Source organism: Bos indicus, chromosome 6 (assembly GCF_029378745.1).
Source record: "Bos indicus isolate NIAB-ARS_2022 breed Sahiwal x Tharparkar chromosome 6, NIAB-ARS_B.indTharparkar_mat_pri_1.0, whole genome shotgun sequence".
Lineage (NCBI taxonomy): Eukaryota > Metazoa > Chordata > Mammalia > Artiodactyla > Bovidae > Bos > Bos indicus.
The window spans coordinates 71,850,433-71,915,950 of record NC_091765.1 but is presented as its reverse complement, the minus strand read 5'-3'; the positions used below and the strand labels follow the sequence as shown (position 1 = coordinate 71,915,950).

The 65,518-nt window shown below is 40.3% G+C and overlaps 1 protein-coding gene and 1 pseudogene across 8 annotated transcripts; both read left to right on the top strand.

The window, feature by feature from the left end:
- Positions 1-27,196: 27,196 nt before the first annotated feature.
- Positions 27,197-59,345, top strand: LOC109560486 (uncharacterized). Of its 8 annotated transcripts, XR_011567195.1 has the most exons (8): positions 27,232-27,419; positions 31,210-31,323; positions 32,571-32,642; positions 40,488-40,576; positions 43,723-43,992; positions 45,237-45,396; positions 57,154-57,412; positions 57,992-59,345. XR_011567195.1 is itself a non-coding variant. In XM_070791455.1 (7 exons), the coding sequence occupies exons 2-7, from the start codon at positions 31,321-31,323 to the stop codon at positions 58,277-58,279; spliced, it is 882 nt and encodes a 293-aa protein (XP_070647556.1). In that variant the 5' UTR covers positions 27,197-27,274; positions 31,210-31,320; the 3' UTR covers positions 58,280-59,345. The 8 variants fall into 8 exon arrangements, 3 of the variants coding, with proteins under 3 accessions (XP_070647556.1, XP_019818339.2, XP_070647557.1); XM_070791455.1 differs by lacking the exon at positions 57,154-57,412 and having other exon boundaries at positions 27,197-27,274; XR_011567196.1 differs by having other exon boundaries at positions 43,723-43,864; positions 57,154-59,345.
- Positions 33,236-38,410, top strand: LOC139183638 (destrin pseudogene; annotated as a pseudogene).
- Positions 59,346-65,518: the final 6,173 nt, after the last annotated feature.

The following is a 65,518-nucleotide window of genomic DNA, read 5'->3' as shown; positions in this document are numbered from 1 at the left end:
CTTCCACTTAGAAGGATGTGACTTCAGCAGTGCTTGGAGGACAGGCAATGGTGGCAGGGGCCAGATTTTTCAAGTGACAAGTAGCAAAGAGACCATGTGAGGATGCCCATAAATTGCATCTGATGTAGAAAGTAATGTGGCTGTTCAGTCACTAAGCTGTGTCTGACTCCTTGTGACCCCATGGACTGCAGCACGCCAGGCTTCCCTGTCCTTCACTATCTCCTGGAATTTGCTGAAAGTAATGTGCTATTAATTTGCTATTAATGAGTCAGAGATACTATCTAACTATCTTATCTTCTGCCACCACCTTCTCCTTTTGCCTTCAATCTTTCCCAGCATCAGGGTCTTTTCCAATGAGTCAGTTCTTCCCATGAGATGGCCAAATTATTGGAGCTTCAGCTTCAGCATCAGCCCTTCCAATGAATATTCAGGGTTGATTTCCTTTAGGATTGACTGGTTTGGTCTCCTTGTTGTCCAAGGGACTCTCAAGAGTCTTCTCCAGCATCACAATTTGAAAGAATCAATTCTTTGGCACTCAGCCTTCTTTATGGTCCAACGCTGATATCCTTACATGACTACTGGAAAAACCATAGCTTTGACTGTACTAACCTTTGTCAGCAAACTGATATCTCTGCTTTTTAATATGCTGTCTAGGTTTGTCATAGCTTTTCTTCCAAGGAGCAAAGATCTTTTAATTTCATGGTTGCAGTCACTGTCTGTTCTGATTTTGGAGCCCAAGAAAATAAAATCTGTCACTGTTTCCACTTTTACATCTATTAATGGTAAGGAGTAAATCAGAGGTTGGAAATATTTGTAAATACAAATGAAAATAATTGGAGAGATGAAAAGTTCCAGGACCATATGTCTGGAACATGGATTTATAGAGCATGTGAGACAGAGGTCTCTATTAACACATGGAACAAGAGTGTGTTGTGCTAGGGGAAGGGGCATGGAGGGGCAGGGCAGCCCTGCCTCAGGAGACAGGAGACCCAGTCCCAGTGCCACATCTTCCCTTAGCTGTGGCATGATCTTGAATTTGTTTCTTCCCTCTGAGCCTCTGTTGCCTTATTTTAAGAAATGAAAGAGAATCAAAGCTGACACTTTTCAGTTCCAAGATATGTGTTTCAGAGAAACCATTTTGCAGGAGTAATTTACAAGTACAGTCTTCTCAAATTTTACTATATAAAAATGAGGAATTATAGTTAAGAGCATCACCAGACAGAAACTCATTTTAAACTTAATACATGAACTAATGGATCTGACAATGAGCTATTGCCCTGGGCAGTCAGCCAATCTGACTCTGTCAGCAGAAAGCTATCAGTTCAGTTCAGTTCAGTCACTCAGTTGTGTCTGACTCTTTGTGACCCCATGAACCATAGCACACCAGGCCTCCCTGTCCATCACCAACTCCCAGAGCCCACCCAAACTCATGTCTATTGAGTCAGTGATGTCATCCAACCATCTTATCCTCTGTCATCCCCTTTTCCTCCTGCCTTCAATCTTTCCCAACATCAGGGTCTTTTCAAATGAGTCAGCTCTTCACATCAGGTGGCCAAAATACTGGAGTTTCAGCTTTAACATCAGTCCTTCCAATGAACATCCAGGATCAATTTCCCTTAGGATGGACTGGTTGGATCTCCTTGCAGTCCAAGGGACTCTTAAGAGTCTTCTCTAACACCACATTTCAAAAGCATCAATTCTGCGCTCAGCCCTCTTTATAGTCCAACTCTCACATTCATACATGACCACTGGAAAAACTGTAGCCTTGACTAGATGGACCTTTGATGACAAAGTGATGTCTCTGTTTTTTAATATACTATCTAGGTTGGTCATAACTTTCCTTCCTAGGAGTAAGTGTCTTTTAATTTCATGGCTTCAGTCACCATCTGCAGTGATTTTGGAGCCCAGAAAAATAAAGTCAGCCACTGTTTCTACTGTTTCCCCATCTATCTGCCATGAAGTGATGGGACTGGATGCCATAATCTTAGTTTTCTGAATGTTGAGCTTTAAGCCAACTTTTTCACTCTCCTCTTTCACGTTCATCAAGAGGCTCTTTAGTTCTTCTTCACTTTCTTTTTTTTTTTTTTTTGTCAGTTTTTTCAGTAGACAGTTTATTAGTTCTCTTGTTGCTGTAACAAATTCATTATCTCACAATTCTCTAAGATGGATCCAAACTGGGACTCACTGGGCCAAGTCATGTCCAACTCTTTGAGACCCCATAAACTGCAGTGGGCAGGCCTTCATTCCTTTCTGGGTGCTCAAGGAGAGAATCTGCCTCCTTGCCTCTCCTGGCTTTAGTGGCCACCTGCATTCCCTTAGCTCATTTCTGTTTTTCAGAGCCAACTATAGCTGGTCTGCTGGGTGAGACCCCACATCACATCTCCATGACTTTTTTTTTTTTTTTTTCTAGCCTTTGTGCTCCTGTCTCTTCTACCTCTTTTCTATTTTTTTTTTTAATTCTTCCAATTTTATTTTTAAACTTTACATAATTGTATTAGTTTTGCCAAATATCAAAATGAATCCGCCACAGGTATACATGTGTTCCCCATCCCGAACCCTCCTCCCTCCTCCCTCCCCATACCATCCCACTGGGCCGTCCCAGTGCACCAGCCCCAAGCATCCAGCATCATGCATCGAACCTGGACTGGCAACTCGTTTCCTACATGATATTTTACATGTTTCATTGCCATTCTCCCAAATCTTCCCACCCTCTCCCTCTCCCACAGAGTCCATAAGCCTGTTCTATACATCAGTGTCTCTTTTGCTGTCTCGTACACCGGGTTATTGTTACCATCTTTCTAAATTCCATATATATGCATTAGTATACTGTATTTATGTTTTTCCTTCTGGCTTACTTCACTCTGTATAATAGGCTCCAGTTTCATCCACCTCATTAGAACTGATTCAAATGTATTCTTTTTAATGGCTGAGTAATACTCCATTGTGTATATGTACCACAGCTTTCTTATCCATTCATCTGCTGATGGACATCTAGGTTGCTTCCATGTCTTGGCTATTATAAACAGTGCTGCGATGAACATTGGGGTACACGTGTCTCTTTCCCTTCTGGTTTCCTCAGTGTGTATGCCCAGCAGTGGGGTTGCTGGATCATAAGGCAGTTCTATTTCCAGTTTTTTAAGGAATCTCCACACTGTTCTCCATAGTGGCTGTACTAGTTTGCATTCCCACCAACAGTGTAAGAGGGTTCCCTTTTCTCCACACCCTCTCCAGCATTTATTATTTGTAGACTTTTGGATCGCAGCCATTCTGACTGGTGTGAAATGGTACCTCATAGTGGTTTTGATTTGCATTTCTCTGATAATGAGTGATGTTGAGCATCTTTTCATGTGTTTGTTAGCCATCTGTATGTCTTTTTTGGAGAAATGTCTATTTAGTTCTTTGGCCCATTTTTTGATTGGGTCGTTTATTTTTCTGGAGTTGAGCTGTAGGAGTTGCTTGTATATTTTTGAGATTAGTTGTTTGTTGGTTGCTTCATTTGCTATTATTTTCTCCCATTCTGAAGGCTGTCTTTTCACCTTGCTAATAGTTTCCTTTGATGTGCAGAAGCTTTTAAGGTTAATTAGGTCCCATTTGTTTATTTTTGCTTTTATTTCCAATATTCTGGGAGGTGGGTCATAGAGGATCCTGCTGTGATGTATGTCGGAGAGTGTTTTGCCTATGTTCTCCTCTAGGAGTTTTATAGTTTCTGGTCTTACGTTGAGATCTTTAATCCATTTTGAATTTATTTTTGTGTATGGTGTTAGAAAGTGGTCCAGTTTCATTCTTTTACAAGTGGTTGACCAGATTTCCCAGCATCACTTGTTAAAGAGATTGTCTTTAATCCATTGTATATTCTTGCCTCCTTTGTCGAAGATAAGGTGTCCATATGTGTGTGGATTTATCTCTGGGCTTTCTATTTTATTCCATTGATCAATATTTCTGTCTTTGTGCCAGTACCATACTGTCTTGATAACTGTGGCTTTGTAGTAGAGCCTGAAGTCAGGTAGGTTGATTCCTCCAGTTCCATTCTTCTTTCTCAAGATCGCTTTGGCTATTCGAGGTTTTTTGTATTTCCATACAAATTGTGAAATTATTTGTTCTAGCTCTGTGAAGAATACTGTTGGTAGCTTGATAGGGATTGCGTTGAATCTATAAATTGCTTTGGGTAGTATACTCATTTTCACTATATTGATTCTTCCAATCCATGAACATGGTATATTTCTCCATCTATTAGTGTCCTCTTTGATTTCTTTCACCAGTGTTTTATAGTTTTCTATATATAGGTCTTTAGTTTCTTTAGGTAGATATATTCCTAAGTATTTTATTCTTTCCGTTGCAATGGTGAATGGAATTGTTTCCTTAATTTCTCTTTCTGTTTTCTCATTATTAGTGTATAGGAATGCAAGGGATTTCTGTGTGTTGATTTTATATCCTGCAACTTTACTGTAGTCATTGATTATTTCTAGTAATTTTCTGGTGGACTCTTTAGGGTTTTCTATGTAGAGGATCATGTCATCTGCAAATAGTGAGAGTTTTACTTCTTCTTTTCCAATTTGGATTCCTTTTATTTCTTTTTCTGCTCTGATTGCTGTGGCCAAAACTTCCAAAACTATGTTGAATAGTAATGGTGAAAGTGGGCACCCTTGTCTTGTTCCTGACTTTAGAGGAAATGCTTTCAATTTTTCACCATTGAGGATAATGTTTGCAGTGGGTTTGTCATATATAGCTTTTATTATGTTGAGGTATGTTCCTTCTATTCCTGCTTTCTGGAGAGTTTTTATCATAAATGGATGTTGAATTTTGTCAAAGGCTTTCTCTGCATCTATTGAGATAATCATATGGTTTTTATTTTTCAATTTGTTAATGTGGTGTATTACATTGATTGATTTGCGGATATTGAAGAATCCTTGCATCCCTGGGATAAAGCCCACTTGATCATGGTGTATGATCTTTTTAATGTGTTGTTGGATTCTGATTGCTAGAATTTTGTTAAGGATTTTTGCATCTATGTTCATCAGTGATATTGGCCTGTAGTTTTCTTTTTTTGTGGGATCTTTGTCAGGTTTTGGTATTAGGGTGATGGTGGCCTCATAGAATGAGTTTGGAAGTTTACCTTCCTCTGCAATTTTCTGGAAGAGTTTGAGCAGGATAGGTGTTAGCTCTTCTCTAAATTTTTGGTAGAATTCAGCTGTGAAGCCGTCTGGACCGGGGCTTTTGTTTGCTGGAAGATTTTTGATTACAGTTTCAATTTCCATGCTTGTGATGGGTCTGTTAAGATTTTCTATTTCTTCCTGGTCCAGTTTTGGAAAGTTGTACTTTTCTAAGAATTTGTCCATTTCTTCCACGTTGTCCATTTTATTGGCATATAATTGTTGATAGTAGTCTCTTATGATCCTTTGTATTTCTGTGTTGTCTGTTGTGATCTCTCCATTTTCGTTTCTAATTTTGTTGATTTGATTTTTCTCCCTTTGTTTCTTGATGAGTCTGGCTAATGGTTTGTCAATTTTATTTATCCTTTCAAAGAACCAGCTTTTGGTTTTGTTGATTTTTGCTATGGTCTCTTTTGTTTCTTTTGCATTTATTTCTGCTCTAATTTTTAAGATTTCTTTCCTTCTACTAACCCTGGGGTTCTTCATTTCTTCCTTTTCTAGTTGCTTTAGGTGTAGAGTTAGGTTATTGATTTGACTTTTTTCTTGTTTCTTGAGGTGTGCCTGTATTGCTATGAACTTTCCCCTTAGGACTGCTTTTACCGTGTCCCACAGGTTTTGGGTTGTTGTGTTTTCATTTTCATTCGTTTCTATGCAAATTTTGATTTCTTTTTTGATTTCTTCTGTGATTTGTTGGTTATTCAGCAGCGTGTTGTTCAGCCTCCATATGTTGGAATTTTTAATAGTTTTTCTCCTGTAATTGAGATCTAATCTTACTGCATTGTGGTCAGAAAAAATGCTTGGAATGATTTCTATTTTTTTGAATTTACCAAGGCTAGCTTTATGGCCCAGGATGTGATCTATCCTGGAGAAGGTTCCATGTGCGCTTGAGAAAAAGGTGAGATTCATTGTTTTGGGATGAAATGACCTATAGATATCAATTAGGTCTAACTGGTCTATTGTATCATTTAAAGTTTGTGTTTCCTTGTTAATTTTCTGTTTAGTTGATCTATCCATAGGTGTAAGTGGGGTATTAAAATCTCCCACTATTATTGTGTTATTGTTAATTTCTCCTTTCATACTTGTTAGCATTTGTCTTACGTACTGTGGTGCTCCCGTGTTGGGTGCATATATATTTATAATTGTTATATCTTCTTCTTGGATTGATCCTTTGATCATTATGTAGTGACCTTCTTTGTCTCTTTTCACAGCCTTTGTTTTAAAGTCTATTTTATCTGATATGAGTATTGCTACTCCTGCTTTCTTTTGGTCCCTATTTGCATGGAAAATCTTTTTCCAGCCCTTCACTTTCAGTCTGTATGTGTCCCCTGTTTTGAGGTGGGTCTCTTGTAGACAACATATGTAGGGGTCTTGTTTTTGTATCCATTCAGCCAGTCTTTGTCTTTTGGTTGGGGCATTCAACCCATTTACATTTAAGGTAATTACTGATAAGTATGTTCCCGTTGCCATTTACTTTATTGTTTTGGGTTCGAGTTTATACACCGTTTTTGTGTTTCCTGTCTAGAGAATATCCTTTAGTATTTGTTGGAGAGCTGGTTTGGTGGTGCAGAATTCTCTCAGCTTTTGCTTGTCTGAAAAGCTTTTGATTTCTCCTTCATACTTGAATGAGATCCTTGCTGGGTACAGTAATCTGGGCTGTAGGTTATTTTCTTTCATCATTTTAAGTATGTCTTGCCATTCCCTCCTGGCTTGAAGAGTTTCTATTGAAAGATCAGCTGTTATCCTTATGGGAATTCCCTTGTGTGTTATTTGTTGTTTTTCCCTTGCTGCTTTTAATATTTGTTCTTTGTGTTTGATCTTTGTTAATTTGATTAATATGTGTCTTGGGGTGTTTCTCCTTGGGTTTATCCTGTTTGGGACTCTCTGGGTTTCTTGGACTTGGGTGATTATTTCCTTCCCCATTTTAGGGAAGTTTTCCACTATTATCTCCTCAAGTATTTTCTCATGGTCTTTCTTTTTGTCTTCTTCTTCTGGAACCCCTATGATTCGAATGTTGTAGCGTTTAATATTGTCCTGGAGGTCTCTGAGATTGTCCTCATTTCTTTTAATTCGTTTTTCTTTTATCCTCTCTGATTCATTTATTTCTACCATTCTATCTTCTAATTCACTAATCCTGTCTTCTGCCTCTGTTATTCTACTATTTGTTGCCTCCAGAGTGTTTTTAATTTCACTTATTGCATTATTCATTATATATTGACTCTTTTTTATTTCTTCTAGGTCCTTGTTAAACCTTTCTTGCATCTTCTCAATCCTTGTCTCCAGGCTATTTATCTGTGATTCCATTTTAGTTTCAAGATTTTGGATCAATTTCACTATCATTATTCGGAATTCTTTATCAGGTAGATTCCCTATCTCTTCCTCTTTGGTTTGGTTTGGTGGGCATTTATCCTGTTCCTTTATCTGCTGAGTATTCCTCTGTCTCTTCATCTTGTTTAAATTGCTGAGTTTGGGGTGTCCTTTCTGTATTCTGGCAGTTTGTGGAGTTCTCTTTATTATGGCGTTTCCTCACTGTGTGTGGGTTTGTACAGGTGGCTTGTCAAGGTTTCCTGGTTAGGGAAGCTTGTGTCGGTGTTCTGGTGGGTGGAGCTGTATTTCTTCTCTCTGGAGTGCAATGAAATGTCCAGTAATGAGTTATGAGATGTCTATAGTTTTGGGGTGACTTTGGGCAGCCTGTATCTTGAAGCTCAGGGCTGTGTTCCTTTGTTGCTGGAGAATTTGCTTGGTATGTCTTGCCCTGGAACTTATTGGCCCTTGTGTGGTGCTTGGTTTCAGTGTCGGTATGGAGGCATTTGATGAGCTCCTGTCAATGAATGTTCCTTGGAGTCAGGAGTTCCCTGGAGTCAGGGTTTGGACTTAAGTCTCCTGCTTCCGATTATCGGTCTTATTTTTACAGTAGTTTCAAAACTTCTCCTTCTATACAGCACCATTGATAAAACATCTACATTAAAGATGATAAGTTTCTCTACAGTGAGGGTCACTCAGAGAGGTTCACAGGGTTACATGGAGAAGAGAAGAGGGAGGAGGGAGTTAGAGGTGACCCAAATGAGATGAGGTGAATCAATAGTGGAGAGAGTGGGCTAGCCAGTAGTCACTTCCTTATGTGCACTCCACAACTGGACCACTCAGAGATGTTCACGGGGTTATACAGAGAAGAGAAGAAGGAGGAAGGTAACAGAGGTGGCCAGAAGGATAAAAGGGGGGAATGAAAAGGAGGGAGACAGATCCAGCCAGTAATCAGTTCCCTAAGTGTTCTCCACCGTCTGGAACACACAGAAATTCACAGAGTTGGGTAGAGTAGAGAGGGGTTAGGGAGGAGACACAGGCGACCTGGTGGAGAAAAAGGAGGGTCCAAAGGGAGAGAGAGCAGTCAAGCCAGTAATCTCACTCCCTAGTGAAAAATGGGTCCTGAAGATTGGGTCCTTAAAGGTACAAAATTGGTAACAAATACATAAAAGCAAAAATTAAAAATCTAGAGTAGAGTTTGGAATTTCAAAAATACGATGTTAAAGAAAAGAAGAAGGAAAAGAAAGAGAGAAAGAACGAACAAACAAAAACAAACAAGGTCGCGAAAATTATAAAGTACAGGTACAAAATTGATAACTAATACCAGAAAGCGAAAATTAAAAATCTAGAATAGAGTTTGGAATTTCAAAAATACGATGTTAAAGAAAAGAAGAAGGAAAAGAAAGAGAGAAAAAACGAACAAACAAAAACAAACAAGGTCGCGAAAATTATAAAGAAAGTACAGGTACAAAATTGATAACTAATACCAGAAAGCGAAAATTAAAAATCTAGAATAGAGTTTGGAATTTCAAAAATACGATGTTAAAGAAAAGAAGAAGGAAAAGAAAGAGAGAAAAAACGAACAAACAAAAACAAACAAGGTCGCGAAAATTATAAAGAAAGTACAGGTACAAAATTGATAACTAATACCAGAAAGCAAAAATTAAAAATCTAGAGTAGAGTTTGGAATTTCAAAAATACAATGTTAAAAAAAAAAAAAAGAAGAAGAAAAATAAAGAGAGAAAACAAACAAACAAATACGAACAATGTCACAAAAATTATAAAGAAAATACAGGTACAAAATTGATATCAAATACCAAAAAGCATAAATTAAAAATCTAGAGTAAAGTTTGGAATTTCAGATATACAATGTTATATAAAAGAAGAAGAGAAAGAAACAGAGAAGAAGAAAAAAAAAAAAAAGTCACAGAAATTATATAAAAAAAAACTATAGGTACAAAATTGATAACATATACCAAAAAGCGAAAATTAAAAATCTAGAGTAGAGTTTGGAATTTCAAAAATACAATGTTAAAGAAAAGAAGAAAAAAACAAAAACAAACAAACAAAAAAAACAAGGTCAAAAAATTATAAAATATATATATATGAAGTTTGCTGAAGAAGAAAAAAATAGGGTCTTTTTTTTTTTTTTTTTGCAAAGTAATAGGTTATAAAAGTGAAAATTAAAGGAACAATAGAGGACTTAAAATTTTTTTTTTTTAATTAAAAAAAAAAAAGAAAGAATGATCGTAAAAATTATAAAAATATATCTAGGACTTTTTTGGGTTTTTTTGTGGGTGTTGTGGGTTCAGTTCATTTTTGGCTAGTTCCTTGGTCAGATTTATATTTCTCAAGATCTATAGGCCCCTTCCTATGTAGTCCGTAGTAACCACAGGGTTTTGATCTATTGCCTGTAGCTTCCAAGGCGTTTCCCTCTGTTATATCTTCTTCTGTTTGCTAGTCTCTTCAGTATCTGGTTTCCGCCCTGACTCAAAGGGCACGGTGGAGGAGGACACTTTTTTTTTTTTTTTTTTTTTAGGCTTACTTGTTCAGTCGCGCTGTGGGGAAGGAGGGAGGGATGCTGCAAACAAATAACACTGGCGTGGGCTCGCAGTGCCTCAGCCACCCTGGGTCTGCCCCCGCTCACGGCGCGTGTAGCCTCCCTGTCCACACTGCTCGGACTCTAGGTTGTTCCGCCGGGAACAATCCGAGGCTGGCCCTGGGCTGCATGCACCTCCCAGGTCCAAGCCGCTCAGGTTCAGGCACTCGGGTAGTCCTCAGAGGCGCAGACTCAGTTGGGCCTGCGTTTTGTGCTCTTCCCAGGTCCGAGCGCCAATTTGCTCTTCCCAGGCGAGCGCCAATGCTGCGACTTATCGCCTCTCCGCCACTCGGTTATCTGGATGTAAAACCGGCGCACCTTCTCAGGCAGATGTTGACCGTCCAGACCCCCAAGAAGTTTTAGTTAGCAAAGAAGCCTGCTTACAATTTTATAGATAATGTCTCTCTGGGGCTGCGATTGCCCCCTTCCAGCTCTGGCTGCCTGTCACCGGAGGGGGAAGGTCTGGAGCCGGCTATCTCTGTTCAGTCCTTTGTTCCGTGCGCGGGCCTGGCGGTCTTAGGTTAGGGCTGGCTTTTCGCGTGGTAGGTATCCCACAGTCTGGTTTGCTAGCCCAAATTATTTCGCTCAGATAGCACTCAGGGTATTCAGGCCAGATTCTTACTCTCAGCGATGCAGCCCACGCCGCGCCTCCCTGCCCAGCCCCGGTTTGCTAATGGCGGATGCAGGCGTCTGTGCTGCTTCTCTGCTGGGGGAGTTACCGTAGGGTTCGCAATCTGCGAGTTTTAAATTGTTTATTTATTTTTTCTCCCTGTTATGTTGCCCTCTGTGCTTCCAAAGCTTGGCACAGATTCGGCAGTGAGAAGGTTTCCTGATGTTTGGAAACTTCTCTCTTTTTAAGATTCCCTTCCCGGGACGGAACTCCGTCCCTCCCTCTTTTGTCTCTTTTTTTTTTTTGTTTTTAATATTTTTTCCTACCTCCTTTCGAAGAGTTGGGTTGCTTTTCTGGGTGCCTGATGTCCTCTGCCGGCATTCAGAAGTTGTTTTGTGGAATTTACTCGACGTTTAAATGCTCTTTTGATGAATTTGTGGGGGAGAAAGTGTTCTCCTCATCCTACTCCTCCGCCATCTTGGCTCCTCCTCTCTTCTTCACTTTCTGCCATAAGGGTGGTGTCATCTGCATATCTGAGGTTATTGATATTTCTCCTGGCAATCTAGATTCCAGCTTGTGCTTCCTCCAGCCCAGCGTTTCTCATGATATACTCTGCATTTAAGTTAAATAAGCAGGGTGATAATATACAGCCTTGACATATTCCTTTTCCTATTTGGAACCAGGTCAAACTGTCCAGTTCGAACTGTTGCTTCCTGACCTGCATATAGGTTTCTCAAGAGGCAGGTCAGGTGGTCTGGTATTCCCATCTCTTTCAGAATTTTCCACAGTTTATTGTGATCCAGACAGTCAGATGCTTTGGCATAGTCAATAAAGCAGAAATAGATCTTTTTCTGGAACTCTCTTGCTTTTTGATGATCCAGCGGATGTTGGCAATTTGATCTCTGGTTCCCCTGCCTTTTCTAAAACCAGCTTGAACATCTGGAAGTTCACAGTTTACGTATTGCTGAAGCCTGGCTTGGAGAATTTTGAGCATTACTTTGCTAGCATGTGAGATGAGTAATTGTGTGGTAGTTTGAGCATCCTTTGGCATTGCCTTTCTTTGGGACTGGAATGAAAACTGACCTTTTCCAGTCCTGTGGCCACTGCTGAGTTTTCCAAAGTTGCTGACAAAGCTATAAGATCACCATAAATCAGTAGACATTTGTCTGTGTGCTTCATCAAAGCACATGCTCCGGTCTCCTATCACCTTGGTCAGAGTCCCAGTGTTCGCACTGACTACCTGTGTGACCCGGGCATGTTACTGAGCTTCTCTGACTCTTTCTCCTTCTCTGTCTAGTGGGGCTGCCATGAGCAAATGCACATGAAATGTATGACTTAAGCGTGCACACTCAAGGCTTTCTTTAGTATTTCCGTAATTGTGAAAAGAGGAAGTTAGAGCTGTAGATCCGGGGGACACATTCCACTTTAACATTCCATGATTCCATACCCTGATTCATTATTTAGCCACTCCAAAAGCTTAATGAGCATTTATTACATATGCAGTCTGGGCCACCTTGCCTTCAGGCCCATCCTACCTGGCTGAGGCAGTCACATAAGATTAGAAACCACGCACAATAATTTACACTACTGTAACAAGGAGTGATACCTTAAAATCATAATACATTTTATTTACAGAGTTCTAAGACTGATGACCTATCAAATACATTATTCTGGGAAAAGGTACTTTTGTCAGCATTGGAGGACATGCTTATGACAGATCTTTACAGTTCTTTAAAAAATTATTTTAAACATACTCATTAGTATGTGTTCAACTTATAACTGATGGATTACTGTTGGAAGAAGTGTCCACATGGAGTTTTATTCTAAAGTGTGAATTACGTGTACCCCAATGTTCATCACAGGACTGTTTATAATAGCCAGGACATGGAAGCAACCTAGATGTCCATCAGCAGATGAATGGATAAGAAAGCTATGGTACATATACACAATGGAGTATTACTCAGCCATTAAAAAGAATACATTTGAATCAGTTCTAATGAGGTGGATGAAACTGGAGCCTATTATACAGAGTGAAGTAAGCCAGAAAGAAAAACACCAATACAGTATACTAACGCATGTATATGGAATTTAGAAAGATGGTAACAATAACCCTGTATACGAGACAGCAAAAGAGACACTGATGTATAGAACAGTCTTTTGGACTCTGTGGGAGAGGGAGAGGGTGGGATGATGTGGGAGAATGGCATTGAAACATGTATAATATCATATATGAAACGAGTCGCCAGTCCAGGTTCGATGCACGATACTGGATGCTTGGGGCTGGTGCACTGGGATGACCCAGAGGGATGGTATGGGGAGGGAGGAGGGAGGAGAGTTCAGGATGGGGAACACATGTATACCTGTGGTGGATTTATTTTGATATATGGCAAAACCAATACAATATTGTAAAGTTAAAAAATAAAATTAAAAAAAAATAAAGTGTGAATTAAGCCTGGTAAAGTCTATATCATTGCTTAGTGTAGCTACTCTTCTTAATTATATCATTTTTCTAATGAGAAAAAATTAACATTAAAATTAATATTAAACAGGTGATTTGAGTTTAATTGAAGTGGAAATATTTTCTGTTTCCATAAAGGTCACCATGGTTAGGTTTTAGACTCAGTACCAAAAAAGGATGGTGTTTTTTTAATCAATAGCAAAGACTTTCTTGCTATTCAGAACAACATTGAATGCAGGATTCAAAAAATCCTGTTCAGTTTGAATTATGAGGATAGAGGAGCAGATTTGGAAATGTATTTTATTTCAAATGTGTGTTTGGATTAGAAAAAAAATTCACTTTTAACACATAATGCTAGGAAAAACAGGAAAATCTGTAATGTTATTGTACATTCAACAAAACATGCAGAAAAATATTTTAAGAAGGCTTAAGTCAAGACTCCCAGAAGTTTTTTCTAGAAATTCAGGAAGATGCTATCATAAGGTACCATGTGTTGTAATGGGCTTCCTGATAGCTCAGCAGATAAAGAATCTGCCTGTAATGCAGGAGATGCAAGAGACCCAGGTTTGATCCCTGGGCCTGGAAGATCCCCTGGAGGAGGTAATGGCAATCCACTTCAGTATTCTTGCCTGAAAAATCCTATGGACAGAGGAGCCTGGTGGGCTCTAGTCCAAAGGGTCTCACAGAGTCGAACATGACTGAATAATGAGCACTGTGCTGTGATGATGAGATGCTGAACTTTGGTTTAGAATATGTTGGTTCAATTCTTTAATCTGCTACTCACTGTTTTAGATCACCTTGGCCAAGGACTCTACTCTCTCTATGATTTGGTTGTCTGTAAAATTGAAGGATTAAAAAGTTTTTTCAAATTAGTTATGGTTGTTGTTTAAAGTACTATCAAAAATTTACATGCACATAGTTTAAAGATAAGTAGTTTTACAAAGCTTGTTTGAAAACAGCATCCCTTCCCCCACCACTTCCATTATTCAAAGGAAAACACTTCCAACTTCTCTTCCTTTTCATATTTGCCCCTGTGTCTCTATGTTATATGCTTAAATTTCTCATTTTTAAAATTGTGGTAAAATATACATGAGATTTTAACCATTTTAAACATACAGTTCAGTGGAATTAAGTATATTCACACTGTTGTGCAATCATTATCAGTACCCATCTCCGGAATTTTTTTCATCATCCCAAACTGAAACTCTGTACCCATTAGAGTGTAAGCTTCCTTGACCCCCAGTCCTTAGTAAAATCTCCATTCTGCTTTCTGTCCCTACATATTTGACTATTCTGGGAACTTCATGTGAGTGGAACCACACAATATTTGTCCTTTAGTGTCTGGCTTCTTTCACTTGATACCATGTCCTCAAGGTTTATCCCTGCTGTCGTATGTGTCAGAATTTTCTTCCTTTTTAGGGTTGAATAAGATTTCATTGTTTGTATATACAGTGTTTTGTTTGCCCATTCATCTGTCAGTGTACTTTTGGGTTGCTTCCACCTTTTCGTTATTGTGAATAATATTGCTGTGAACATGAGTATACAAATAGCTGGTTTAGGTCCTGTTCTCAATTCTTTTGAGTATAAATGTGAAAGTGGAATTGCTGGATCATATGTGTTAAGTGGTAACACTTAAATTTAATTTTTTTTTGAGGACCTAACAGCCTGTTTTCCACAGTGGCTGGACCATTTTATATTGCTACCAGCAATGCACAAGAATTCCAATTTCTCCACATCCTTTCTTGTTCTTCCTTTCTTTTTAAAAAATACTAGAAGTGTCACCAATTTGTGCATTGTCCTTGTGTGGGACTATACTGATCTCTATGTCATTCCAATTTAATAAATGTGCTGCTGACGTGAGCACTTTGTATGCTTTTGCTTTCTACTTTCTGGAAGTGTTCCTTAATTTTATCTTCTACTGAGCTTTAATTTCTGCTACTATACACGTAATTTCCAAGAAATTTTGGTTGATGGTATCAAACATTCATGTTTCTTTTTCAAAAGAACTTCTTATTTTTTTTTAACATTGTCTTTTTTAGAAGACTTTATTTTTTAGAGCAGATTTAAGTTTACAACAAAACTGAGAGGGAAGTACTGAGATTTTCCATATACTCCCTGCCCTCACACATCAACATTACCAGAGTGGTACTTGGCGTAACCAAGGATAATCCTATGTTGACATCATAATCACCCAAAGTCCATAATTTACATTATGGTTCACTCTTGGTGTTGTACACCCTATGTTAGGACGAATGCTTAATGACAAATCCCATCACTGTAATATTGTCCAAAGTATTTCCACAGCCCTAAAAATCCTTTGTGTTCTGCTTATTCATTTCCCTTCCCACCCACCATTACCCTTGGTAGCCACTGGTCAATTACCTTCATAGTTTCATCTTTTTTAGAATGTCATATATTAACAATTGGAATCATAGAGCCTTTTCAGATTGGCTTCTTTCACTTAGTATTATGCATTTTTTGATTACTCTATGTCTCTATGTCTTTCCATGGCTTGATAGCTCACTTCTTTTTGGCACTGAATAATATTCAATTGTCTGGATGCACTACAGTTTATCTATTCACCTACTGAGGGACATCGCAGTTGATTCCAAATTTTGACCATTATCAGCAAAGCTGCTATAAACACCTTATGCAGGTTATTGTGTGGGTGTAAGTTTTCCACTGCTTTGGGTAAATACTAAGGAGCATTGTTGTTGGATTGGATAGTAAGAATATGTTTAATCTTGTAAGAAAACAAAACTGTCTTCAAAAGTGGTTTGCCACTTTTGCATTCCCACTAGCAGTACATGAGAGTTCCTGTTGCTCCACATTCTTGTTCGCGTTTCATGTTCTCATTCAATGCTGTGGATTTCAGCAACACTAATAAGTGTGTAGTAGTAGCTCATTGTTTATTTGCACTTCCCTGGTGACATATGACGTGGAGTATCTTTTCATATACTTATGAGTCACTTGTATATCTTCTTTGGTAAGGTGTCTGTTAAGGTCTTTTGTCCATTTTTAAATTGAGTTGGTCTTTTTCTTATTGTTGATCTTTAAGAGTTTTCATATATTTTTCATAACAGTCCTTTATCAGATGTGCTTTTGCAAGTATTTTCTTGCAGTTTGTGGCTTGTCTTCTCATTCTCTAGGTATTGTCTTTCACAGAGCAGAAGTTTTTAATCTTAATGAAGTCCAGATGATCAATTCTTTCTTTCATGGATTTTGTCTTTGATGTTGTATCTAAAGAGACATCACTGTATCCAAGGTCACTTAGGTTCTCTCCCACGTTATCTTCTAAGAGTTTCATAGTTCAGTGTTTTACATTTAGGTTATGATCCATTTTGGGTTAGTTTTTGTGAAAGGTGTAAGGTCTGTGTCTATACGCCTTTTCTGCATGTGGATGTTTAGTTGTGCCAGCGCCATCTGTTGAGGTGAACAGCTTTGCTCCATTAGACCATCTTTTGCTGGTTTTAGAAAAGGCAGAGGGACCAGAGATCAAATAGCCAACATCCGCTGGATCATGGAAAAAGCAAGAGAGTTCTAGAAAAAGATCTATTTCTGCTTTCTTGACTATGCCAAAGCCTTTGACTGTGTGGATCGCAATAAACTGTGGGAAATTCTGAAAGAGATGGGAATACCAGACCACCTGACCTGCCTCTTGAGAAATTTGTATGCAGGCCAGGAAGCAACAGTTAGAACTGGACATGAACAACAGACTGGTTCCAAATAGGAAAAGGAATACGTCAAGGCTGTATATTGTCACCCTGTTTATTTAACTTCTATGCAGAGTACATCATGAGAAACACTGGACTGGAAGAAACACAAGCTGGAATCAAGATTGCCGGGAGAAATATCAATAACCTCAGATATGCAGATGACACCACCCTTATGGCAGAAAGTGAAGAGGAACTCAAAAGCCTCTTGATGAAAGTGAAAGTGGAGAGTGAAAAAGTTGGCTTAAAGCTCAACATTCAGAAGATGAAGATCATGGCATCTGGTCCCATCACTTCATGGGAAATAGATGCGGAAACAGTGGAAGCAGTGTCAGACTTTATTTTGTTGGGCTCCAAAATCACTGCAGATGGTGATTGCAGCCATGAAATTAAAAGACGTTTACTCCTTGGAAGGAAAGTTATGACCAACCTAGATAGCATATTCAAAAGCAGAGACATCACTTTGCCGACAAAGGTCCGTCTAGTCAAGGCTATGGTTTTTCCAGTAGTCGTGTATGGATGTGAGAGTTGGACTGTGAAGAAAACTGAGTGCCGAAGAATTGATGCTTTTGAACTGTGGTGTTGGAGAAGACTCTTGAGAGTCCCTTGGACTGCAAGGAGATCCAACTGGTCCATTCTAAAGGAGATCAGTCCTAAGTGTTCTTTGGAAGGACTGACGCTAAAGCTGAAACTCCAGTACTTTGGCTACCTCATGCGAAGAGTTGACTCATTGGAAAAGACCCTGATGCTGGGAGGGATTGGGGGCAGGAGGAGAAGGGGACGACAGAGGATGAGATGGCTGGATGGCATCACCGACTCGATGGACGTGAGTTTGAGTGAACTCCAGGAGTTGGTGATGTACAGCGAGGCCTGGTGTGCTGCAGTTCATGGGGTCGCAAACAGTTGGACATGACTGAGCGACTGAACTGAATGGAACTGACTCCTTTTTCAGAGATCAGTTGAGTGTACTTATAGGGGTCGATTTCTAGGCTCTCTATTCTGATCCATTGGTCTTTTTGCTCATTCTTTCACCAATACCTTACTGTCTTGATTACTAAGTAAATTTATAGTAAGTCTTGAAGTTGGATAGTGCCTTGTTCTTTTTCTGGGGTGAAATAAATTTTCCTCTCTGTCTGAGCACTTTAACTACATCTATTTAAAGCATTATTTTGCCTCCATGGTCTCTTTTTTCCCCAAGCTGGCTCCCCCCAACCACTTCCTTTGTTTTAGTTTCTGTCTTTTGTGCCACAGACTTTCCTTTGGAGATCTGGTGATCCTTGGTCATCTGTTCATATTTAAGGGCTCTGAGCAGATTGGAAGGTCTGGGTTTGTTGACTATGAGATTCACTGAAGGATGACCTGGCTGGAAAAATTTGTTGAATCTATAGATATTATTTTGGACTACTCAGGTTCTCTAGAGAAATATTTTCCAATTTCCTGGTTCAAAGATATAGCCCTGATTCCCTTCAACTGGAGCTCATTCAGAAAAAACATTGGGGAGGGTTGTGTGTAGGGTCTTGTCAACATTCAGTATACATTCTGTTAACATTTCTGAGTACTGAAGGACTCTCAACTGGGCTGAGCGTCCCCTAGTCCAGAAGCTCTGCTTTCTATCTCCACAGAGTAAACTTCCAGAATTTGTATGGGGTGATGGAGAAACATCTAATCTGCTGCATTGAATGGGAGAGAGGGATCTGAGGGTCTAATGCTTCTTAAACAGAAATCAACTCATTCCCTCAATTGTCCTCTGTTTGCCCCTATTTCAGAGGCACTTGGTGCTGCCAACCTTGATCTGGATCTTCCTGGGATTCTGTAATGGAACTGGATTGCTTCTCAGCTTTCCCTCTGCAGCTTCAGGATTTAGGTCTAAGTGAGCTATCTGAGTTAATTACCACTCATTCACTGTTTTCAGGCTTACAGTATTTTGTTGCTATGCTTCTTCTCCCATCCTTTTTATCTTGTATATCTTAACACAATCTTTTTACTGTCATTTTGGAAGAATGTGGAGGGAAGGAAATTAAATATATAATATGTGCTTGATCTTCCATTTTTCTCCAGTATGCTAATGTATTTTTTAGTTCTAATAGTCTGTGAATCTAAGATGGATGATAGATTGTAAAAAATCTAATCTCAATTATGCAAGGCTGTGCTGCACAGAATATAGATCTCCCTAACTACTAGGGCTTCCTCTACTAGCTGCTCACTTGCTTGGTTCCCTACTGTCAGAACACATGGGGGCAAAAGGTATGGTGAAATTCCCAAGAATCTGCTTTACAACTTCATTTCTGGCAAAAAAGACTACAGAAAGGAAAGTATTAAGACTCATGACTGAAAGTGAGGGTTTACTGTTTTACATTATTTATGGTCTCTTAGCTTACTGGGGCTGGAGAAGGCAATGGCACCCCACTCCAGTACTTTTGCCTGGAAGATCCCATGGATGGAGGAGCCTGGTAGGCTGCAGTCCATGGGGTCGCTAGAGTTGGACACAACTGAGCGACTTCACTTTCACTTTTCACTTTCATGCATTGGAGAAGGAAATGGCAACCCACTCCAGTGTTCTTGCCTGGAGAATCCCAGGGACAGGGAAGCCTGGTGGGCTGCCGTCTATGGGGTCGCACAGAGTCGGACACGACTGAAGCGACTTAGCAGCAGCAGCAGCTTACTGGCATGCTGTGATTCATGGGGTCACAAAGAGTCGGACACGACCGAGCGATTGAACTGAACTGAACTGAGCTTACAATTAGATTCAATATTTTAATGTTTAAAAACCATATTTCTTTGAGGGTATTACCCTGGAAGTCCAGTGGTTTGGACTCTGCATTCTCATTGTCGAGATCCAGTTCAGTCCCTGTTTGGGAAACTAAAATCCTGCAAACCAAAAAATTTTGCCCCCCCAAATTAATTTTCTTTCAATTGATAATAAGCAAAGGAATGTATCATTTCAAGATGTTGTGTTTGTTAAAAATATTTTCATGTGTATCATATGATTAGATCAATCACATGAGGCATTTTCAAATAAATAAATGGAGGCATGAAAACCAGTCAGATAACCTCCTTAAGTATATATAGCTAATGAGTATCTTTTTGGAAGAGAGTCAGAAAAATCAGTTTTCTCTTTCATCTATGTCTACTTGGTAGTGATAAGAGGGTGTTCATTCTCTTGGAGCAGTCCAGTTTATGGAGGAGATTTGGCAGCAGAACTGTTACCATCTGTAACTGCTATTTATTTAGTACCTACTAGGTGCTTATATGCGGAGAAGGCAATGGCACCCCACTCCAGCACTCTTGCCTGGAGAATCCCGTGGATGGAGGAGCCTGGTGGGCTTCAGTCCATGGGGTCTCGAAGAGTCGGACACGACTGAGCGACTTACTTTTCACTTTTCACTTTCCTGCATTGGAGAAGGAAATGGCAACCCACGCCAGTGTTTTTGCCTGGAGAATCCCAGGAACGGTGAAGCCTGGTGGGCTGCCGTCTATGGGGTCGCACAGAGTCGGACACGACTGAAGCGACTTAGCAGCAGCAGCAGCAGGTGCTTATATGAGTGCATGCTAAACTGCTTCAGTCATGTCCTATTCTTTGTGCCCCTATGGACCATAGCCCTCCAGGATCCTCTGTCCATGGGATTCTCCGGGGGAGAATACTGGCGTGGGTTGCCATGTCCTCCTCCAGAGGATCTTCCTAACACAGGAATTGAACCCGTGTCTCTTACATTTCGTGCACTGGCAGGTGGGTTCTTTACCACTAGCGCCACCTGGGAAGCCCAAAAAGTGCTTGGCTGTGTGCAAATACTTTACATGATGTCTCATTAATCTTTATAGTGGTCTTTCTTTACAGATAGGAAACTGAGACCCAGACAGGTTAAAAACTTGCTGCTGCTGCTGCTGCTGCTAAGTCGCTTCAGTCGTGTCCAACTCTGTGCGACTCCATAGACGGCAGCCCCCCAGGCTCTGCCGTCCCTGGGATTCTCCAGGCAAGAACACTGGAGTGGGTTGCCATTTTCTTCTCCAATGCAGGAAAGTGAAGAGGGAAAGTGAACTCGCGCAGTCGTGTCCGACTCTTAGCGACCCCATGGACTGCAGCCTAGCAGGCTCCTCTCTCCATGGGATTTTCCAGGCAAGAGTACTGGAGTGGGTTGCCATTGCCTTCTCTGAAAAACTTGTTGAGGTACACACAACTTATACTTGCAGGAACTGGTCTTTCTGACTTGAAAGCTTGGGCTCTTACTACACACAGCTTCCTCCAGGGTACACAGGTGAGAAGCTTAGTCTAGTGGCCAAATGGAGGAAAATGGGTTATTACAATACTGTATGCTAAGGGCTGTAGTGGGGTTATGGTAAGGTGTTATGAGGGCCAGTGGGACTACTTGGAGGAAGTCATCAAATCAGAGGCCTGATGGGACAGTAGGAGCTAGCCAGGGATGAAAGAGCAAAAGAGCATTTCAGGTGGAGTGGGCCAAAAGACATTCTCGTAACTGGGGGAAGTCAGAGTAACTGAGCAAGGGCCATGGCTGGAGATAGAGAGATGGACTTGGTGAAGAGAAGAGAGGCTAGAGGAAAGTGTGGGGGGCAAGTGAAAGAGCCTTGGAAGTCTATGGAGGGAAGTTAGGTGTTTATCTTCAGGCCAGTAGGGAACATTTAAGGGTTTTTAGCAAAGGTGGGACATAGATAAAAATTTGCATTTTATAAAGACCATTCTGGTAGCTGCAGGAAGAACGGATGTGAGAGGAACTGAAAACGGGGAGAAGTCGAGAATGATTTTCAGAACTTTTCCTTGGACAAGTGGACAGAGTGGTGCCATTCACTGAGTCAAGAATCAGCCTCAGGATAAAAGTCTGTTGCAGTATCTAGGGATGTGATCTGATTCATTAGATCTGATTTTGCACAAAAATTCAGTGAATGTTTAGAACTAACTTGACAGACTTATGTCCATAACCATGATTTACATCAGGTTCAGAATCAGTTTAAATCTTAAGAGATGTGGGTATCTTTGTACTTATCTCCATATACTCTCACATTTAAAAAAAATCTTGATTGTGTTTACTGCTTTTTAAAAATTAAGTTGAATTATACAAGCAACAATGGCTTTCATAGATTTACTGTTTTAGGTGAGTTTCCATCTAAAAAGGGAACACCAACATGAGATTTTAAAAATATGCATTTATGACACCCCACTCCAGTACTCTTGCCTGGAAAATCCTATGGACGGAGGAGCCTGGTGCGCTGCAGTCCATGGGGTCGCTAAGAGTCAGACACGACTAAGCGACTTCACTTTCACTTTTCACTTTCATGCATTGGAGAAGGAAATGGCAACCCACTCCAGTGTTCTTGCCTGGAGAATCCCAGGGACGGGGGAGCCTGGTGGGCTGCCGTCTATGGGGTCGCACAGAGTCAGACACTACTGAAGTGACTTAGTAGTAGTAGTATTGTTAAATTTGAAATTTTTCTAGGTACTGTACTAAAAATGTACAAAATTGAAGGAGTAGTGGAATTACACAATACAACTTTTAGAAACTGGTGTGATGGCGTGGTAAAGAAAATGTTACACAATGTAATATACTTGCTTATGGATTCCTTCCTCTAATATTTATGATCTTTAGAAAATGTTACTGTTGGTTGTTCTTGGCATTGTGTAGAACATACAGTATTAAAAAATAATAAAATGACAGAGCTGGAGAGAAATTTAGATAATTCAGTTCTCTCATTTTAGGATAATGGACCTCAGAAAGTCCCTACAGCTGAGGAGTCTGAGGAAACGAATGTCCACTCCTTTGGTTAGTGATACAAAAATCACTGTGTCCTTTGATATTCAAACTATTATAGCAAAGGAAACTGACAACTTGAATCTTCATGCTCTTTCGTTGCAATGGAACGTGGGGAAAAATACAGTTTTGTGGAGAGGATTTGTATTGTCTCTTGAATACATCATTAAATCTTAACATCTATTTTTAGGTGCAATAAAAGTTCTCCACAACTGCTTTGGGAAAACAATAATATGAATCTTCATATTAAAGGTGCCAATAGCATATATATATGTAGGATATTGGCTTGTAAAATATGAAATGGAAACCAAATAATAAAGGCTAAAGTGTGCCAATGAGATTGTTACTATTAAACCTTTGTGGGGCTTAGAATGTTTGCAAAATATTTGTCATTTGCATAACCAGTTTCCATACTTTCTAATAATGAAATGTCTTCTTGGAAGTTGATAAAAAATATAAAGCAGTTTTAACAGCTACGTAAGAGCTACATATTTCATATACACTTAACAACACTGTATATTCTAAACAGTCTATACTACTATTATGGCAAAAGAAGAGAATAAAAATTCATGTTTCCCTCAGTGACAAAGCGAAGTAGATAAAAAAGTTTATTTAAATAAACTTTTGACTGATAAAATATTGTTTCTAACGTGTTCAGTGACTGGTCTCAAACAACATAAAACTCTTCATTATTAGAAATTACAAAGCACTGTAGACATTCTTTAATAAATGCAATGTAATATTTAGTGTATACCCAAGTAAGACAGTAGGTGTTGCAAGAGGGCATCAGAGGGCAAACACACTGAAACCATACTTGCAGAAAACTAGTCAATCTAATCACACTAGGACCACAGCCTTGTCTAACTCAATGAAACTAAGCCATGCCCGTGGGGCAACCCAAGACGGGCAGGTCATGGTGGAGAGATCTGACAGAATGTGGTCCACTGGAGAAGGGAATGGCAAACCACTTCAGTGTCTTGTCTTGAGAACCCCATGAACAGTATGAAAAGGCAAAATGATAGGATACTGAAAGAGAAACTCCCCAGGTCAGTAGGTGCCCAATATGCTACTGGAGATCAGTGGAGAAATAACTCCAGACAGAATGAAGGGATGGAGCCAAAGCAAAAAGAATACCAAGCTGTGGATGTGACCAGTGATAGAAGCAAGGTCCGATGCTATAAAGAGCAATATTGCATAGGAACCAGGAATGTCAGGTCCATGAATCAAGGCAAATTGGAAGTGGTCAAACAAGAGATGGCAAGAGTGAATGTTGACATTCTAGGAATCAGCAAACTGAAATGGACTGGAATGGGTGAATTTAACTCAGATGACCATTATATTTACTACTGCGGGCAGGAACTCCTCAGAAGAAATGGAGTGGCCATCATGGTCAACAAAAGAGTCCGAAATGCAGTACTTGGATGCAATCTCAAAAACGACAGAATGATCTCTGTTCGTTTCCAAGGCAAACCATTCAATACCACAGTAATCCAAGTCTATGCCCCAACCAGTAACGTTGAAGAAGCTGAAGTTGAACGGTTCTATGAAGACCTACAAGACCTTTTAGAACTAACACCCAAAAAAGATGTCCTTTTCATTATAGGGGACTGGAATGCAAAAGTAGGAAGTCACGAAATACCTGGAGTAACAGGCAAATTTGGCCTTGGAATACGGAATGAAGCAGGGCAAAGACTAATAGAGTTTTGCCAAGAAAATGCACTGGTCATAACAAACACCCTCCTCCAACAACACAAGAGAAGACTCTATACATGGACATCACCAGATGGTCAACACCGAAATCAGATTGATTATATTCTTTGCAGCCAAGGATGGAGAAGCTCTATACAGTCAGCAAAAACAAGACCAGGAGCTGACTGTGGCTCAGACCACGAACTCCTTATTGCCAAATTCAGGCTTAAATTGAAGAAAGTAGGGAAAACCACTAGACCATTCAGGTATGACCTAAATCAAATCCCTTATGATTATACAGTGGAAGTGAGAAATAGATTTAAGGGCCTAGATCTGATAGATAGACTACCTGATGAGCTGTGGAATGAGGTTCGTGATATCGTACAGGAGATAGTGATCAAGACCATCCCCATGGAAAAGAAATGCAAAAAAGCAAGATGGCTGTCTGGGGAGGCCTTACAAATGGCTGTGAAAAGAAGAGAAGTGAAAAGCAAAGGAGAAAAGGAAAGATATAAACATCTGAATGCAGAGTTCCAAAGAATAGCAAGAAGAGATAAGAAAGCCTTCTTCAGTGATCAATGCAAAGAAATTGAGGAAAACAACAGAATGGGAAAGACTAGAGATCTCTTCAAGAAAATCAGAGATACCAAAGGAACATTTCATGCAAAGATGGGCTCGATAAAGGATAGAAATGGTATGGACCTAACAGAAGCAGAAGATATTAAGAAGAGATGGCAAGAATACACAGAAGAACTGTACAAAAAAGACCTTCACAACCCAGATAATCACGATGGTGTGATCACTGACCTAGAGCCAGACATCCTGGAATGTGAAGTCAAGTGGGCCTTAGGAAGCATCACTATGAACAAAGCTAGTGGAGGTGACAGAATTCCAGTTGAGCTATTCCAAATCCTGAAAGATGATGCTGTGAAAGTGCTGCACTCAATATGCCAGCAAATGTGGAAAACTCAGCAGTGGCCACAGGACTGGAAAAGGTCAGTTTTCATTCCAATCCCAAAGAAAGGCAATATGCTCAAACTACCGCACAATTGCACTCATCTCACATGCTAGTAAAGTAATGCTCAAAATTCTCCAAGCCAGGCTTCAGCAATATGTGAACCGTGAACTTCCTGATGTTCAAGCTGGTTTTAGAAAAGGCAGAGGAACCAGAGATCAAATTGCTAACATCCACTGGATCATGAAAAAAGCAAGAGAGTTCCAGAAAAACATCTATTTCTGCTTTATTGACTATGCCAAAGCCTTTGACTGTGTGGATCACAATAAACTGTGGAAAATTCTTCAAGAGATGGGAATACCAGGCCACTTGACCTGCCTCTTGAGAAATCTGTATGCAGGTCAGGAAGCAACAGTTAGAACTGGACATGAACAACAGACTGGTTCCAAATAGGAAAAGGAGTTTGTCAAGGCTGTATATTGTCACCCTGTTTTTTTAACTTATATTCAGAATACATCATGAGAAACGCTGGACTGGAAGAAACACGAGCTGGAATCAAGATTGCCGGGAGAAATATGAATAACCTCAGATATGCAGATGACACCACCCTTATGGCAGAAAGTGAAGAGGAACTAAAAAGCCTCTTGATAAAAGTGAAAGAGGAGAGTGAAAAAGTTGGCTTAAAGCTCAACATTCAGAAAATGAAGATCATGGCATCCAGTCCCATCACTTCATGGGAAATAGATGCGGAAACAGTGGAAACAGTGTCAGACTTTATTTTGGGGGGCTCCCAAATCACTGCAGATGGTGACTGCAGCCATGAAATTAAAAGACGCTTACTCCTTGGAAGGAAAGTTATGACCAACCTAGATAGCATATTCAAAAGCAGAGACATTACTTTGCCAACAAAGGTCCGTCTAGTCTAGGCTATGGTTTTTCCTGTGGTCACGTATGGATGTGAGAGTTGGACTGTGAAGAAGGCTGAGCATCGAAGAATTGATGCTTTTGAACTGTGGTGTTAGAGAAGACTCTTGAGAGTCCCTTGGACTGCAAGGAGATCCAACCAGTCCATTCTGAAGGAGATCAGTCCTAAGTGTTCTTTGGAAGGACTGATGCTAAAGCTGAAACTCCAGTACTTTGGCCACCTCATGTGAAGAGTGGACTCATTGGAAAAGACCCTGATGCTGGGAGGGATTGGGGGCAGGAGGAGAAGGGGACGACAGAGGATGAGATGGCTGGATGGCATCACTTACTTGATGGATGTGAGTCTGAGTGAACTCCGGGAGTTGGTGATGGACAGGGGAGGCCTGGCATGCTGCAGCTCATGGGGTGGCAAAGAGTCAGACACGACTGAGCAACTGATCTTATCTGATGCATCATATATGATATAGGCTAGAGTCTGTGTATGAGAAAATAGAAAATATATATTTTGGTTTCTGTCCCAGGTTCTTGGCACAGTGCTCCCCAAACCCAAGTGAATTCGTAAGGGACAAGAGCACTAAGAAGCATCTTTTAATCTATTGAATCAGTGGGCTCCCAGATGGCTCCTGGATGAGGGCTGGTCACCAGAAAGAATCACATCATACTTAGAAGCTTGAAATTTTCAAGCCAGCTCCCTACTTCTCCAGAGAGGAGAGAGGGGATGAAAATGGAGTTAATAATTCATTGTGCCCACTTGAGGAAGCTTCCATAACTCCAAGAGCAGCATTTGGAGAGCTTCCAGATGAATGAATACATTCACCTATGGAAGGGTGAAGCCTTCCCTGGTGGTTCAGACAGTAAAGACTCCACCTGCAAGGCAGGAGACCTGGGATGGATCCCTGAGGAGAGCATGGCAGCCCACTCCAGTATTCTTGCCTGGACAATCTCCATGGACAGAGGAGCCTGGCGGGCTACAGTGCACGGGGTCGCCAAGTGTTGGAAGCGACCTGGCGACTGAACAAAAACAAGAGGAGGAAACCTGACCGAGAGGCGGGGCCAAAGGCGAGCCCGCCCCCGCGGCCTGTTTAGAGGGAGCTGAGCGCGCCGGTTGCGGGGAAGGTGAGTCTGAAGGCTTCCGTGGCCATGGCCGGGATTCCGAGCCCCTCGGATTCGTCCCGGCCGCGCCCGGCTGGGGCCAGGGGAAGGCTCCCGCGGGCGGCCAACATCCTGGAGCACGTCTACGGACTGACCGGTGCATGAAAAGGTAACAGCCGCCCAGGTGCCTGCAGCGGCCAGGGCCGCCTCTCCCACGGGGTTTTCCCCTGGTGTGCTGGTTCCGAAAAGGCGCCGGACCGGAGGCGAGCCAGCCGTCTCAGCGAGGCCAGTCCCCTTCTCGAGTTCGCTGGCAATCCCTTCTCTCTCCTGGGAACCCTGTCTAGTCGCCGCTGACCCATCCCAGTTTCTTTAGTCAGATAGGAAAAAGATGTTAGTTTGGTTTCCAAAATTAGGAGAAGCAAAGCTAGAGTCTAATATTTCTATGTTTGCCTCTGGAGAACGCAAGAATTGGTCCCTGGGATTTAAATGATGCTCCAAGTATGGTGTGTGGTTGTGGGAACTCTCTGCTGCTTGAGGAAGACTGGTTTCATAGTTGGGCCCACATAGTGTAGGTGAGAGAGGAGGGTTTGTGTTTGTTTGGTTTTGCTGACACTAGGTGAAAACCATCTATTGAGGACCTCCCAGAGAAATAAAAATCAGCTGATGTTGAGGTTGCACCTTTCCCCTTCTTTGAAGAGAAAGAGGAAAGTTATTCTTGCTTGATTTTGAACTTGGAGAAAATGTCAGATAAAATGGATGTGTTTAGGCATCACCTAGAAGTGAAATCTTTAGATTGCCCTTAAGTAATGCTTGGGCAAAAATCTCACTCCTGGGTGTGCAGCTGTGTAGGGCACTGGCTTGCACCTGGGCATTGAGAGGCCTGGTGTGGCCACCTCTGAAGAGACAAGAGCAGCAAAAACAGTGTGATATTTATTGAGCATATGCTATGTGCGATTCTAAATGAATTGCATATACTATTTAATACCGAGTGCTCTTTTGAGAGCTTTAATGTATTATTATTTAGTTTTGATGAGTATATGAAGTAGCTGCTGCTGTTATAGTCCCATTTTACAGATGAGGAAATGAAAACAAGAGTTTTTCAAGTGGGTAAACGCCCCAGTTCTCCAGCTGCTACGAGTATAGGCTCCTAACAGCTCACAGTTGCACCGCCTTTCAAGAATTGCCTTCACTGATGGAGGCTGCCTTGCCAGGAAGTGCCCCAGTGGTTACACCCCAAGACTTTTGGTGCTGCTCTGTAGCTAAGGATTGCTAGGAGGGCACCTGCCTGCTCCAGGGGGAACCGCTTTGCAGTGCATTCATGGTCTACAGCTGCCGATGGGATCAGGCTGGGGTGGGCTACAGCTGGGCCCACATCTTCGCTTCCTGCCTTTTGCTGTCCTGGTTGCCCCATTTCCTTATAATTTTCACCTGAGAACCTCCCATCATTGCATACAAGAGTCTTTGTCTCAGGGTGTGCTTCTGTGTCTCAACCTGAGACAACTGCTCTGCTCTGCAGTAGGCATACCTTGGGTTTGGTTGCAGACCACTGCAATAAATCAAATATCACAATAAACTGATTCACATGAATTTTTTTTGTTTTCCTGTTCATAAGAAGTTATGTTTACACTATACTGTAGTCTGTTAAGTGTGCAGAAGCAGTATGTCCAAAATAATGTACATGCCTTAATTAAAAAGTACTTTAATGCTAAAAATTGCTGACCATTATCTGAGCCTTCAGCAAGTCATAATCTTTTTGCTGATAGACTTACTCAGTGCAGGGTTGCTACAGCCTTCAATTTGTTTGGAAAAAAAAAAAAAAAGCAAACCAACAGTATCTGTGATGTACAATAAAATGAAGTATGCCTGTACTGGGTTGTGAAGTTTTAAGAGTTTTATTCTTAATTTCCTAGCGGGAATTCTATAGAAATACAGTCCATCAGTTTTAAGCATGTCTCTATCAGATGACTTTCTCTTTTGGCTAATATATAAAGAGATATATAAAGGAAGTTATGCTGCTAAAATGTTATTTTATATGCATAAAGGAAATAACAATATGGCTTCTTTTAGATGCTGTTTGGCCAGAAAAACACTATTCCTACCAGGGATGGAGGTGGCCAGAGTAGGTGATAGATGAGTATTCATTGATTTCTTGATTGATGAACCTGATTATGAGAAGGAAATATGTTAATACTGTTTTTAACAGCTTTATAGGGGTATAATTGACATGGTAAAAGTGTATATTTTGATAAGTTGCTTTATGCATATGCCCACAAACCCTCACCACAATCAAAATAATGAAAATGTACATCACTCTTCAAAGTTTCTTCAGCTCTTTCTGGTTCCAGGCAACCACTGCTTTTGTTTTAGTAACATAAGGCTGAAGAAAACCTCAGAGGTCATGAGCTTCAATTGCTCAGTAGTTGGGCATGCCTGAGCACAGGCATGCAGGGATTTCCACTGGGTAAGACCATGAGGGCAGTTGACGTAACCAGGGCCAGCCAGTCTGCCATCTGCATGTAATAAAGAAGATGGGTACAAAGCTGGACACTGATGACAACTTTGGCATCAAGGCAAAGATTCTGTGTGTGTGGCAAATTTTGATGAGTTTCAGGTAAACTTTGGGATAGCCCTGGGTTTTGTTACAATTAAAGGAGGCCCTGTGAGGGAGTGATGCCATCCTCGAAACGCACAGCCTAAATAAAAACATACAAATAAACATTTCCACCCAAACTCAGACCTCCCAGTCTGGTACTGGAAACGGAATCTCCTGGGGGGTGGGGCAACTGATTTCTGCCCTTCACGTTCATGCCCTCTTGGTTCTCTTACTGGCTGCTGCTGGATACAGAGGACATACTTTCCCATTTTAACCCTTTGGCTCAAGTGTGCTACCTCGTGGTCCAGCTCAGACATGTTTAGAATGTTCTGAGGCACTGCTGAAAGCTCTGGCAAAAGCAGCAGAGATAACACAGTGAGAGCAGTAGTTCTAGATAATCTGGCATTTAAAACCTAGTTTTCTATCTTTGCTTTATGAGCCTTTCTTCCATGCCTGGAAATCCCCTTTTTTGATTCCTTTAAGTTCAAGCCAAACCCAGTTCACCGCTAACTCCTTCCACCTCTCATTTCTTTGCTCCTTGCTGGAAGATTCTTAGAGCACAGCAACTGATGGTTAGCTTCATAATCTAGCCCTTGATCTTAGCAATCTAGATCTCAATGATCTAGATCATTGCTGTCCAATAGAAATACGATGCAAGCCACAGATATGAGTCACACATTTAATTTTAAATTGCCAGTGACCTCATTTTAAAAAAGGAGAGAGGGAAACAAACAAGTGAAATTATTTTGTAGTAATATATTTTCAACTCAGTGTCTCCAAAATCTCATTTCAGTAGGTAATCTATATAAAAATGACAGTGACATATTTTACATTGTTTTATACTAAATCTTTGAAATCCAGTGAGTACTTATAGCTCATCTCCATTTGTATAAACTGTATGTACTTACTGAAGAGTGCAAGTCTAGCTATAGCATCATGGCCTGGATCCACAATTAGCTGAATATTCTTTGGAAAAGAGGCATAGAATATGCGCTTTCTTTTGGACACGCTGAGTGTGGGGTATAAGCTTTTGGAAATGCAATTCTAGAATGCAAGACAGCACCTTTCAACTTCATTTGTCAGAGCAACATGTACCACCTCCATAGTAAGTTCCCAATTTCATCCTGTCTTTTGAATCCACACCTTAGAATTTTCCTCTCATCTTAACTTGCACTAAAGTATGTTCTACTCCAGTCAGTTCATCTCTACATTATTCTCCATCAAGTAAGTACTTATTATATACCCTTTTCTATTTACTTATACCCACGGATAAAGGAACCTGGCAGGCTACAGGCCAGGAGGTCGCAAAGACTCAGACACAACTTAGCAACTCAACAACAATTAACTTATTTTGTCTCTCCTTCAGGTACCTTGAAAAGAGTTGAGCAGAAGAATGGGCACTATTTTACTTGAACATAAAAACCATTCAGCCAATGAACTGAGCATGAGTTATTCAGCATGAGCAATTATTCTAAACATGGTTAGTATTTCTTAACTTCATGCTAATTAATAGCTATCTAGTTTTAAGAATGGGCTGCCCTGGTGGCTTATTGGTAAAGAATCCATCTGCCAGTGTAGGAGATGTGGGTTCAATCCCTGGGTCAGGAAGCTTCCTTAGAGAAGGAAATGGCAACTCACTCCAGTATTCTTGCCTGGGAAATCCCATGGACAGAGGGGTCTGGTGTGTTACAGTCCAGGGTCACAAAGAGTCAGACATGACTTAGTGACTAAACAACAAGTTTTAAGAATAGCAAAACCTGTAATATCTCAATTTTTTTTTCTAATTGTAAAAGTGATGAATGATAATGACATCATTCTGGTTAAAAAAATATTTTTAAGGGTGATAATAAGCAATATCTCAAAGATATAAAAGAAATGGACACTTTTATCCATTGATGGTGGTAATGTAAATTTCTACAGGGATTTTGGAGGACAGTTTGGCAATATGCTTTACAATTCAAAATGTGCATACCTTTGTCTCTGCCATTCCAATTTTTGAAATTTATGCCACAGGAATAATTGGATAAGTGCACAGATTTGTGTGTGGAGTAATGTTGATCTTATTATTGTTTGTATTTTTTTAAAAAGGAAACAACTTCCTTTTCAACAACAGCTATTTATTGGACATTATAGTAGGTGTGTGTGCTCAGTCACTTCACTTGTGTCTGACTCTGCAGCCCCATGGACTGTAGCCCACCAGGCACCTCCTCTGTCCATGGGATTCTCCAGATAAGCATACTGGAGTGGGTTGCCATTCCCTTCTCCAGGGGATCATCTTAGAAGATCGCCTTCAGTCAATAACACTATTTTGAAACTGAATTCTGTAGATAAAAAGGAAACAACTACTTGTGTGTAGTTTCAGAGTCTGGTACATGTGACCACTATTCAACTGAGTTGACATGAGCTACACTCATGGGGTCCCTCATACTCATAACAAGAAATACCACTTCATCATACAAACAACTCTCAATTTGCTTTAATGGTCCTGTTGTCTTAGTTATAATCAAATTTGTCTATCAATATAACATGACCAGTGAATCCCACACTTAGTGCTTCAGTAGTTTTAAGTAAATCTGTTCTTTATTTCAGTAAAATGTCTGTGCAGAGTTAGAAGTCAGTATTACATAAATGTAACACTCTGTTACCCAAGCTATAAATCCTTTCCAAATTTTTAGAAGAAATTATGTTCATGGTGACAGATCAATGTAAGTACACTTTGTTTTACAGAGCAAAGATTTGGAAAAGCTGAAAACATTGTCCATTCGATCTAAGCAGAGAAGCCCAGAAAATCTCAGAGAGGTAAAGAGATAAAAAAAGGTTTTTTCTGATATATGATTATGCCAGTGTTTTTAATAACACTTTTCTTCTATCATTTTAAGCAAATATAAGTTAACACTATAAAAGAACCAGGCCAAATTGTTTTTCTTATTTTTCTACTTTCCTAATCCTTATGTTAATTTTGGAGTTTTAGAAAACAAAATGGGATTAAGTAAAGTTGGCTGTAATATTCATATTTTATTTTGGTCTTGTGAAATAATCTTTAATTTATTTCATATATTAAAGAAATATTAATCATTGAGTTACTATTATGTGTTATGTTTGAGGTCTGTGTTTGAGATACTTGATTTTGAATATAAATAAATTTATTTAAACATATTAAAATGCTTTCTGTAATGTTAATTTACTAATATTTGAACAAACTTCAATCCATTATATACTCATGAATTTCTGTCCATAAGAATTTAGGTGGACCTTCTCTACTTCTCTTAAGAATTTAATATACTTTTTGAGGTATAAGTAAATTGGATTTACATTTGTTGTTTTTAAGCCTCTAAAACATTTTATAAACATTTTATAAACCTGCTATAAAGTAAAGAGAAGTATTAATTTTTAGGCATTTTAAGATATAAAGCAGTTCAGAGTACCCTAAAAAATAAAGTGCTGTATTACAAATACTCATTATCTTTGGCATCAGACATTTCTGACAGTGCTTTCTGTGCTTATGCCATTGCCTTGAATCCACCTATACCATTTTAGTCTGGGAGGATTCAACACTACTCCGTGTCATAGCCATGTAAGTTCCTATAACTACAAGCTGAAATTCTTGTTACGGACAGTCCTTAACAGTGAATTTACAACTTGGAAGAAGTAGTATAAATAAACATGATTTAAGTTAAATTTATCTTTCTCATAGAATCTAAATTTAAATACAGAATTGTGTTCCTGAAGGTGTAAAAGTAGATATTTACTCACTCTTCATGACTCATGTGAGATTTTAGTTTGGAAAACTTGGACATTCAAACTGTGTGGGTGAAAAGTAATAACTGGATACTGATGACTTGTTTTTATTTTGGGTTTCAGTTACCTGAGATTTAGACCCATTTATTTGAATTACGTTATTGCTGAGTATTGGAGAAGGCAATGGCACCCCACTCCAGTGCTCTTGCTTGGAAAATCCCATGGACGGAGGAGCCTGGTGGGCTGTAGTCCATGGGGTCGCGAAGAGTCGGACACGACTAATCGACTTCACTTTCACTTTTCACTTTCATCCATTGGAGAAGGAAATGGCAACCCACTCCAGTGTTCTTGCCTGGAGAATCCCAGGGATGGGGGAGCCTGATGGGCTACCGTCTATGGGGTCGCACAGAGTCAGACACAACTGAAGCGACTTAGCAACAGCAGCAGCAGCATTGCTGAGTATACCCCCTGTGTTTTGCTGGAGCTAAATTTTTTTTTAACTTTTTATGTTGATAATTTTAGGCTTACAGAAGAATTGTAGAGATGGTACAGATGGTTCCAATAATACTCTCTATGCAGTCTCCCCATATGTTAACATCTCATATAGCCATGGAACAGTGACCAAAACTAAGAATTAAGATTAGCTTAACAAATATTGTAAACTAAACTATAGACTATTTAGATTTCCCCAGTATTTCCACTGTCCTTTTTCTGTTCCTGGATTCAAGTCAGGAGACAGTGGCGCTTTTAGTTTTCATGTCTCCTCCTCATTGTTCAGTTGCAACTCTTAGCATCCCCACGGACTGCAGCATGCCAGGGTTCTCTGTCCTTCACCATCTCCCAGAGTTTGCTCAGACTTATGTCCATTGAGTCTGTGATGCCATCCAAACATCTCATCCTCTGTCACTCCCTTCTCCACATGCTTTCAATCTTTCCCAATATCAGGGTCTTCTCCAGTGAGTCAGCTCTTTGCCTCAGGTGGCCAAAGTATTGGAGCTTCAGCATCAGTCCTTTCAATGCATTATGCAGGACTGATTTCCTTTAGAATTGACTGGTTTGATCTCCTTGCTATCCAAAGGACTCTCAAGAGTATTCTTCAGCACTGTAATTCAAAACATCAATTCTTCAGCACTCAGCCTTCTTTATAGTCCAGCTCTCATATCTGTACATGACTACTGGAAAAACCACAGCTTTGACTAGACGTTTGTTGGCAAAGTGATATCTCTGCTTTTTAATACGCACTCTAGATTTGTCATAGCTTTCCTTCCAAGGAGTAAGCGTCTTTTAATATCATGGCTGCAGTCACTGTCCACAGTGATTCTGGAGCCCGAGAAAATAATGTCTGTCATTGTTTCTACTTTTTTCCCATCTATTTGCCATGAAGTGATGGGACCGGATACCATGATCCTCAGCTTTTTCATTCTCCTCTTTCACCTTCATCAAGAGACTCTTTAGTTTCTCTTTGCTTTCTGCCATTAGGGTGGTGTCATCTGTATATCTGAGGTTATTGATATTTCTCCCGGCAATCTTGATTCCATCTTATGAGTCATACGGCCTGGCATTTTGCATGATGTACTCTGCATATGTTAAATAAACAAGATGACAATATACAGATTTGACATACTCCTTTCCCAGTTTTGAACCATCAAAGGAAAGAATGAACAAAATAAAAAAGTAACCAGTAGAATGAGAGATAATTTTTGCAAACCATTTACATGATAAGAGCTTATTATCCAAAATGTGTAAGAAGCTGTCGCAATTCATAGCAAAAAAGCAAATAACCAGATTAAAAGATGGACAAAAGAACTAGATATATATTTTTCCAAAGAAGATGTACAAGTGGCCAACAGCTATATGAAAAGATGCTTAAGGTCACTAATTGTCAGGAAAATGCAAGCTAAACCACAATATCACCTCATACCTGTTAGGATGGCTGTTATCAAAAAATCAAAAGACAGCAAGTATTGACAAAGACATGGGAAAATTGGAATCCTTGTAAATAATTGTTTTTGAGAACGAAAAATGGTGTAATCACTATGGAAAACAGTATGGAGGTTTCTCAAAAAATTAAAAATAGAACTACCGTATGATCCAACAGTCCCACGTCTGGTATTTTTCCAGAAGAATTGAAGTCAGAATCTTGAAAAGATACTAGCAACTCTATGTTCACTGAAGAATTACTTATTTAAAATAGCCAAGATGTGGAAATATCTAAATGTCCATCAACATATGAATGGATAAAGAAGTAGTATATCTTTACAATGGAATGTTATTTAGCCTTCAAAAGGAATGACAGTTCTTATACACATAAGAGTATGGACGAACCTTGAGGACATTATGCTAAGTGAAATGAACAGTCACAGAACAACAAATAATACTTGATGCCACTAATATGAGGTATCTAACATAGTAAAACTCATAGAAGCAGAGAGTAGAGGGACTTCCCTGGCTGTCCAGTGGTTAAGACTCAGAGCTTCCAATGCAAGCATTTGATCCCTGGTCAGGGAACCCAAGATCCCACATGCTGCATGGCACTGGCCAAAAAAAAAACCAAAAAAAAACCACACACCAAAACAAGCAAACCAAAACCAGAGAGAGGGCCCAAGGTGCTCTCCTGCCCTCCGGGAGGCTCGCCTGGCTGCTGTGAGAAGGACGCTCTGTAGACTGGAGCCAGCCGGTTCCCTCTCCGCACTTTGCGACTGCCATGGCGAACATAACCTCAGGAGTGCATGTTGCCGATGAAGTATGATGCATTTTTTATGACAGGAAAGTTCACAAGTGCTTGCCACCAGAAGAAATCAAGAAAAGAAAGAAGGCTGTCAACTTCTGTCTCAGTGTAGACAAAAAGTGCATCATCGTGGAGGAAGGCAAGGAGATCTTGGTGGGAGATGTTGGTGTCACCAAGAGCGATCCTTTCAAGTATTTTGTGGGGATGCTTCCTGAAAAAGATTGTTGATATGCTCTGTATGATACAGGCTTTGAAACAAAGGAATCCAGAAAAGAGGAGTTGATAGTTCTGTGGGTACCAGAACTATCTCCTCTGAAGAGTAAAATGATCTATGGGAGCTCCAAGGATGCCATCAGAAAGACGTTCCAAGGCATAAAACAAATGTCAAGCAAATAGGCCAGAAGACCTCAATCGAGCTTGTATTGCTGAAAAGCTAGGTGGATCCCTAATTGTAGCTTTTGAAGGATGTCCTGTGTAGACCATCATCTGGTGCCACAAATCAAAAGCTTCCATGTTTAATGTTATCCTCTTGCTATATATAAGTAAAGCAGAAAGAATATAGGGACTCGCTGAAGGGGAGCTGTCTTGTCATTTGTAGGGGTGAACTATTCTGTGAACATGTGCAAATGGCCCTAAATAAATCTAAACTCTAAAATTTTATTGGTGTGAAATTAAATTGGGGATGTGTTGGCTTGTTATAAAGATTTTTGTTAAAGCTCATGATTTTTAATAGTGCAGTTCACAAACCAGTAGAAGGCCGCAAGAAGACAATCACATCTTTGTTAACCTCAGCAGTTACTTTGTTTCTTTTTTGCTTAGAGAATTGGTCATAATCTGGTTGTAATTTTGGCCCAAATTTATTTATTTCATTGAGCTAAACTGCATAATGGAAAATAATTCTCCTCACAACATATTACAGCACTAAAATGCTAACCTAGTAATTCACTGGACGTGTGCTGGAGACTGCCTTGAAATGGTGTAGGCTTAAAACCAGCACTGACCTTGCAGAGCTGCTCCCACACCTGGGGCCGCTCACTCCCAGGTCTGGTCAGGAGGCTGCTCTGAGAGTGACCTTGCACCCTAGAAATCAGGAGAATGTGCACCGTCTTGTAATAGTGAATCATAAAGCAGATCCGAGCCCCAGTGCAACCCACTTTGTTAAGGAAAACAGTGAGGGTGGTATATTGACAGACTGTGACTCCATGCTGTCTTTAATTAATTGTGTCTCCTTCAGAACTTTGTTGCTTCTGGTACTATAAAGTATGGAAGAACATTACGTTTACTCTAGGCCCTGGGAGAACTTCTTAGTCTCCTAGAGTAGCTTGCAACTGTAATTCTGGGAGCAGTTATGATTGACAACTCTCATGGGAAGCCACGCTGAGGACACCTGGAAGTAACTGTCCTTCACATCATAGGCATAACACTGAACAACCTAGAGATGCATAAGCAGTGGAATTTAGAAGTAGCAGTACTGACTTTATGTAATAAAGGAAGCATTTTTAACTTCAAAAAACAAAAAAACCCCAGAGAGAGTAGAACAGGGCTTTCCAGGGACTGTAGTGAGGGGATAGTGAAGAGTTATTACTTAGTAGTTACAGAGTAGTTACAGAGTTTGTATGTGGGAGGATGGAAAAGATTTGGAAACAGTGGTGATGGTTGCCACCAACTGTACACTTAAAAATGGTTAAAATGACATTAGAAGTTTAGAAGATATGGTCATGATACGTAGAAGTTGATACTTAGGCTTTACACACCCTATAATTTCAAAATTTTTAATCAAGTCGACTTTGCAGAAAACTTACATAGCAGGTCAGAAAATGAGGTTTTTTAGTTAAGTGATTTTATAAATAGTAAGTTGTACATCGTAAACAGCAAATTTCAAACAAATATTAACACAAAACTATATTCATCTGACTTCCCTAGTGGCTCAGACGGTAAAGCGTCTGTCTACAATGCGGGAGACCAGGGTTCAATCCCTGGGTTGGGAAGATCCCCTGGAGAAGGAAATAGCAATCCACTCCAGGACTATTGCCTGGAAAATCCCGTGGACAGAGGAGCCTGATAGGCTACAGTCCGTGGGGTCGCAAAGAGTGGGACATGACTGAGCAACTTCACTATCTATCTATCACTGTACTCATCTAGGAATTAAATGGAATTTTAATTATTTAGTAATGGAAAGAGAAATTCAAGGATCATCCTTATAAATATTCTTCAACAGGTGAATGGATAAACAAACTGATATACCCATACAGTGAAATACACCCGAATAATAAAAAGGGGCAAACTGTTGATTCATACGCAGGTGTGCGTATGTAGTCGATTGTTCAGTTGTGTCCAGCTCTTTGGGACTCCATGGACTATAGCCTGCCAGGCACCTCTTGTCCATGGGATTTCCCAGGCAAAAATACTAGAGTGGGTCGCCATTTCCTCTTCCAGGGATTGAACCAGCATCTCTTGAGTCTCCCACATTGGCAGGCAGATTCTTTACCACTAGTGCCACCTGGGAAGCCTACCAGACAGGGATGATCTTAAGTGAATTTTGCTAAGCCAGGCACAAAAGTACTGCATTGTGTGATTCTATTTATATATCATGGACAGCAAAATTATAAAGAAAACAATTAGTGTTTGCCAGGAATTAGGAGTCAAGGAAGGGGTTGCCTAAGAGTGGGATTGCTTGCTTGTGTGATAATTCTGTAGCTTTTGTGAGTAATTGCCATACTGTTTTCCATAGCAGCTGCACCGTTTGCATTCCCACCAGCAATGCCCAAGTGTTTGTTTCTTCATATCCTCATCAATACTTATTATTTTTCTACTACTACTGTTATCCCGGTATGGCTCAGTCGGTCAAGAATCCACGTGCAATGCAGAAGACCCAGGTTTGACCCCTGGGTGGGGAAGGTCCCCTGGAGACGGAAATGGCAACCCACTCCAGTACTCCTGCCTGGAAAATCCCATGGACAGAGGAGCCTAGCGGTTTACTGTCATGGGGTCTCACAGAGTTGGACTTGACTTAGCGACTAAATCACCCACCACAATTATTACTGCCATGTTAGTAGGAGTGAACGGTATCTCATTCTGTATTTGGTTTGCATTTCCCAAGTGGCAAAGGATGTTAAGCATCTTTTCATGTACCGTTTTATGACTATTTGTATACTTTCTCTGGAGAAATGTCTATTCAAGTCCACTGCATACTTTTAATTGGCCAATTTGTATTTTGTTACCAAATTGTGAGTTCTTTATGTATTCTGGATATTAAACCTCTGTCAAATATATGGTTTGCAAATATTTTCTTCCATTTTACAGGTTGTCTTTTCACTTTCTTTGATAATGTCCTTTGATGCAAAAAGTCTTAAGTTTCAATAGAGTCCAATTAATTTTTTTCTGTTGCTGTTTGTGTGTTATATCTAAGAATTTATTACCAAATCCAAGGTCATGAAGGTTTACCTTTATATTTTCTGGTTTAATATTTTTGAGTCTTATATTTACATCATTGATCCACTCTTTGAGTTAATTTTTATATATGATATGAGGTATGATATGAGGTATATGATATGAGGGTTATGAACATGTCTTTGTTTTTAGACCTTTTAGAAATGCAAACATTTTAAAGATTTAGTAGTCACTTGACAGTTCTTTCTCAGTGATAGCAAGCAGATGCAATATTCATGCATATTAAAACCTAATACTTTGAAAAAGGGAAAAAAAAGGCATGCTTGAACTTTTCACCTCAGATGTCTTCCAGTAAAAGATTCCTGGACACTATCAGATTTTATTTTTCTGGTGCTTACTTTTTCTTAACTGTTTTGCTGGCCTAGCTAGGTTCTGAAATATTCCTTACCAACTTCTCCACAGAGTTTGAGGCCCTAACATCATGGCACTTCGTGAGTACAGGGGAAGACCATCTCCTCACTGTATCAGTGTCTCCTTCCCTTCCATAGAAGTTTTGCTCTGTTAGCATCATAGCAAATTCTCATGAATCTAGATATGGAAGATTTTAATGATCACTATCTACCGCCTAAAAAATGATTAGACTTTAGAGAACACATAAAGTCTATTCTTGTTTTGGTTATCAGAAACACTGAAGGGATCTGAGCTAATTGCAGAGGATCATAATCTTTTTCCTTCATTCCCTTTCTAGGCTATTTATTTATTTATTTTCTTTCTTCTTTTTTTTAAAGCTTCAACTATGTCTAAAGAGGAATAGGTCATTTCACAGTTTGCCAAATGAAGTACAGCTCCAACTTTGCCAGACCGCAATCTACCAAGAGTAAGTGACACAAAAATATTCCATTTGGGTCTTGGCAATCCCCTAAGAAAGGCAGGGACAGATGGTGAATAGAGTATAACAAAACTTTAAAGACAAAAGACATATTACGAATTGAAGAGTGACTAAAAGAAATATGTAATAATTTGGGGTTTGTGCTTTAAACTTTGTCATGTAATGATGAATTTTCCAACCAACCTGAAGGAAATTAGAATTGAAAACAGGATGAAGATGAAAACTTATAAGCAAATACCAAAGCAATTTAAAAATGACTGGACTATTGTAACAGTTTCCTTATTTGTCAAGAAAGAGGAAAAACATGCAAAATGTATTAGGTAAGGCACCCTGAATTTTGTGATAAAGGTTGAAGTTGACATTTGCAATCTGGAGTTGCCCAAAATCTTTTGAAACAAACTCTACATTTTAATATTTCCCCCATAATGTTAACCTCATCATTTCAATGTAGAATATTAACCAAAACAAAAAAACCCCCAAAACTTACCTTTTCCAGTCCCTCCTCACTTTCTTTTAGAGTATCAATAAATGATTTAGATTCTAAAAAATATAGCTTTATGACATTTGGTTTGCAATTAATGGGCTTCCCTGGTGGCTCAGATGGTAAAGAATCCACCTGCAATGTAGGAGACTTGGGTTCAATCCCTGAATTGGGAATATCCCCTGGAGAAGAGAATGGATACCAACTCCAGTATTCTTGCCTGGAAAAGTCCACAGACAGAGGAGCCTGGTGGACTACAGTCCATGGGGTCACAAAGAGTCAACACAACTGAGCGACTAACACTTTCACTTTTTTTTTTTTTTTTTTTTGCAATTAACGTGTGTGGGGGAAGGATTAGACATGGGACGTCCATTTTGCTGATGCAGAAACTGGCAAAAATCACGTGATTCTTTGTTCAGGTGTGGTGGCTGGCCCCAGTTTCCTGACTATGGTAGAGATAAAATGGTTCTGGGATCTGCCCGGCATTTTCACCAAAGTTATTCTTGTAAGTTTTGCCTACAGGCTATTTCACTAACCTTTGTAAAGATTCTGTAATCCAGAGATCCCCAACCTCTGGGCCACAGACCAGTACCTCCTGTCAGATCAGTGTTGGTATTAGATTACAAAAAAGTGCACAATAAATGTAACACATTTGAATCATCTCCAAACCAGCCCTGCCCCCCCACCACAGCATCTACTCCGTCGAAAAATTGTCCTGCATGAAATCAGTCCCCAGTGTCAAAAAGGTTGGTTACGGCTGCTATAAGCTATCTAGTACCCATACTAAATCCTTTCTTTCTTTAAACCAGAGTAGATTCTTTTGTCTGCAACCCAGAACCCTGCTTAATATAAGATACATTGTGTATGTGAGTCTTGGAAAGTGTTAAAAATAGTGTAACATTAACATGAAGCCTCATTTAAAAAATCATGGATATTTAGAAATTTTAATGGTGAATTACTTTTAAAAAGTACCAGGTCATTCAGTGAAGATTGATATTAATGTGTATTCAAGTTTCCCTTTCTTTTAAATGGAGAATAAAACCAAATGAATCAGTGTTATCTATAAATAATTAATAATATTAATAGACTCTCTTAGAGTTCAATATACAGTATACATGTATAGCCATATGCATATTAATGAGGACATTTTATGTAGTTTTTGAATGTGAAGGTATTAAGTCTTTCTGCTCCTAATAGAAGTACTCTGATTTCTGTTTCTCCACTGGGAGTAGTTGTAGCTATATTCTAAACAAGAAAAAATTATTGAGAAAGATGATGCTTGGAATCAAACTGTAATTCACAAATGTGTCAAATGCCTCAGAAGTATAAAATTAAATGTTTAAGCGTGGGAAACCTGTTTAGTATTGGCATGCCTTCTCGTCACTCATTCAGGCTATCGAAGAATCATTCTGGAGTTACGATATAATACCAAAGCAGAGTACAGGCCTATGTGAATATTTTATGGTTTATTGTATGTGTGGCAGGCTTAAATTTTAATGCTGTGAAAGAAATAGGTAGCTCTAGAATCCTTGTGTCAACAAGATAGAGAGGAAACTGGTGATCCAATTAGTATAATGGGCGTCTGGCAGCCAAATGATGTACTTCAAAACCTGGCTGGGAATGACTGGCTCTCATCCACACTTTTACAATATAAAGGGAAGAAAACAGAATGTGGAATCCTCCTGTTTCTGTGAGGCCTCAACTCTGATTGAGTCTTGAATTCCAGACCTTTTCCATTAAAATGCTAAATTTGTAAGTTCTCAGGTTCTCCCACCTTCTCCATCCTTTTCCATCACATCCTTACTGTTGGTCTCATTCTCGTAATTTCTTGGTGGTCCTATGGACTGTTCTCCTACAGTTAGTTCATGGAAACTAATCATTATCTTGAGGATATTTCTGTGATGTGGCAGTTAGTTCAGGAATTTTTGATATTTTTTTAAAGTCTAAAGAGCTTTAGTCATGGTTTTTAAAAATTGCTGTTAACATAAACAATACAAAGTCGGGAGTCTTCACATTGTAATCTTATGATCCTCTTCTCAAAGGCAGTGAAAATAACATTGTAAAATTTCTCCTTGCCTTTTTCCCTTTTAGAACTAGAATCATAATTCTTTAAGTAGCCATCTAACTTTATTTTAAAATTCCATTCATTTGTATTATTATGTGCTATATGTTGAGATACAGCCTGCTTGAGCCTCTTATGTTCCTATACATCTTGCTGTATACATCCCAAGACTTTGCTGCTGCTGCTGCTAAGTTGCTTCAGTCATGTCCAACTCTGTGCGACCCCATAGACGGCAGCCCACCAGGCTCTCCTGTCCCAGGGACTCTCCAGGCAAGAACACTGGAGTGGGTTGCCATTTCCTTCTCCAATGCATGAAAGTGAAAAGTGAAAGTGAAGTTGCTCAGTTGTGTCTGACTCCTAGCGACCCTGTGGACTCAGCCTACAAAGTTCCTCCATCCATTGGATTTTACTGGAGTGGGTTGCCATTGCCTTCTCCACCCAAGTCTTTGACTTTTTTTTTTTTTTTTTTTAAACCTGGGCCATTTCTTGGAATGTTTATGCACTTGGTAATCCTGAGAAAGTAATGCATTGCAGTTCACAGCACCTGGTCACCTTTCAGACAAACCAACTTACTTACTTCCTATTCTACAGCTGCGGATTTCCTATGCATAGAATCCTCCTCTGGGACTCACCATACTGTGTGTGCAGGCTCCACTGGGCCCTCCACGTTGCCTTGAGAGATCTGAGGACTGGTGCAACAATACTGATACTCTTGTTTCTCCTGCTGCAACTGGTAAAGTCCTTTGTCTCTGACTCAAGAGTCCCACGTCAGCATCCATGGAACTGCGACAGGCTTACTTATCAACTTGTATGGTTTTTTGTTGGAAGTTATCCTGCTTCTGCGATGTCAAATTTATTGAAGTAGGGCCAAAATCCTCAATACTTTCTTTATTTACAAAATATCTTCCTTTTGAATAATTTAAGTCACTGTTATATATTCCATGCTTTTCCCCTAAAACATTACTATGAGGAATGTTGGTATATTCCTATTTTGTAAGTGAGGAATTGGAGCTTAAGTGATTTTTTTCAAGGTTTTTTAATGTATCTAGCTCATCAAGTGCTAGAATTCAGGCCTTCTCACTGGTAACATAGAGATGGTTGTGTCTTTAATATCTAATACCGCTGTCTTCTTTCCCATTCACATTCTCTGATAATTACACCTGCCTGATATGGAATAAAGAAATTATAACTGTTCTTCTAGGAAGAAAGAATTCTGGATAGTATAACTGCTAACTGAAAATCAGAAACTATCCCAATAGTTCATAGAACTTCTTAATATTTCATAGAACATGTTCTGGTCTTCACAACAATTACTCATATCAGAAAAAACCAAAATAAATGACATTTATTCTTAGCTTCAATTATGGTATTTCTCAAAGTGTGGTCCTCATCAGATAATCTGGACAGTCTTTTAAGAAGAGATTCCTGGCTGGCTCTACCCCAGACTTACCAAATCAGAATTCCAAGGGTATCCAGGAATCTTGAATTTTTTAATCAACTGCCCCATGTCATTTTAATGTTTATTAGCACTTACCATGCATTACTACTAGGGCAGGTTCTAGAAACTAAGGGCGGACTGCTCTTTCTGGCTAAAAATTTACAAATAGGGGAAAGAAACAGATTTACAAAACTTCTCTTGAATACAGTACTTTTAAAAAGTCTTGATAGAAGGAATGCAAGTCAACATCAAATTTATGTCTCCCAGAAAGCCAAAAATCTGGCTTTATGTCATGAATTCAGCAGTAGTGATTTCAAAAAACACCTGTATTTTGTGAAATAGCAGGGCTCATCTAACAAATTATTTTGTAGGGAGACCTTCTGTTCTGTGGTTGTGTGATACCCCCTTTTGCCTGTTTATAAATCCATTTAACATATGTTCATTGAGTGTCGACTTTCTGACCCAAGCACCATTCTAGGCGTGGATGCTATAGCTATAGACAAGTTGACTAGGGTCCCTGCCTTCAAGGTCTTAATGAGAAGAGGATGATAATTTTATTAAGAAAATAAAAAGTAAAATTCTTTACGGAAGAAGATGACAGGATTTTGTTAGCCAAAAATGACTTCTAACTCACAGAAGAGATGTTTTTAATATTCTTTCTCCCCAGATTTGAAGCTGAAAGTATGATTCTGAGACAAGGACACGTACCCTTGAAATACTACTTGGTTCGTGCTGGACATTTAAAGGTCATGTCAAGTAATATAAGCATGAACAAAAATACCAACTCTGAAATTTTAAGTGCGTTTGGAGAAGGCGACTTCATAGGGGTAAATACTGTCCCAATTTATTAGTTTCTCATCATTTTTTTAAATTAAGATTAAAAAATTATATGTATCATTGCATTAAAATAATTAACATAGTATACTATAATATTGTCCTTGAGTATTATGTATTTTGGTAATTGACATGCTTAGTAAAAGCAGTTTTCCTTAGCATTGTAGAGCCAATTCATAGCCTATTATATAGTTTGTCAATGTAGAGGACATACAAGATTATCAAATGACTTACATGAGTGACTGACTGGTTAAATGAAGGAGTTGCAAACCATGTAGCTCAGGAGTCAGGGTTGCATTAAAAATAGAGAAATTATGCTAAAACACTTACGGATTCACGGGGCTCTTTCTGATTCTTTAAAGAAATTTTATCCTTTCAAAAGATTTTATGCGAAAGGGATAAAATTTAGGCTAAGAAAGCAGCTTGTATGTAAAGATAAAACTTGCTTCATTTCTATATTTAGTCAAGGGCTGATTGGATTTAGAGATCCTTGAAACCAGAAGTCCCTAAGTGGAGAGGTCTTGGGTTCAGTTCAGTCCTCAGTCGTGTCCAACTCTTTGCAACCCTGTGGACCACAGCCTAAATAAATTTCAAAGCCCCAAAATATTTACATTGAGAATGAGTACTAAGGAAAATTAAATGTCTATAAAATGTTAGGTCTTAATGCTCTGTGCTGTTAGGTCAGTAGATTTAATTAGATAACAATCCATTACAGAAGTACGGGAGGCAAAATTCCCCCTCTATCCTCTTGGAGTTTTTCAGCTAGGTCTGAAAATTAAACTGACATAGAACAGATTAACAAGAGAAAAGCATATACATTTCTATAAGGTTTACATAACACAGGAGCCCTTATAATGACAGGAAGACCCAAAGAAGTGACAAAACCTAAATACTTTTATACCAGGTTGAAGAAAGAGAGGCAATTGTGGGAATGTAACTAAAATATATGGGAAGACTGAAGGAAGATTGAAAAGGATAAGAAGATAGGAATAATTTTAGCAAGGTCTGTTTGTACAGAATTCTCTTGGCTTTGACTCCCCATGGAAGAATGTTCTTTTCTCTTGGTTTAGGGAGGGCATCTTTCAGATAGGAGTTTTTTGTTTTTTTTTAATTAATTTTAGGCTGTGCGGTGGGTGACTGCTCTGTAGTTGCAGCACGCAGGCTTCTCATTGCAGTGGCTTCTCTTGTTGCGGAGCACGTGCTCTAGAGAGCTCGGGCACAGTAGTTGTGATACACCAGCTTAGTTGCCCCAAAGTATGTGGGATCTTCTAGGCATGGATAAAACCCTTGTGCCCTGCATCGACAGGCGGATTCTGAACCACTAGACCACCAGGGAAGTCCCTACATGAGAGTTTTTGATATTCTATATTCAGGAAGAAAAGGGGAGCTTAGAATGCCCTTCTAACATGTTGTTTTTAAAGTCTTTAGTTCTAAATAATTCTCATGTCAAAGTGGCATATTTGGGGGTGGGATATTCTGTCACCTATCATAGACCATAAAGCTTTTTCAGGGATTAAGTTAGATAATGCACATTGAACTTATAGATCAGTGCCCAGCTGAACAGCACTCAGTAAATGGTAGTTAACTACCATTTTGTTGTTACTAATTATAATAAAAACAGATAATCATGTGCTATTGACAGATATATGCTCTTCAAATTAACTTTTTTAAAGTGTGCTTATAATGCTGTGTTGTTAATGCAAGTGGTTGCTTGGTTCATTGCTAGGTTTATGATCTGAACCTAAAATGCTTATTCACAGAAACATGCTGTGCTGCTGCTGCAGGGGTTGTGTGTGATTCTGTTTGTTGGCAGTTGAAGTGCATTTTGTTACACAAGCCTGTGTTAAGCAGAAAGCAGAGATTTTCATTGTTTTTGGAAAGTGATTTATAAGTGTTTAACAGTTCTTACAGCAGGCTCAGGCGTGTATTCTCATTCCCATATTATTTTAAAATTATTTCTTGGATAAATCTCACAAGACGTCCTGTTAGTTTCAGGGTGTTGATGATCCAACAGCAGCTGCTCTAAATTTTGTTGTTTTTTTTAATATAATTCAAGACAAATGGCTTTCTGAAGCTGTTTAGGCCATGCATTCCTAATCTGCCTATAAGTTTTGATGTGCTAGGTACTGGCACGATTGCCTAGTTGATCCCTTGGGAAGTCTGAAGTGAAAGCGTTGATTAGGTTCTTTTGGGCTGAGAGCCCTATTCAGCTATTTAGCTGACAGGAAAGTCTTCATTTTTTCATTAGAGAAACTAGTGGCAGGAGAGTCTTACCTTGAGCCATTTATTGCTCTTAGCATGGTCACAAGCACTGGTTACTGGCTACTTACGACATCTGTTGCTGAGTCATTCTGGAAGCAAAGGAAGACACCTGAATCTATTTGTTTCAAATGTTTTAAATAGATATCTCTGTCAATACTTAGATCAAGCTCACGAGGTTTTCTGTGTGTTTGCTGGGATAAATCATTCTGTGATACACTCCTCGAATTCAGAGTGGACTATTCAATAATCTGATTTGAAAATGTCATAGGAAATTTTGTGGATGTTTTAGTATTGATGAATATCAATTTAATAGACACATGCCATGTACTTTGTACTGAACCTGTGCTGTGGGAACTTGATGGACCGCAAGACTTATGGCCATAGTCAGTGCCAGGTACTCAAAAGGCCCTATGAAAAAAAGCATCAGAAATACAATGATATGAAGGATGTGGTTTTCTTTTTAAATATTATATCTGATTTATTATTTATGGACTATAAAAGGAAGGTAAGCTCCATTAACCCAGTGACCTTTATTTTTTCCCAAGCAGGATAATTGCATTCTAATGGAAACGTAGAAATAGTAGGTATGGTAAATACAGCTCCCTGTGCAAGTAGGGCAGCTCACATTAGCCTCTGAAAGTGAGTTATGAGTTTCAGCATAAATTTATAAGCAACTCCAATTCTTTACTAAACAAAACAGAAAAATGCTGCCAATGTGTTAGCATAGGGAAAATCTAATAATACTCCTGGTGTTAATCTGATACCTTCTTTAAGTGTATTCTGTTCTCTTTAAAGTGATAGTCATCAGTTTGATTCAAGACTGAACTTACAGCCTTACAGTAAGTGTCACAGTGTCATATCTCAAGTTATGATGTGCCCTTATTTGGGAGTGCCATGAACATCTTATGTGAAAACCGCAAAAATTTAGGGCTTCTATTCTGGCCACGCCTCACAGACTTTCTGTATTTCTTTTTTACATCTGATCATGTCTTCTGAATCTTAAGAGACTTAACTTTGAGAACTTCCTGGGATCCAGGCACAAGAAGGATGGAGTCTCAGTTTTGTTTTTGGGTCCTTGATGCTCTGGGGTCACAGAGAGATGCCAGGGGAGGCTGTCAAATGGTTCTCAAATGCTAGTTCATGCATTATTGATATTCTCTGATAGTTCTTCACCTGCCAGAGAGCAGATGAGAAAGATATGGATAATGTATGTTTTTCAGAAGGCTGAATTTATTCAAAATTTAAAAACAAGATACTATTTTAGACTTGTTTCTGTCTTTCTTTCTTTCTCTTTTGTGCTTAAGTATCATTTATTTCATGAAATAATGTTGACAATCCTAATGTTCTTACGTGACATAACACAAGAAAACCAGAGGTTGCCAGCTATGGATCATATTCTTCCATCGCCAAATCTTTTTTTTTTTAACGAACTGATCTGGGAAATCTCCAAATCTGGAAACTAATGTACTTTGCGAAACTCTTTTGCCTGTATGAGGACTCAGAGCCCAGTGTTGGGAAATGTCTCAAGATTCAGAAGACATTTGTATTAAGTATATTACTTGCAGTAATATTTAATTCTCACAATAACTCTATTTGCTGCTATCCTTATTCCCTTTCACAGATTAAGGGAAAAAAGCTAAAAGATCATTAAGAAATTGTTTCAGGGCCCGAGCCTATTGAGCTGTAGGATTCACACCCAGAGTCCTTAACGACTGTGATATGTCCATTAAGTGACGCTGTGAAAGAAACAGACCTCTCATGACGTTTTAGAGACTGCCCTGCAAGCTTGGAGAGATAGTTGTGAAACCTCCTGATTTCCAAGATAATTAAAAAAGCCTTTTTATTTGTTTGTGCCAAGATTTACCATATAGTGATCCATCCCATAATATGCCAGAATATTTGTACAAACCTAGGCTTGTGGCCTGACTCTCCATCTTAATCACAGACTTGTACACTCTGTGCCAATTGTCTGGTTGAATTGTAGGCAGAAATGTTCACTTACTATTGTATATACTTCCAGTTTTCCATAATTAGAGGTGGCCCTGGGAACTGAACAATAAGCAATTGGCACTCCTTGGCCACCTGACACTTGGTAGCCAAGCTCCTCTCCTGAGCAGTCAGAGAGACCTGAGCAATGGAAGCTCATCTCAGTAAGTAAGTGTGTTCCAGAAGTCAGTGACTGCCTTGTATTTGGGAAAAGAGATCCGTGCAGGTGTATCTAGTCCCATGTAGGAGCTCTCTTCTCTCCAGGCAGTGGGGTTGTCTCAGTGGTGTTTGCCTTTGAGGGAAAACAAATACCGTGCTGGAGACTGGGTAGCCACAGGAAACTTGAAAGTCCTAAAATTGAATAGGTGGTTATCAGCAGTATCTGATGTGGTTGCCTAAGAAAGTTGCAGTGGACATTACAATCTCACAGTTTTCTCTTACTAGTTTTATTTCTTTGCTCAGAAGTCAATACATCAAAACCATTTCAGGTTTATTGGCTCTAGAGTCCTAGAAAGGAGAGTTCTATTATTGAGAAACAGAATATTCTTCCAGGAGTGGCCATGAGGCCTCTTCAGCTGCATGCTTCTGATTATTCAGCCCGGGCGCAGGTTGTGCGAAAGCTTATCTCCAACAACCTTAAGAAACTGAGTGATTTTTAGATTTTGAGTATCTTACCCAGTTACTCACAGCACACTTACAGTTTCCAGATTTGTCTTTATTTCTAATTCACTAAAAACAATTCATTTAATATGAGCAGATTATTCAAGGAGTCTGAAATCGCTTTAGTGTAGTGAACAGAATTTTACAATCAGAGAGAACAAAGTTCTAATCCTAGCTCTGCCATTCACTTGCTGTGTGATTTTGGGAAAATGATTTAGCCTCTTTGAGCCTCAGAGGGCTCATTTTTAAATAGGGGATGATAAGACCTGTCGTTCAGAGTGGGTGCAAAATGAATTACAGAAAGCAACTAAGGGTAGTTATTGAGCCCTTACTATATGGCAGGTGCTGTTCCAGGCTTATGAATACAGTGGTGAACTTGAACTTGCTTTCAAGGAGCTTGTGTTCAAAAGGGAAGGCCCAGCTAACATGTGATTATAATAAAGCAAGGTGCAGGCTAGTATTGTGGTGTGAAGCATGAGGGGCCTCAGGTACTCAGGGAAAATAAGTAACTCAGTTTAGGTCGATGGATCTCTGCCTTGACTGTTGATTAGGATTCCCTGGAGAGTTTTAAAAAAAATACCAAATACCCTGGACACACCATTGACCAGTTAAATCAAAATCTCTAGGCTGTAGCTTGGGGACCAGTCATTTTCAGTCCTCTGGTGATTCTTATGTGGAGCCTGGTTTGGGAAACACTGGCTTAGGCTGTGATCTTGTGAGGGTTATCAGAGGAAGCTGAATTCTTGAGGCTGAAGCTTCAGGATGGTCCCCAGTTGGCCAAATGTAGAGGAGGGAACCGTTAGTGGGATGGGAGAGTTAAGCTGGTGCTGGAACACATGGGTCTTAAATTACATTCTGAAGAAATGCCTTGTATAAAGCAATTAGTGTTGGCTCAGGGCAGATCATCAGTAAATAACAGTGATGGCTTTAAGTTCTTAGAATCATTTACATGTAGGATGGGAGGGACATTCTAACTATGTCTGCTCAAGGGTCTTAATGGAAAATTAATTTTCACATCATTTCAGTATCCCAGCCCCGTGAGTGGGAAGAAGAGGTTGCATTGTCTGGGTTACTGGTTTCATTCCATTCAAATTGTGCTTTCTGAGTCTAGTGAGTGACTAATTCCTCACTTGATATTTTAATTGTGGTGGTGGCTCAGAGGTTAAAGTGTCTGCCTTCAATGCAGGAGACCCAGGTTCAATCCCTGGTCGGGAAGATCCCCAGAGAAGGAAATGGTAACCCACTCCAGTATTCTTGCCTGGAGAATCCCATGGACAGAGAAGCCTGGTAGGCTACAGTCCATGGGGTCTCAAAGAGTCAGACACGACTGAGCAACTTCACTATACACTATACACTTAACACGAAACTTACCGTTTTAACTATTTTTAAGTGTACAGTTCAGTGGCATTAAGTACAGTCACATTGTTGTGTCATCATCACCACAGATCATCTGCAGAACCTTTTTATCATCCCCAAATGAAACTGTGTACCCACTAAACAGGAATTCCCTATCCCTCTTTCCCCAGGCTCCTGGTAACTGCTAGTCTTCTTTCTCTGTCTGTAATTTGACTATTCTAGGTACTTTATATAAGTAGATCATTGTTATTAGTTGTTTTGGGTCTGGCTTATTTCACAATGTCCTCTTTAAAAAGATATTTTAATAGGTCTTTTTCTTGGACCTTAAACTCTGACCTTTTAACAGCATAGGAATAGCTTCAATGTTAGGGAGTTCATAATATTTCAACACAGCATAATATGACAAAACAGTGTCCAGAGTGTGTGTCAAAGTCCTGCTGGGTCTCCATGACAAAGGTATGAGCATCCTGAATTATCAGCTGTGGTTTATATCTCTCTGCTTCCTTAGATGATGTAAGAGCAACAGAAGGATAGCTCTTTTATGCACCTTTTTATAAGTCGTTATTCTATTTTTCTATCAATTTTATTTTTTGGCTCTAACTGATCACTGTAGGCTACTTATTCCTGAGTCAACTAATAGACAAATACAGTGGCCTTTCACACGTCTGGGCTTCCCTTGTGGCTCAGCTGATAATAGAATCCACCTGCAATGCAGGAGACCCTGGTTTGATCCCTGGGTTGGGAAGATCCCCTGGAGAAGGGGAAGGTTACCCAGAATTCTAGCCTGGAGAATTCTATGGAATGTATTCCATGGGGTTGCAAAGAGTTGGACACGGCTGAACGACTTTCACTTCACTTCACATGTCTCTTTTCTTCAAACTGAATGATGTATACAAATAGGAAGCTATTTTTAAATAATCTCATTCTGTGTTTATATTAAAGTAAGAATAACTTGCATCTTCACCACCTTGTATTATTTTGTCCAGTTACATGACTGATCTATTTTCAGTTTTCTCTGCCCTCCAAAAATTTTTATGAATAAGTACTCAGAAGGATGGAAACCCCTTGGCCTAGTAGTCATATGAAAAGTCATCATGACTCACCAGCAGCTTCATCTTCCGGAAGGAGCCTGAATTCTTTCTCTTTTTTCTTTATGTTTCCCTTTCTTAAAATTTTATTTATTCAAAAGCACTTCTCAGGTCCCTAATGTATGTCAAGCAGCTCAGTGGTAAAGAACCCTCCTGCCAATGCAGGAGGTGCAGGAGACTGTTCAAGCCCTGGGATAGGAAGATCCCCTGAAGGAGGAAATGGCAACCCAGTCCAGTATTCTTACCTGGGAAATTCCATGGACAGAGGAGCCTGGTGGGCAACAGTCCATAGGTTCACAAAGAACTGGGCACGACTGAGTGACTGAGCATGCCATGTATGTCAGGCACCATGTTAGAGCCCAGAACAAACAAAATAGATGTAGGGTCTATTCTTGAAGAGTGTAGTGGATTTGGTATCAACTTTTGCTTTTCACTTTCATGCATTGGAGAAGGAAATGGCAACCCACTCCAGTGTTCTTGCCTGGAGAATCCCAGGGACGGGGGAGCCTGGTCGGACATGACTGAAGCGACTTAGCAGTAGTAGCAGTTGATATGTATAGTTGATTTCTGAGTCACAGTCAGCTAGTGCTAAATGCAGTAGTGGATCATGTATTCGTACATGTTTCTTTCTTTCTTTTTTTTTCTGTAACATGAGAAGGTAGAGCCACTTAAGGGGGTCTAGCTGACTGGCTGCCAAGATGCCCCACAGGGTGGCAAAATTCCTGTCACCTGGCTCTGATGTTCAATCTGTAGTTCTGGAAGTTTATACACCAGTGCCTCATGAAAGACCTCTTGACATGAGAGGAGAGAACAGATTCATGTTAAGTTATGAGAGCATGGTAATCCAAATGTTGATTTATTAATTTTGCTGGAGAATATGTTTCCAGCTACAAATTATTTGTTTTTATCATTTTATAAATCCTTCTTGCATCAGGGTGACTGAAGGGCTGAATTCATAGTCAAAGGGATACGAAGTAAAGACAAAATTGAAGTTATGTAGGTGATCTTGAGGGGTCTTTTATCCAGACCAAGGGAATGCCTAGTATAAATCCAAACCCCATAGCCAAGAGCACATGGAGAGGGAACTGATTTGATCCCACCAGCCGTGTCTGCCCAGTGATGGGTCCTTACCACGCCCTCCTCCTTTCTGCTTCTAGGCTGATTACTGGTCTGAGTGACACATTCCCTCATCACATATGCTAACATCATCAAGACTGAGAGCCACAGTCAGATCATACTCTTAATTTAGCCTTTCCACCTCTTATCTTTGCATAACTCTGATCTCATCTGTAATAGGTTATGATTGCTGGCCAAACTCTCAAGAGTTCTAGGACTCTTTTGTTCCTCTTTCTAATCAGATTGTTCTCTGCCTCCACCTATGACTGCATTTGAAGAAAGTCCTGTACTTCTTTAGGATGGAAACATTATCCTTACAAAATCCATTACAGTTCTTGTGGTTTTTTTGGTTATGACTTTCTATTCCTTCGTCCGTTTAATCCATTTCTACTATATTTGCCTGTCAACTAATTTTAAGGAAGTGCTTTGAATGGATTTAAGACCCAGGTTTTCAGAGAAAGAAAGTCTGGTTCTTCATCATGACCTAGACTCCAAGGGTTTAGTTTGAAAGTATCAGTAACACTCATTTTTCACACTTCCATCACTTTCTCAGGGATCCCATTTTACCCTGAGGCTGTGTCAGTTTCCTCCTCTGATTCTTATCTTCTTCTTTCACATATGGGCCCTTTCTAAGTGGCAATGTCTTGACTGGGCCTACTTGAATTATAACCATCTTGAATTTATGTGCCATTTTTATAAGTCATTGAAATGTGGTAAGATAAGAAGCCAGGTGCTTTATCCGTCCTAATTCTGAACCTATATCCAGATGTCTTTATATTTTCAAAATATTGTTGTCTTAAATTTCATACTTTTATATTCTATTCCTGATAACTGTATATTTCTTAGCTGCACAGAACTGAATTCCTTTCATTCATGAACTTCTAACAGTGACTTCACACCCTGGACTTCATTATCCATTTGCCACCATCTGTTAGTAAATACAGAGTATAGAGTTTAACCCTTTATACTTTCTGCCTGGGAATCTGGTGCGTTAATATCATCTTTGTCATCTCTTTAGATATTGCTTACCTCGGGAAAATCAATGTGCTGGCTAGTGGCATTTTCACTTCTCATTTTAGGACTTTTGGGTGTGATGCATTTTAAGAACTGTCCAGTATATTAATAATAGATGAGAGATGGCGTCATATGAGCACATGGGGCCTTGGTGATTAAGGTCCCTGGGGATTCAGAAGAGCAAATTACAGAGCACATTTTATGTCTTGGAAAGAGAGCAGATACTATAATGAATTTTTAAGTTAGCAATTTGTTTAGTCTCCTGAGGCCCTGGCAGCTTGCTGAGGTTACAGGGGTAAAAAGTACCTGCAGAGAGGAATTTCTCAGTCAGAACCAACATTTAAAGTAGTGGTGTGTTAATGCTTAAAAAGAAATCCTGTATGCATTTTTTATAGCTTCTAGCTTTTGCAGCTGGATCTGACAAATGATGCTCCAAGAAGTTGAGCCAGCTTGCCATTTTCCAGGCTCCAGCTCCATTATTTATGTCTTTTCCAATAAAGCCTATGGCACATTCTTAAAGACTTAGCTTTGCTAAAAGTACAGCCCAATACCTGAATGGGGACTGGTAGCAAATGCCATTGGGCCTTCATTGTTTTTTCTTAACCCTGCTGTTCTTATCTAGGTATACTCAGTGATTTAACTTAATATCAAGTAACATTTTCAGAGATTCTGAGTTCATGGGGGTCTTTTGAAAAGTGAATTTTATGTGATTAGCGTTTGATTAAGTGATCAAAGAAGACAGTTTCTATCACAATGTCAAGTAGAAATGTATCATTAAAAAATTGGATCAGAACTCAAAGATAAATTGAAGATTCCATGAATTTTTATGATATTAGCACAGAGGAACTTCATTTTAAAAAGAGAAACCACATATTTTGGCAGTCTTCAGCAGTAGGCTAAAGAAGTTATGACCTAAATTCAAATGTAGTCCTATAGACCATAGCTTTTTAAGAGACCAGAATCCTGGAAGTAAGGAATATATAATCTACTCCGCTCTCCACCCCCATCAGAGAAGAAGCTATGGACCTTGACTCCTGGACAGGCTGACCAACTCCTGATACTTTGTTTAATATGTGAGCCCCATACAGGCCTTGATTGCAAATGTAGTCCTATTAATGTTGTCGCCCAGGTTATGGCCATGGTTTTTTCTTCTCAAATATCCCTCTGTATTTCAGGCATTCCCACTCTAGTACTCTTGCCTGGAAAATCCCATGGACGGAGGAGCCTGGTAGGCTGAAGTCCATGGGGTCGCTAGGAGTTGGACACGACTGAGCGACTTCACTTTCCCTTTTCACTTTCATGCATTGGAGAAGGAAATGGCAACCCACTCCAGTGTTCTTGCTTGGAGAATCCCAGGGACAGGGGAGCCTGGTGGGTTGCCATCTATGGGGTCGCACAGAGTTGGACATGACTGAAGTGACTTAGCAGCAGCAGCAGCAAGGTGGTATCTGCTGTGTTTATGAACTTAACCACTCAGATTCTTCTCTTGCCTCCTCACTAAGCTCCTCCTGCTTCCCTGGGAATGTCTCTGGGCACAGAGCTGTAGCAGGGAGGAGTCAATTTCACTCTCCCTGCTAGGTCTATTTCTTTGGTGGCTTTTGTTATTATAATCACACTTAAGGGCCTGCCTCAGAGAATCCTGCCCCTCTGCCTGACTGTTAAGCTTAAGTGCCATTGTTCAGAACCCTGTCCACCTGTAGATGGCAGGAAGGAAGAAATTAATACACACCCCTGCCTAAGGCTTGCCATTCTAGCAAATCAGTTCAGTTCTGTTCTTTGCTCAATCGTGTGCAACTCTTTGCAACCCCATGGACTGCAGCCTGCTAGGCTTCCCTGTCCATCACCAACTCCTGGAGCTTGCTCAAACTCATGTCCATCAAATCAGTGATGCCATCCAACCAGGTCATTCTCTGTCACCCTCTTCTTCTCCTGCCCTCAGTCTTTCCCAGCATCAGGATCTTTTTAAATGAGTCATTTCTTCGCATCAGGTGGCCAAAGTAATGGAGTTTCAGCTTTCAGCATCAGTCATTCCAATGAATATTTAGGACTGATTTCTTTTAGGGTTGACTGGTTTGATCTCCTTGCAGTCCAAGGGACTTTCAAGAATCTTCTCCAATACCACAGTTCAAAATCATCAATTCTTCGATGCTCAGCTTTCTTCATGGTCTAACTCTCATATCCATACATGACTACTGGAAAAACCACAGCTTTAACTAGATGGACCTTTGTCAGCAAAGTAATGTCTCTGCTTTCTAATATGTTGTCTAGGTTGGTCAGTACTCTTGCCGGGAAGGTCCCATGGATGGAGGAGCCTGGTAGGCTGCAGTCCATGGGATCGCTAGGAGTTGGACACGACTGAAAGACTTCACTTTCACTTTTCACTTTCATGCATTGGAGAAGGAAATGGCAGCCCACTCCAGTATTCTTGCCTGGAGAATCCCAGGGACGGGAGAGCCGGGTGGGCTGCCGTCTATTGGGTCGCACAGAGTCGGACACGACTGAAGCGACTTAGCAGCAGCAGCAGCAGGTTGGTCATAGTTTTTCTTCCAAGGAGCAAGCGTCTTTTAATTTTATGGCTACGGTCACCATCTGCAGTGACTGTAGAGCCCAAGAAAGAGCCCAAGAAAATAAAGTCTGTCACTGTTTCCATTGTTTCCCCATCTATTTGCCATGAAATGATGGGACCAGATGCCATGATCTTAGTTTCTTGAATGTTGAGCTATAAGCCAGCTTTTTCACTCTCCTCTTTCACTTTCATCAAGAGGCTCTCTAGTTCCTCTTTGTTTTCTGTTATAAGGGTGGTGTCATCTGCATATCAGAGGTTATTGATATTTCTCTTGGCCATCTTAATTCCAGTTTGTGCTTCATCCAGCCTGGCATTTGGCATGATGTACTCTGCATATAAGTTAAATAAACAGGCTGACAATATACAGCCTTGTTGTACTCCTTTCCCAATTTGGAACCAGTCTGTTGTTCCATGTAGATGGCAGGAAGGAAGAAATTAACACATCCCCCGCCTAAGGCTTGCCATTCTAGCAGATACTTGTAAGATTAAGTGACCTTTTTACTTTGTTTCCCCCCCTTCCCTATCTCTGATCCATAAAAGGACCTGGCATCTGGACACCAACAAGATGGTTATTTGGAGACGTTAGTGTGCCATCTTCTCAATCAGTTGGCTTTCCACGCAAAGTCGTATTCCTTGCCTCAGCACCTCGTCCTCAATTCATTGGCTTGTCATGTGGTGAGCAGAGCGAGCTTGGACTGGGTAACAGCCAATTCTATACTATGGTTTTTCTGTCTGTTGTGGGATGAGATGAGCATCTTCTCCAGGCCCTTCAGTTTCATGATTAAACCCTCTCTCCATCACTGTTCATCCCAGAGCTTTGGGCAGTAAAGGGGAAAACTCCATCCTATTCCATCTATCTCTCTATCTTCCCTCTTCTGGGCACCCTTGCTAACCTGGAAAAGAACTGCTTCTTCAGTCAAGAAATGATCCTCTTTGATTACTGACTCATGCTGATAAATTTCTGCAAGGATCACTAGGTCACCATTTCTGCAGACCACCATTTGAACACAGGACACCCAGCTGAAAATGCAGTTTTAGTTGAAAACAGGAAATGAAGTAGCTTTGAAATTACACTAAGTCAGTGCAGAAGTGAGTTTTCAGACAAGCTTAAAGGACAAGCAGGATTCATTCAAGTAATGTTAATACCTTTTGATTGATCCTTGAGATTCTCTGCGGGCCATGATAAATAGTACTTGTTTATTTACCCCTCATTCCTCTGTGCTGGATTCTACAAAAAGGATATAAACCCTGAAGAAACTTCAAAATGGAACATTCAGTGTTTCTATCCTCAAGAAGTAACACCTAAAGATTATCTATCGTATATAATTCTTTCATGTATATGCTCTGTCTTTCAGTCTCTCTCTAAACGCACATGCATTCTGTATGTTATATGATATTATCTTCCTTTTTTCTCCTTTATTGGTCTATATAGATTACCTTATTTTTAATAGATATTTGATATATTATGTAGAAAATTATAATTGTATCAACTAGCCATCCATTCATGGATGTTTGAATTATGAAATATTGTATTTGGAAACAAAGTAATGTATTACGAGATTATCTGTCTTTAGTAACCATTGAATGCCTGCCAATGTCACAGTGCCTTTTCCAGCAGAATCAAGTCTGAATACTTTGTTCTGATGATTCTAATTTATGTTCACAGCAGGAAAGAACTTTGCAGAAGGATCTTGTTTGTGCTTATTCCTTCTAAGTAAATCATTTGTGTGTTTTAATTATACATTTGCCAAGTCATTAGTGTTACAGTGTGGTTGAGAGCATAAATTCATTTCAAAAGTATGTTTGGAATTTTGTAGTTTTACAGTTCACAGCAGGAACCAAACTGATTCAATACTTTCTAATAAATAATATCTTTAATCACTGTCCTACTTAAGCTGGTATGTAATTATTCTTTGTTGTATGATAGAACCAGAACTGTGATTAATTACTTTTCTGATTCTTTCTTTCTGCTCTGTTGTGCCTGCACTGTCAGCCCCTCCCTGTCTGTAGACAGATGCAGGAGGCTCTCACCCCCTGGCTTCCTGCACAGGCCACCACACTGCCAAGGTCAGCAGGAGAGGACTGTTGCCCCAGTGGCGCCACGTTGTTCAGCTTGACCTGAACACCTAGCTGCTCCAAGGGCTCATTAGAACTGATCCCATCATGCTTCACATTCCACCAGAAGGCCACACCCCTCCAAGGCTTCCACAGGGTCTGTGCCGTTTGCCACCACTCACCACCTCCACTCATCTGACCCAATTTCCTGCTCTTCTCCAACCTCCCAAAACTCTTGCCTGTGCCATTTGGAATTGATGGACTGTCAGGGCAAACTGCTGCTCTGAATGCCCTCACCACCTGCATGACCTAATTTAAACCTGGGTGCTTCCTATGGACACCTCCTCACCTGCACTCTCTCCAGTAGAAGCAGCTCATTATCAATGTTGTATTGTTCTTCTTATTATTATGTTATTATTAGTAGTAATAGTTACAGTGCAAATACCACAGGCCCTGGAGCTAGGCGTGAGTGTCCTCCTAGCACCCCACTGCAGCTTTTGGACCACAGCTCTTCTTTCTTCCTTTAAACACTCAGCTCCTTTGAATTTTGTGCCTTCAGACTTTACTGCCCGCCTCTGTTGCTGTCACCTGCGGTCCCTAGGTCCTCCCTAGGCACTGCTCACAGTGCTGTTTCACTGTCTTTTATCACTAGTCCCCAGCATTGTTCCAGGGGATTTGCATCTAGTACCTTGCTTCTTTGATCCTGAATTGGTTCTCTCCCCTTCAGCCATTCCTACAGTCCTAACTTTAACCTTTCTGTTACTAAGAATGGGACTCCCTCCAAAATCTTTCCTGCAGGCATTCGTCTCTTGACTAGTTTCTTCTATGCTTCCAACTTGCCTTTTCTAGTCATCACATTTTAGATCATTCAGACCTTTAATCCACTGACCTTTTTTGTCTCTTTGTATTTCTTTTACTATCATGCTTTCTGCTCCTATTCCCTCCATATCCAGCTTAGATTCTTTGTTCTGTCACTGTGATCACTCCCCAGCAAATATCTGCACCCTCTCCTGTTTCCCTCCCTCTCTTAAACCTGAAACTAAATAATTAATGTGGAGAAAAAACACTTGAGCCTGTTAGCCAGCTCCTCTTTAAATTCTTGGCCAGTGCACCATAATTCTACTTTATTTCCATGATATATTAGCTTTATCCTTCCCTAAAATGACTATTTCACTTGTTTCCTCTCTCCTAAATTCTTCTCCCCACTTGCACTAATCGGATGATCTTGCCTTATATACTGCTTAATAAAATAAATAATAAAGCAGGAACCCCCCCCCATCATTCTGTCATGATTCCATCAAACAACTTCTCTCTACCTGTAACCACAGTCTCTATTTCACTTCTCTTTCTGTGGATGAAGCTCTCCTGAGTATGTTTTTTTATTTAAAATTTTAAGTTGAATTATAATTGGCTTACCATAGTATATTAGTCTCAGGTGTGTGGTATGCTGTGTGTGATAAGTGGCTTCAGTCTTGTCTGACTCTGTATGACCCTATGGACTGTAGCCTACCATGTTTCTCTGTCCATGGGACTCTCCAGGCAAGAATACTGGGGTGGGTTGTCCTGCTATTCTCCAGGAAATCTTCCTGACCCAGGAATCAAACCCATGTCACTTGCGTCTCCTGCATCGGCAGGCAGGTTCTTTACCACTAGTACCACCTGAGAAGCCTAGTTTCAGGTATACAATATAGTAATTCAATATTTTTATATGTTACAAAATGATCACCACAATAAATCTAGCTACCACCTGTCATGGTACAAAGTGATTATATTAGTATTGGCTATATTCTCTATGCTGGACAAACCTGAGCGTATTGAACGCCAACTTGCCCTTATGTCCTGGTTCTATAGACTGAAAAATACAAAAAAAAAACAAAAGTGCACAATGTGAGAGCTGTGAGTTTCAGTTTTATTATGGAACTTAAGGCTATATCCCTTAAGGAGACAGCCCCTTAGATAGCTCTGAAGAACTGCTTCAAAGGGCTAGGGGAGGAGCCCCTCAGGATATATAAGAATTTTTTGGACTGGAGAATACATGTAGTCAAGCATGCCTCCTGGCAAAAAGTTACTGCTAGCCACAGATATCAGATATCTTAGTTAATGAATTTAGTGCTTTTCTATGTATGGGAAATGCAAAATGCCATTTCAGTGGGGTCATTGAAATTCTTCCTTAGATACACGTTTTAACCATCTAAGGGTTCATATGTCCAAAACACAGAATGCCTCATCCTGAATTCCTTTCATGGTGTCCTTGTAGGTCAGCGACTGCAGTGGCTAATGACTTGACCCTTCTAGAACTGGAATGGCGGGTAGTACACTTTGTTCACAGTCCGTGTCCCCTCTCACGCCCTGGGGACTGGGCTCCAGTGGTAGAGTGCCTCAATGGCTAAGTACACAGACTCTGGAGTCAGACTTCATGAAATTTCATCCCTGCTACCTTCCAGGGTATGAGCTTAGGAAAATTACATAACTTTTTCTGTGACTCAGCTGCCCCACTTATAAAATGAGATGTTAATGTAATCTGCTCTGCAGAGTTCTTATGCAGATGAAAGGGGTGAATTTAGTGATGTGCATAGGATGGGCTGAGTCTGCCTTAGCCCTTCTCTTCAGCACACGTATATGCTCTAGTAATTTCACATTGAACAAACAGAGCCTTCCCTTCTCTTCACATTTTCCCAGCCCCCCAACTCCCACTTTGTTTCTCTGCTCCTCCAAACCAAAAATTTCTTGATTCTACCTGCTTCTCTCTAACTGTCAGTCTTCTCGTTTTAGTCCAAGGCTTCTCTTGCCTGAATTGCTGCAGTGGTTTTTTGATATATTCATTGTTAATCAGATAATGTCACTGACTTTGAAAACCTCTCCCAGGAATAAAACCAACACTTGCATTCTGGCATAGAGTCCCACAAGATCAGGATTCGTCAGCTATTGTCTCAATGATACTGAAGAGCAACTCACCATAAAATCTCTGGCTTAAAACAACTCTCATTCTCCTGAATCTGCTGATGACTGCTGGTTTGCCCACATTCTTGCAGGGTGGCCAGGGGCTGGCTGCCTGCGCATCTCAGCACAATTTTTGTGTGCCAGCTGCTTATATCACGTCGGCCAAAGAAAATGTCACAGCAAACCCAAAGTCCAGGAGTGAGAAAATACTTCCTCTTTTGTGAGAGGAATTGCAAAGTGGCATGGCAAAGGGCATGTACACATATGTGTGTGTGCATGTGCACAGGTGTGCACATGAGGGAGAGGGGGAAGGGGAGAGAGTCTGCTATTTCAATTTACCACGCCATCCTCTGACATCTCGCATCGGTGACCTCCTCACCCACAGTGTTCTAGCCATAGAGGGTCTTGTCCTTGTTCCTTGAGCATAACCAATTCCTTCCTATTCTGGGACTATTTGTACCACATTCAGTTCAGTTCAGTTCAGTTCAGTGGCTCAGTCGTGTCCGATTCTTTGCGACCCCATGAATCGCAGCATGCCAGGCCTCCCTGTCCATCACCAACTCCCGGCATTCACCCAAACTCACATCCATTGAGTCGGTGATGCCATCTAGCCATCTCATCCTCCGTCATCCCCTTCTCCTCCTGCCCCCAATCCCTCCCAGCATCAGGGTCTTTTCCAATGAGTTAACTCTTCACATGAGGTGGCCAAAGTATTGGAGTTTCAGCTTCAGCGTCAGTCCTTCCAATGAACACCCAGGACTGGTCTCACATCACACTGTGCTATAAGTTTACACATAGATTTAGCACTGAAGTTTGTTTTCCAGAGAACTCCAGTGACATGACAGCTATTCCTTCTCTTCATTGTTTTTAGCCCTTAAATTTTATTTTTGATGATCTATACCCTTAGAGCCTTCATTGACTTGAAGATAGATCTGAAAGCCTTTCAGATTCACCATCAAATCAATAAAACCCTTTTATTTTCCTCTAATACTGTAAAACCTGCCAAAAGATGAAAAACAAATTAATTTGCTCTACATTTGTTCAATAAGAATAATGGAGAGTAGGCAGAAGACTATGAGGAAAAAGTAAATTCAGCGGAACTTTAGGAGTTGAGATGACTTGGATTTTGTGAACTTCTGTATTTAATAAATGTCATTTTCCAAACGTGTGAACTAATTTTTTTTTTTTAATTCACATTACACAGCATGCTTGGTGGTCAGCTCGGTGTTAGTTCGCCTAGTGCATCACAGGCAGCTTGTGGGGTGTTCTGTCACCCTGGGGGAGCAGGGTTTGCAAGGATGGAAGGATTCAACATACAGCACAGGTTGGGGGCGGGGATTGGCCCAGGAGGCACTTCAGCAACAGGTGCAGGGAGGAAAGGGACCAGGGAGCGGGGATTCAAGGCACTGCACTTTTTGCTTCCTCGAGAGGTGTTTGAGACCTGGGAGATAAGTCCTGTCACTCACTTCCCCTATATCCCCAGGAATATTAGTGAGGACAAGGAATTGGGAAGACTCAGAAGGCAGGAAGGAGCATGGATGAAGCTGGTATGAGAGCAGTTTGAACAGGGCCCCACCCTGGGTACCCTCTGGTTGGCTGAAGTGGAAGACCAAAAATAGCAGAAGCAGTACCCACTCCAGTGCCTGGAGAATCCCAGGGACGGGGGAGCCTGGTGGGCTGCCGTCTATGGGGTCGCACAGAGTCGGACACTGCCGGGAGCCGGTGAGGCATTCCGCTCGTGACAAAGGTCATGAGGAAGGAGGCTCGGCATACGCAAAGGCGGGATCGAGCCTCAGGAGTCCGCCCGGATATTCTCGAGCATTTCCCCCCCGAAAAAAACCAGAGTCTGCCTACTTTATTGCTTTGTGCTCTCACCTCTGACTTTACTGGGGGCTGTCCCCTACCACCATCTCGCTCTCTCTGTCGAAGAGTTAACTTACAGCTCCAATTAATAAAGTTCCTGGGCAATTAGGAGTGTTTAAATCCAAACCCCTCAGATGGCTCTCTAACTCGCCTGACAAGTTTACCCGGACTCCTACAGCTATGCATACGATTGTTTACAGTCTCCCAGCCTCAAGAGGCACGGGAAGCTTAAGATACTCAAATAGCTTAGAGCCTCTCAGAGAGTTAGAAACTGTCAGAATAAACTAGTAAAGGATTTCATTGATGAGCCAATGCTTGTTGCCAAGTTTTCACATCCCCTGAATTGTATCCTTGAATGTGTATTAATTAATATAGTTGGTATGTAGAAAAAATAAGTAGTGGCCTTGGTGTTAGTAACTTTAGACCCTTAAGGTAATAAATTCTTTCCTTTGTTGTAAACCCATTACACATCTGCCCTATAGGAATGCAATTTTATCTTCGGAAGATGGCGCCAAACCTTAAAATAATTACTCTTAGAGAAAATAAGTCTTTGTTGATAAGTCCTTGTCAAGAGTCATAAAATGTTAGTAGGCCTTCTGGCCAGAAGATGATGTAAATCACCTAAACCATTTGTATACGATAAATTTGCAGGAAAGAAACCCTGGTTTTTGATAAGGATCAAAAACTGCTGACTTTGCATCCCCTATTATCCTCTATGTGTAACTTAGGGTATAAAAGCCCCTGTTGAAAATAAAGCTGCGGGCCTTGCTCACCAATGCTTGGTCTCCCCATGTCATTCTTTCCTTTAACATCCGGCTGAAGTCTCCATCTGGAGCGTGGATATCCTCTGCGACCACTTATTTGCCTGGGCTTCTAAGACCCACTCGAGAAGGTGTCTAAGGTGGGGCACCTTCCGCTATTCGAGAGGGCGCCTGCGGCCTCCGTGGTCAGAGCTAACCTGGTGTCACGGGTTATATTGATTTTCCGCATAAACCAAGCTACTCAGCCTCTTTTCTCCACTGAATTTTCCTACTGAGCTATCCTCATTCTATTACTCTTTATATCTCTAATTACCATTTGAATAGGTTGCCGACGCCGTCTCCCCTTCGAATACCCTGGATCAGCCGGGGCTGGTCCCCGGCAGGACACGACTGAAGCGACTTGGCGGCGGCAGCAGCAGTACACACTGACAAGTGTTTTGCTGCATAG

Coding starts and splice junctions, on each gene's coding strand:
- LOC109560486 (XM_070791455.1), top strand. Junction 43,993..45,236: donor GCGATGTCAAATTTATTGAA/GTAGGGCCAAAA, acceptor CTTTCTCCCCAG/ATTTGAAGCTGAAAGTATGA. Junction 45,397..57,991: donor GAGAAGGCGACTTCATAGGG/GTAAATACTGTC, acceptor GATCCATAAAAG/GACCTGGCATCTGGACACCA.